The sequence below is a fragment of the Kogia breviceps genome, chromosome 5 (genome assembly GCF_026419965.1).
Source record: "Kogia breviceps isolate mKogBre1 chromosome 5, mKogBre1 haplotype 1, whole genome shotgun sequence".
NCBI lineage: Eukaryota > Metazoa > Chordata > Mammalia > Artiodactyla > Physeteridae > Kogia > Kogia breviceps.
Window position 1 is genome coordinate 37644951 of NC_081314.1, and position 71723 is coordinate 37716673.

Genomic DNA, 71723 nt, shown 5'->3' on the forward strand with positions numbered 1-71723 from the left:
TAAAGTATACATACGGGAGGATGTCCATAGGTTATATGTAAATACTACACCGTTTTATATGAGGGGCTTGAGCATCTGTGGATTTTGGTATCCACAGTTGTCCTGGAACCAACGCCCCGAGGACACTGAGGGAACCATACGGCATGGCCTTTCAGAATGGTGTTCTTTATGACTTCTGCTTTCTACACTGTTCACATTTGCCTCATTTTACCCGTGCAGAAGCAGATGGTGGTTGGCACATAAAATAAAAAAGCAAGCTACGAAGTGTGGCCTGGGGAAGCCTTGCTCCAGCATCCCAGAGGGTGATAAAGCCCTGAGGTAGGGAAGGCAGGAGGATCACATTGTGCAAAGAGCTGTGTAGACAGTGCCGGAGGGCCTGGAGAGAAGCAGGGCCCAGAGTTTGTGCAGCCCTTTGCAGGGCAGCTTAAGGCACTGGCTTTTTCAAAAAAAAAAGCAATAGGAAGCTATTGGAGGGTTTTGAGCATCGGAATTAGACCTCATTTACATGTAAAACACAACATTCTAACTGAGGAGAAGTGCCTGTAGGTGGATCCAGGAGTAATTCCGTTAGGGAGCTATTACAGTAGCCCAGACAAGAGATGAGGATGGTTTGATCCAGAGTAATAGCAGTGCTGATGGTGAGAAGTACAAAGGCTGAAGGGAGAATAGCTCAGATCTGTTCATGGATTGAATGGGGGTATAAAAGGCAGAGAGAGAGACAGACAGACGGAGGGGGAGAGACAGGAGAGCAGAGAAACCTGACTTGTTGGCTTCAGGAACTGGCAGATTTACCAAAAAGTAAAGAGTGAATTGGGGCAGTGTGTGTACGTGTGCGATGGGGGGAGGGGTGGCGAGGGGAGAAGAGATGGTGCACACGTAAGAGTCTCACACATTACATGTCCCTCAACGTTTTATACCGCGAATTTTCAAAAAGCAACTGGGAAAGACTTTTGCAGTGAATACCCACAGACAACATCTTAACATCCATCATCCTTCAGCCCTTCTTACTTTTGTAATGCATTTGAACTGCAGACGTCAACGCACTTCCCTCTTCATACCTCAGCACACATGTCATTTGTCTCCAGCTTTTTCCTTTTGATGTAAAATTTGCATACAAGGCAAAATGCGCAAATCTTCAGCGTGCATTCGCCGAGTTCTGACACATGCATACGCCTGTCTGCACCTTAAATTTGAGTTGCCTAAAGGACATCAAGGTGGCATAATCAAACGGGCTGCTGGATGTCGGAGCGTGGAGCTCATTCAGCACACAGGTCTGTTTGAGCTCTTGGACTGGATGAAGTCACCGAGGAGGTGTAGAAGGAGGAGATGTGGACAGTGTCCGCAAAGAGCCCGGCGTTCTGAGGTCTGTCGAGGGGAGAGCGGACCTGCGGGGCGGTCTGCGGATGGCCCTGCCCGGGGCATGAAAAGCGGGTCTGTTCGGCGCCACCCAACGGTCCTAGGTAACCATCGGAGGGGCCTCGAGGTGTCACTAGCTGGGGGGTGGGTGCAGGGTTGGGGAAGGGAGCGTGGTAGGGGACTCCCAGCCCGAGGCGGGAAATCGGGAGGAGGAGGGGAACAGGGGTGAGCGCGAGCGGGCGGCGGCGGGAAGGAGGGGGAAGAGGGGGAGGGGCGCCGGCGCGGGAGGGGCGGAGTCGCCGCAGCGGCCGGCCGCGGGGCGGGCGGAGGGAGGGGGTGTGTGCGCGGGTCACATGGTCGCGGCTGCCCTCCCCGTCAGCCGCCCTCGCCTCCGCGGTGCGCTGGCTGCAGGAAGCCGCCGCGCCGCCGCTTTGTTGTCAGGGGCCCCGCGAGGAGCGCCGTTCGCCGCCGCCGCCCTCTCTCCCCGCAGCCCGCTCTCCGGCCGCGGGGTCCGGGCCCCGGCGCACCGCCCGTCCTGCCCATGAGGGGGCCCCGCGACCACCGCTGCCTCCGGCCCGGGGCGGCGCGGCGCTGAGGCGGCGGCGGCGCTGCCTGCTCTGCGGGATCGGGTGCCCTCCCGGCGGCGCTGCCCGCTCTGCGGGATCGGGTGCCCTCCGCGAGGGCACCATGGAGGTGAATGCGGGTAAGAGCCGACTGCGGCGGGTGGGGCGCGGCCGAGGGGCGCTCGGAGCCCGGCGGGCACTGCGAGGGCGGCGGCGGGGGCCCGGGGCCGGCAGGAGGGCCGCCGCGCGCCGCGGACCCGCGTCGAGCTCGGCGCTCGTCGCCCGCCGGCCTGGCCCGCGACCGCCCTGGTGGCCGACCGCAACGCCGCAACCCGGCCTGACGGCGCCGGCCCGGCCCCCCCTCACATGGCCGAGCCGCGCGAGCCACGTGCGCGCTGTGTTTACGTTCGGCGGCGCGCGGGCGCCGGTTGGCTGGGCGGGCGCGTGACGCGGCATTACATAATGGGCGCTGGGGCGGCGGCGGCGGGCGGGGACACGTGAGGCCGCGCGGCTCGGTGACCCACATTCCCGGGGCCGCAGGGACACGTGGGGGCGGGGGCGCGCGCAGGCTGTGAGCGCCGCAGCCCGTGGAGGCCCCGCCCCCGGAGCCCTCCGGGTTGTGACGTGGCCGCGATCCCCCTCCTCCCCCGCGGGGTTGCTTGCCGCGGAGGGGGCCGCGCGTGCGCGCCCCGGGAACCCGCGTCCCGGCGGCCCCGAGCGGGCGCGGAGGCCGCAGTGTCATCCGCCGGCGTGCGGAGCCGGGGTCTGGCTGGCGGGCGGGAGAAGCGCGGGGCGTGGGCGCGCTCGGGCAGTAGGAGGGCCCGCGGTGCCGGTGTGGGGCTTCCCCGACACGAGACCCTCCGGGGTGCCTGGCGGACTGGTGGAGGAAGGCCCCGGTGTGGCGCTGCCTCGTGTTTACCAAAAAAAAAAAAAAAGGAAAATCAGTTTTAACGATCTGCTCAGGGGCGCGACCGACCTTGCACACCTTCCGTGAGGAATACGCCCGAGGCGCCAGTCGGGAACGTGAGGGATTCCACCCTTAGCGAAGCCCTCGGCTCAGGTGGGCGGTAACCCCGGGTGACTCCTAGGCCTCCTGTACAGCTGGTCCTTGTCAATTCGCTTAATTGCTTTAAACCCATGGGTCACTGGTCTTTCCTGAATCTGGTAACAGATTTTTTTTTTTAATTGTGCTGTGTGGCATGTGGGATCTTAGTTCCGGGACCAGGGATTGAACTGGGGCCCCTAGCAGTGGAAGCCCCAGTCCTAACCACTGGACCGCCAGGGAAGTCTCAGGATAACAGAATTTGACTCTGTCAATCCGTTTCTTGCTACAGTTCCTGTTGCAACGCCACAGAGCAGTACCAGGCTCCCTTCTGTCCTTTTAGCTGCCCCCCCCTTCCCCCAACGAAGGATGGCCCTTTACCTAAAGCCAGTGAGGTTGCAGAAACAGCCAGTGATTATTTTTTAAGTTATTATATGTCCTAAAACCATGCCTTGATAACAAATTGCTGTGAACGTTCCACGAACATTAAAAAAACGCCATTTTCCTGTGTTTTAATTATCTGTGGGCCAACTTAAGCTTTGAGGATAGTTTAAAATTTTAAGTAACTCTATTATGGAATTAAACTTTTACTTAGTAAGGATTTAGAGTTTATAAACTTCTACCTCGTCTAACCCAGCGTGAATGAATTCTTCCAGCTTCGTGGTTGGATAAGGTGGGCCGGCTCAAGTGATTAGAAAGTTTTTGTCTGATTTGAGCCTTCCTGGAACATTATCTGTGAACTTAATTTTGATTTTAAAGTGTGGCTACAAATTATAAAATTTCCTTGGGATGATTGCTGACCTGCCCCCCCCCCACGCCCCCCCATCGCCAGTTCACATCCCTTGGTCAGTGTTGTTTTTTTTCTGATCATCATCCTTGTTGCCTTTTGGGATGTGGCATCCAGAAGTGGAAGTTGTTGGTCAGTTGCCAAGTTCCAAGCTGGGGATGCTGCTTGTAAATGAGTTCTCTGGCAGGCTTGGCTTTTGTAGCATATTGCTTTGCTGACTCACAGTAGCCTTGCAGTCAGCTAGATCCTTTTCATGTGAACTGATCTGAATCTAGGTTTCATCCATTGTGCAGATAATTGTTTGAGCTGAACTGTAGGGGCTTGCCATTAACGTTCTTAAATTTTCTCTTTTTCCATTTGGCTCCAAGTTTGCAAGCTGTTATCCAGTATACTGTTTCTGCCATCCCTCTGTCTGAAGGAGCGTTGATAAGCATTCCCTTGAACTTCCTTCACGTTGTTGTAAATGTTGGCTGGGGTGGGGCCAAATTCAGTGCTGTGTGGCAGCCTCTGACCCCTCCCTTTGGGTCGATAACATTTTATTAGTCAATACCTATTCACCCAGTGACCATTTCATGTAACTGTCCTGTAAATCATGACTCACTGTGTCTCTGCCCTCTCCATGACTAATACAGAGGGGAAACAGTGAAGCTGTAGAAATTGACTCTATCCATTTTTGTCACAGATTTTGAGTATACCAAGTTCTTTAAAGTAAATAACATATTGTACACACTTCATAACTGTGGCTGTGATGCACATTTTAAAAATTAGGAAAACATTCCCACATAGGCCATCGTTATCTTTACAAACCTGTAGTCTACTCTATTTGTCACTCGGAGAGAGAAACAGTAAGATAATAGGAAGAATCAGAAGTGAAGAAGGAAGTTGCCTGACTAGTCATTGGAGTTGAGGGAGTCAGAAGGTGGCCTGGAAATAAGAAACTGCAGAGAAACCGCTGGGTCCACGCAACATGTTCAGAATTGAAGGAAAGAAGCGTGGATAGAGAGGGTTAGTTTTGTTTGAACTATCCTGATCCAACTCTTCTAGTATAATGATGGTAAAATAATAATCACAGTCTCTGTTGAGCATTTATGTGCCAGGCCCTTTACATGTGTTGCTACTTTGGTGCCTCACATTAACTCTATGAAGGAAGGTGCTGTTGTCACCATTTGAAGATGAGGGTCAAAGTAAACTGAAGTGAGTAACTTACCCAGGCAAGTGGGAATCCACTTGGGGAGCACAAGCTGTGCTAGGTTGAAGCCCACATAACGTTTGAAGGCATATGCTAAGCTTGGTGGTCCTGTCTCCTTGGGGGTCCATGTGGTTTGCTGTGGTACAGGGTCATAGCTGGTGGAAAAGGCAGGGGTCAGTAGAGCTTCCCCATTTCATCATTCCTCTTTTTTAATCTTGTTGCTAGTCAGTAGGTTTTTCTTCCCCCCAGACACTAGATTACACTTGCCCCCCTACCCCTTCTCAGCAATTTACATGGAGACAAGAACACTGTTTTACAAAATAAGACCTATTTGTTTTTTGTCACCACGGCTTTTGTTTTCTTAAATAATCTCTTCTGTAGTACATCATTTAATAACTTAGTATTCTTTAAGACCCCACTTATTGTCACCTTGGCTCATGATCTCTGCCCTCTATAGTGCTCTTGTGCTGCCAGCAGTTCACAGTAGTTTGTATGAAACGTTGCTCACGTTGCATTGGAATGACTGGTTAACAAGGCTGCCTCCCCAGCTGGCCTTTAAAGCCTTTTAGGGAAGGGACCATCTTGTTCTCTGGAGCCCTGACACTGGGACACAATTGGAAGTTTAGTGCTTCATTAGGTCCACTGTATCATCTTGTGAGTAGAAATTATTAAAAACCTACTTTTATAAATTTATTTATTTATTTTTGGCTGTGTTGGGTCTTTGTTTCTGTGTGAGAGCTTTCTCCAGTTGCGCTGAGCGGGGGCCACTCTTCATCGCGGTGCGCGGATCTCTCACTGTCACGGCCTTGCGAAGCACAGGCTCCAGACGCGCAGGCTCAGTAGTTGTGGCTCACGGGCTTAGTTGCCCCGTGGCATGTGGGATCCTCCCAGACCAGCGCTCGAACCTGTGTCCCCTGCATTGGCAGGCGGGTTCTTAACCACTGCACCACCAGGGAAGTCCTAAAAACCAATATTTAAACTGAGACAACTAAAACTTCTTAAAGGTAAAAATGTTTGGTTCTAAGTCACTAGGCAGAAAAGTACACTCATGAGTTGAACTCAAGCATATTTTCCAGGATGATGGGCAGTGGGGTGGGTGATGATGGGCAAGCCTAGGATTAGGGTAAGAAAACCCCCGTATATGCCAGGACAGTAAGTGCTTCCCAGAAGTACAATGTTTGATACCGTCTGACATTGTGCTGGGCAAGTCCTAGCCTGGGAACCTGGCCCAGCTCTAGGGTCCTTTTCAGCTAAAAATAGAGAAGACTGTGCCTCAGCTAATTTTAGCTTGAGGCATCTAAGAAGTACATTCTGCCTGTTTCTGGAGCTGTTGGGACTTGCTGGTTCAGGGATTTTACCTTTCTTGTGTTACCATTAAAAACTCTCTGTAAAAATCACTTATTTTAATAATCCCCTTTTATGAACACCATTTCATTTCAATCTTATCATAACTCTGGCAGATATTGCCATTTTATAGAAGATGACTCAGGTTTAGAGAGATTGAAAGTGACCTGCTTGCCCAGGTCTTCTCAGTAAGAAATAATACTCTGTACTCTGGAATTAGACAGCCTAGACTTTCAACCCTGGCCCTGCCACTTAGAAGCTGTATTAACCTCTCTGAGTTCCTCTTCTGTAGAATGGGAAACTGGAAGTTAATTTTATAGGGTTCTTGTGAGGATGAAATGTGGTGTGATATTCTGTCATTTTATTCTCGGCATTCTTGGTGTCTTATATTTTTCACTTCCTCTTCTTCATTGGGTTGAGGAACTGCTAGATGTACTCCTTACCTTTTAGGAAATTAAATTTTAATGTTTTTGGGCTGCTAACAGGTGAGTAGATTGGTGTCTGGTAGATGCTAACACAACTAAATCAGTGTTGAAGGTCTTGCTAAGAGAATGTAGCTGCTGCTTTTTTTTTTTTTTTTTTTTTTTGTGGTATGCGGGCCTCTCACTGTTGTGGCCTCTCCCGTTGCGGAGCGCAGGCTCTGGTCACGCAGGCTCAGCGGCCACGGCTCACGGGCCCAGCCGCTCTGCGGCATGTGGGATCTTCCCGGACTGGGGCACGAACCCGTGTGCCCTGCATCGGCAGGCGGACTCTCAACCACTGCGCCACTAGGGAAGCCCCTGTAGCTGCTTCTTGATGGGTCATCTTTGGTTCCATGGTTCTTGGCACAAATGCTTCCTGTAAATGGCTGTTGATTCCCTAAAGACAGGAGTTGTATCTTAACTGGATTGATAATAGCCCAGTAATTTTTCTTCGACTTGATTTTGGAGCTTTTGCAAAGGAAGGTGTGTTCTGGGTAATTAATACCTTCTATTGCCCAGTCAGTGCTTTAGCCCAGTTCTAAGCCATCAGGATAGCTCTGATCTCTAGAAGTTTATTTCTAAGCTGAGGTAGTTAGAAGACCTCGTGGGTGTAAATGGCTGACTCAAATGCTGGCCCTGGGAAGGTCTAACTTCCTCACCTTTTATCCTCTTGAGATGTTAGTGAATTTACTATCTAAAGTGTCCTTTAGAAAAGATAAATAGCTGTGAGACCTTCCTTTGGGAATTTATTGAGGGCTAAGAATAATATTTTTCTTTGTATCCTGTTTCCAGTGGAGGTAAGTGAGAAAAAAGTAGCAGTTTGCTACTACCTGGAATTTCTAATATGACCTTTAGATCTGTGAAGTTTTATGAAAACAGAGGGCACAGTGGTTTTACCCAGTAAAACGACATTTGATAGACTTCCAGGTTAAAATAGTTTTTCTCTGGATTCACAGTGTATTAGAGATATTCAGGCAGTTAAGTCGGTGAAAAAATCAACCTTGAAAACTGTGGGCCAATTTGTGCTTGAGTTCACTAGTTATAGCCATTCTTAAACTTCAATATGCAAAGAATCGCATGGAGAACTTGTTCAAAATGCTCATTCCTGAGGGTGCCTTCTCTAGTCTGGGCTTAGCGATAATGGTGTCTGCAAGTTCAACAGCAGAAGTAGGTGGAGAAGGCAGTGTGTGGAACTGGGGTTTAGTGGATAGTCATAGAGTCTTTGGGGAACATCGCGACAGAAAGATTCTGGGGGCAACAGCTATGAAAGGTTTTCCATTTCCAGGTAAACTACTTTATCCAGAGTTCCAAGTGACGTCTGTTCCTGATTGACCTGTGTTTTAGCCAAGTGCTGGGGGAGCTAAATGATGAACCCATTGTTCTGGGATTGTTCCATGTAAAGGTATAATGAAGGACACGCAGACAGCACCAGAACCAGATTTCTTCACGGCCAAAACAACTTGATTACTCTAAACTATGCTGTCGCTCAGGAAGGCTTTTCATTCCTTTTAGTAATAGGTTGGAAAATGAAAAACTTTAGGTTTGGATCTTCATGTGCTCAGAATGACAAAGCCAGTGAGAACCTGCTCACTTTTTAAATCAGTGGGAATTGTTTGGCTTTGAACTTTGTGGCAGCAAGAAGAATAGTAGGAAATAAGGAAGAAAATAAGTTACTTTTTCCTTGTGCAGTAATTTAAACTATTAATCTGTTTCTAAAGACAGTGACTACTGTTCAGATTTGCAAAAATAGAAAATATGTATTATCATGTATCTAATTATCTGATTTCCCCCATTTTTTCTAGGAGGTGTGATTGCCTATATCAGTTCTTCCAGCTCAGCCTCTAGCCCTGCCTCTTGTCACAGTGAGGGCTCTGAGAACAGTTTCCAGTCCTCCTCCTCCTCTGTCCCATCTTCTCCAACTAGCACTAATTCTGATAACAACGGGAATCCCAAAAATGGCGATCTCTCCAATATTGAAGGCATCTTGAAGAATGATCGGATAGATTGTTCTATGAAAACAAGCAAATCGAGTGCACCTGGGATGACAAAGAGTCACAGTGCAGTGACAAGTGAGTTATTTAGTTTTCTAAAGGTTGGTGCCGCCAGTTGCAGGTGGGGCTTGTTCTATCAGCTGTTCATTTGGGGGACCATTTTATTTTGGGGTATAATTTTCACTCCCTTCTGGGTAATCATAGTTCAGTAGTTAGGTAAGAAATCAGTGATGATCTGAAAAGTTGCAGCCTAGGGGCTGTCATAATTGGTTCTTGCTGCAGAGCAAGATCTGTGGTTATGTACGCTGTCTGATCATGTTTCCTTCGAGGGTAGCCTCTTACCCCATTTCACAGTTATCTCTCTTCTGCACTCCTAGTGCTGAATATGGTTTCTAGAATGGAGTACTTACTCGTGGAAAGGGGTTTGCTTTCATGAAGTTGGAACTAGGAACATTTAGAGGATTGGGATATACAAATGAGTCGAAATTTGGATCCCTGAGTGAGTGTGGAGGTGATGGGCTGGTATAGGGTGGGATCAGGAAGAGATGGGACCTGACTGGTACCTGCAGGTGAGTTGAATTGAGTATTTGTACAGCAGCCTGTGGAGACACCCCTTTGCACCTTTTGTTGATTGACACCTCTGGCTAACTTCTTAATTCTTATCCAGCAGGATTGTTTTCTTAGCTCTGGTTGCATGTCTGATGTAAAGTAACTCTAGATTTATAAAATTTCAGTGTATGTTTAAAATCATCGGGAAAGGAAAAACTAGCTCTCTGAGATATTTTTGGCAGTGCCATAAACTGTCATGATTTCTTTTGATTTGTCAATTTGGTGTAAAGATTTTTCTTTTATGTTATAAAAGTAGATTTGTATATTTTTAAAGTACTTACAGGTTGAACAAAATAAAATATTCAGTTGGAAAGAAAACAATTTTAGTTTTTCTTCCAGCATTTCACTTTTGTGTCTGTTTGTGCCTTAGAATTTAGTGGCATGGTTCTACTGTGTAAAGTCTGTGGGGATGTGGCGTCAGGATTCCACTATGGAGTTCATGCTTGTGAAGGCTGTAAGGTAAAGCATGCTTTTGTTTCTTTAAGCTACCGATTCTGGGATTAAAGAAATTGCAGTTAGGATTGCCAATTTACACAATTGATAATCTGGGAGGAGGAGAGAAGTCAGCTGTTCCTCTTAAAGTTTTAAGCATTTTATGTAATGTATAAACATAACTTGTTTTGAAAAATATATTTTAAATTCAGTGAAAGTATTTCTTTTTTCTTTAAATTTTTGATCAAAATAAATTTGCTGTCTCACTCAAACTTAAGTATGGTATGAAGTGTTTATTCATTAATGTGTCAGGCACTGTTCTAGGTGGTGGTGGACAGCAGAGAGCAGAGCAGACGAGGCACTACTGCCTTTCTGGGACTTAGTTTAAACCAGACTTCGAGTAGGTCTCATCAGATACTTTGACGTTCTGACAATGTCGGGTGCTAGGAGTTGGTAATAATTCCTAGATGTTTGTAAAAATGTGCTGTCTTCAGAAGTGATGCCAAGTAAGTAAACGAATCTTGAGTATAAATTGAGCCCTTGGGAAAGCTCATTTATAAGTTTAGTTGAATATTCCTGAGTCAGATAATTCCAAGTGAGAAGTCTATACCTCCTACTTATATCTAGGGAATCTCTCTTTTCTAATCTGGCACAATCCTTTCTCCTGAGTATCTAAAATTAACATGGCCAAGACACGTGCTCTTGCTGTTCTCTGACTGAAGCAGGAATCCAGTTTGGCAGGATGTGGTGGGTGAGCAAAACAGTGAATGTACATGATGAAAGAGAAAATATTTTCTAGGGTGGCTCTGAATGAATTGTGAATTTTGTAGCGCTTAATGGCTCGATCACTTCACAAGGCTACTCAGTATTTTGTACAGATGTAGCATTTTCCCACTGTTTTGAAATTCTATAAATAGGTTTTTTTTTTACAAAAATATGAAATAACGTGGGACAGGCATTAGTCTCACTTTATAGCTAGAGAAACAAAAGCACAAGCACCTGAGCCTAGTTGTGTATTCCTGATAAATACCACACATAATTGCTCTTAAAGATGTGTCTAGCTCAGATATTGTAGTGTCCAAGTATAGTATTGCAGTAACAAAGTATAACAATATTGTATCCCATAATTACTAATAATAGATTCATAAAATATGTGGTTATGATAGTTAAGGGAAGTGCAGTTTAAAATAATTTTGTTAATTTTGATTTTGCTGAAAAAGTCAAGGGAACCATTAAGCTGGAGATCTTTGAAGACCACTTACAGAGCATGAACTTAAATCGTGTAGTGAAGGCAGTTCTGTGTAGCCATCTAGCTGGGAACTGTCTTTCCTGGATCCTTAGTTGGTCTGTGGCATGTGGTGTGACACTTACCTGTTGCGGACAAGTAGCCAGGAACATCTGGCACATATAAGTGGGCCTTGCTGGTGTCAGCAGGTAATAATCCAGGAAAGACTGAGTTCTACCAACGTAATGCTTAGTTCTAGTGGGGAAGTTATGGTATGGAACACATTTCTCTGTCAACTTGTTGAAAATGTCATTCATGTTTCAAGCGTTTTGGAATTTGTATGTGATTAAAGCGTGAGCTGGAGGGCGTGCCGGCAGGCAGGGCTGGTAACAGGGTAAAGTGTAGGACGGGGGTTGGGTGGGCAGGGGTCTTTGGCGGTACTGAGAATCTTCAGCGGGAAGCATGGAAGAAGGGCTTTGCTTGGCTAGTAGGCACAGGTACTTGCTGATGTCGGTAAGAACCCAGTTAAACTGTGTGTGTCAGTATTCTGCTTCCCTCAGCTCTAAGCCAGAGTTTCTTCCTGGTGGCTAGCAGTGTCCTGGCTGGTTAGGTGTGGGAGGATGCTTACAAGGAGTTCATCTGGATGTTTTTAAATGGATGGCTACGTCTTCCTTTGTTCTTAGGGTTTTTTCCGGAGAAGCATTCAGCAAAACATTCAGTACAAGAAGTGCCTGAAGAATGAAAACTGCTCTATAATGAGAATGAATAGGAACAGATGTCAGCAGTGTCGTTTCAAAAAGTGTCTGTCTGTTGGAATGTCAAGAGATGGTACGTCCCCAGTTTAAAGAGTGCTCTCCTTAAAGTGCGTGGAACTTGGCCCTTATTTCTCAGCATAAACCAGAGCTATAAGCCGATTACCAATGGCCCCCTTGTGCTCAGGGTGAAACAGATTTTAGAAAACACATTTTGATGCCTTGTAGAATGCCAAATTCATTCAAGTCAAAATTTTAGCATCATCACCCCAGAAACAGCTTTTGGCTGTTTTCTTTTCTTGTTGCTTGCCTGTGAAAAGACCCATTTTTCCCCTATGCAAGTTAAATACTTTTTCTTTTTCCTTAAAAGAAAAAAAGATTTACTTTTTCCTGATATAGGAGTCCTTGGCTTTTTTCCCTGATCTCTTAGCAGTCCTGAGGAACCCATTCCTCCCTACGTGAATCAGCTCTATCACTTCTCAGTCCTGATATGACACAGTGCTTTTAGGGCACTGATTCTGAATACTTTGAAAGGAGATGCAAAATTGAAAGAGACGTCAGGGTCTGGAGTGGAGGTGGTTGCTCATTTCTGTCATGATCCACTCCCGTGGAAAATAAAGGTTGTGGTGATTTGCAGGACCTTTAGTATTATTTATGGATGACGTCCCTGGAAGATGTGACTCTTCCGTCCGTTGTTCTTGGGAAATCATTTTTGGATAGTCTCATTGTGTTCTAAGTAACATAATAGAGGAGTAGAGGTTTTCAGAGGGATTGACTTCATAGAGTTAATTAAGAATTGCTAAGAATGAACCTTGTATTTATCTAGGGAAGGGTCATTTGTGCAGTCCTTTAGATTACTCTAGTATCTTACTGATGCAGAAATATAGTGTTGTAATAAGGAGGTTCTTGAATGACAGGTTTCAGCAATTGATGTTTTGTATTTTCAGTTGCCTGAAAATTTTTTTTATAGCACTATAAATACTAATCCAAAGTTGATAGATATTTTGATTTCCCCAAAAAGAGTAAAAATGGCCATCAGTTGTTCAGGAGGGAGCAGAGGTAGAGTGTGCACCATGATAAAATTGTTTGTCTGTGGTCATGACAATGTCAGAGGCTGCAGTTAGATTAGTGAGGCTTTCTTGCTGGGTAGATATTGAATTTTTATTATCTCTGTATAAATGTTAGGTGGAAAGAAGCTTTTTCCTCTCAGGGATATGAATGTTGGAAACAGGACTCATTCTAAGACTAGTCTCTAAGGTAGTGCAGGATGAATGATTTTATTTTTGTTTCATTGATTTTAATTAAAATCCAGCAAGTTTATTTTCCAATAACTACATTTCTATTGACTGTGATTTTTCTTTTCTTTTTTTTTTTTTTTTTTTTAAGATTTTTCTCTTTTAAGAAGTTGGAAAAGGAGATCCCTTCATAGTTGACTCTTGAGAATAAGGTTACAAAAATGAATGGACAGAGGTCATTCAGGGAGTGATTGTACCTCTGTGTTCCATTAGCATTGGTGGATGTGGGTAGCTGGATCACACGTGCCTTCTTGAGAACAGAGCCTTCAGCTTTCTTAGTAAGGTGCTGTATAGTAATGCTGGTCTGCTGCAAACTGATTTTCATTAGTTAACTTCAAATTTCTTTCTTAGGCTTTGTTTATAAAATACCCTAGAGATTGTCTTAGCTTTATTTTGAGAGAAAAGCGAAAAATTCTCTTCGTGCTCCCACTTCCTGGGGTACCAGAAAAACATAACCAGCAAGTTTAGGATAATTTGGGCCAGACACAAATGGATGTTCTTTGTTTTTTTTTGTTTTTTATTGTTTTTTTTTTCCGGTACGCGGGCCTCTCACTGTTGTGGCCTCTCCCGTTGCGGAGCACAGGCTCCGGATGCGCAGGCTCAGCAGCCATGGCTCACGGGCCCAGCTGCTCCGCGGCATGTGGGATCTTCCCTGACCGGGGCACGAACCCGTGTGCCCTGCATCGGCAGGCGGACTCTCAACCACTGCGCCACCAGGGAAGCCCCAAATGGATGTTCTTTACTCACATGACTGGAAGCCATAGCTGTCAGAACCAGTTTTGTGTTATTTTGTATAAAGGGGTCTTATTTAGAATGTAGATGTTAAATGTCTTTTTCTTCAATAGCTGTTCGGTTTGGTCGTATTCCTAAGCGTGAAAAACAGAGGATGCTAATTGAGATGCAGAGTGCGATGAAGACCATGATGAACAGCCAGTTCAGTGGTCATCTACAGAATGACCAATTAGTAGAGCATCATGAACAGACAGCTTTACCAGCCCAGGAACAGCTGCGACCCAAGCCCCAGCTGGAGCAAGAAAACATCAAAAGCTCTTCTCCCTCTTCGGATTTTGCAAAGGAAGAAGTGATTGGCATGGTAACCAGAGCGCACAAGGATACCTTTATGTATAATCAGGAGCAACGAGAAAACTCGGCAGAGACCATGCAGCCACAGAGAGAACGGATTCCTAAGAACATGGAGCAATATAATTTGAATCATGACCATTGTGGCAGTGGGCTTAGCAGCCACTTTCCTTGTAGTGACAGCCAGCAGCACCTCGGTGGACAGTACAAAGGGAGGAACGTAATGCATTACGCCAATGGGCGTGCCATTTGTATTACAAATGGACATTGTGTGAACTTCTCCAATGCTTATACTCAGAGAGTATGTGATAGAGTTTCCATAGACGGATGTTCTCAGAATGAGAACAAGAATAGTTACCTGTGCAACGCTGGAGGGAGAATGCATCTGGTATAGTGAAATCACTTTTTTTGCTCACTTTGTATCAAGGAAAGCTTTGAAGGCTTTCTTTTATTCAGAGGACAGGGGCGGGGGTGTCAGAAAACCTAAGAGATTTATAGAATCAATTTTGCGCAGTACTTTAGGTCAGGTATTTTTAATAAACATCATTTGTTGAATGAGCTGATTTCATACAGAGCTAGGTACAGGCATGTTATTTGATTGGTACTATGATTGGGATTAGGATTTTATGTAAAATATGGATCATGAAGAATTGGTCCTTTAATTCTTAGAAATCCTTTTCAAACTTGAAGTGTTCAGGTTAATCATTGCCTTACTAGCTTTGGGATTTTCTCAGAGGGCTGATCTTTTAGTTTGCCGTGGTCAGTAATTCCTTGATTTAGAAGGAAAGTGGTTTTTTTAACCATTATAATGCAAAAAGGTCTTTGGTTATAGAACACGGATGTTTTGTTGTTTGAAAATTTAGGCATAATTCGCTGGTTTCTAAGGATTTTCTCAGACTTCATCCTATGGAATGAGTTAATGTTACTCATATCATTTAAGTGTTTTCATCAAATACAATAGTCTACATGAAAGTACATTGTTTATATTCAGCCCAAATTTCATCCAAAACAGCAGTACCACGGCACTTCCAGTTTACACAATGAGATCCTTTGATAGTGCTTGGTATTTTCTACAGCCAGGTAATTAAAATCTTTTTTCATTTTCAAGATCAGTTGACTCTACCCCAGTCCTAATGTTACATTTTTTGGGGTCACTTACAAGTATTTGATTCCATGGATCTGGAAGGTAGCCTCATATTTTTTTAGGCTTAGTGGCTCTGTTAAGGAGGGAAAAAACGTGTAAGCATTTAGGTTCTGATCTGTGATATTTTCCATGGTTATAGAATCATCCCATTCCTCCATCTCCTATGGATTTAATGAAAATTTAAAGGCTGATTTTACTAATAGAGTATACAGCGTATGTTTCATAATCTTTGTAGTGTCCTAATACCTTCTTTGGCTTCCTATTTTTTTCCTCCCCAACCCTCATTTAGAAGGTCCATCTTTTATGTCCAGTCATTGTGTCCTAATTGAACAAGTGGAGGCCAATGGTCACACCATTGTATATGAAATAAGTGGTCAGTGACCTTTTTTTAAAAAGTGAGGCATCTCACTGTCTTTTCCTGTTTGAAATTACAACAGTGTAATTGTGCCTATTTAGAAAAAAGTGAGTTTTGAAATACTAAGTGTGGGGTTGGACTCTAGGCCTGTGACTTCTAGCTGTATTTGGATAAATCACTAAACCTCTTAAAGTCCCATTTCCTTATCTAAGAAATGGTAATTATAATGTCTGCCATGACTAAGTAGTAGGGTTGAGAATCAAGTGAATGAATATGTATGAATTTGTTTGAAAACCATAAAACCCAGTGCAAGATGGCAGCAATATTACAAAATAAACTCTCAACTTTGAACTAGCTTGTGATAGATGTACTTTTTGCTTAGGCTACCTCTTTTATGGTAAGTTAACTGCTGTTTAAGTTAGGTTGCTCTGAGGCTCTCTGTCACAAGGCAAGTAGCAAATGGAGAAAGTGCTAATATTAGTAGATTTTACTGGTGTTAGAGGGTATATTCATGGGGTTTCCATTGATTGATATGCTACCTTTGAAATTTCTTTACCACCTCTCACAATTCAGTAGTTCTTCTGTTTTGTGCATATTAGGTTTGTCCAATGAATAAGTCTCCGTATGTGGATCCTCATAAATCGGGACATGAAATCTGGGAAGAATTTTCGATGAGCTTCACCCCGGCAGTGAAGGAAGTGGTGGAGTTTGCAAAGCGTATTCCCGGGTTCAGAGATCTCTCTCAACATGACCAGGTCAACCTTTTAAAGGCTGGGACTTTCGAGGTAGGTTTTATTTATCCTGAATATTGATACAGGGCAAGGTAGTATTTTATTTTATTTTATTTTTATTATTTTTTAATACATTTATTTATTTATTTTGGCTGTGTTGGGTCTTCGTTGCTGCACGCGGGCTTTCTCTAGTTGCGGCACCAGGCTTCTCATTGCGGTGGCTTCTCTTGTGGAGCATAGGCTCTAGGTGCGCGGGCGTCAGTAGTGTGGCACATGGGCTCAGTAGTTGTGGCTTGCGGGCTCTAGAGCGCAGGCTCAGTAGTTGTGGCGCACGGGCTTAGATGCCCCGCGGCATGCGGGGTCTTCCCGGACCAGGGCTTGAACCCTTGTCCCCGGCATTGGCAGGCAGGTTCCTAACCGCTGCGCCACCAGGGAAGTCGAAGGTAGTATTTTACTTTGATTCTTTTCTCAGCAACTGTTTATAGTCCAGAGGCTGAAAATATCAACAAAAGAATGACCATCTCAGGATCTTGGGAAAAGACAAAGTAAACGCCGAGTTACTTAGGACTTTAAATACAAACGGACTGTATTTGCAGCACATGAACTCCCAAGTTCTAGAATCACTTTCAGGTGTGGACTTGGTGGGTTCCCTGAGTTAGACACCTCCTGAAAGCCTAACCCAGCGTTTACTATGTTCAGTACTGGATGTGAAGGGTAAATAGATTGTGGTTTTTTGTCTCCTAGGAGATGGTAGGATATTTGGGAGTTGTTTCAGACATCTCTTATGTACCACTGTGGGTCTTCATGGCCTCGCCTCACTCCAGGATCCTTGGTCCCTTTTGCTACTCCACGTTCTCTTGCTGTGGTGCCTTCTGCCTGGGCCTGGGGCAGCCCCTGTTGCCAATTTGAGTAGGATGCAGACAGAGCCTCTCGCTGCGCTTGCTTAGGGACCTCTCACCTGTCTGCCCAGGGGCTTCCCTGCTGCTACTGAGGTGGGAGAAGTCTCAGCACTTGCTCAGCACTCATGTAGGCATTATCCTGAAATGGAGGGGGTGGGTGGGACGTTGATGCCGGGTGGGCCCAGTCTTTGATCAGCAGGGGAAGGGAGCTGCGGGAAGATCTTCACTTCCCCGGATGGTCCCACAGGATCCAGCTCTCAGTTCTTGATGTCATATGGTGTCCAGCTTAGCAGTATGTCCTCTGATACTGACTCTCTTTCCTTTCCGTCTCATTTCCTTTTTCTTAACTCCTGTTGTTTTCACATGTGCCAGTGCACATCCCACATAAACCCTTGCCTTCGGTTCTATTCTCTGGGACACCTGAGCTAGAACAGAGAAGATGTTTGTGTAAATAAAATAGCTGTGATAGAATTCCAAAGAAACACCTATAGGTTAGGGTTTTCAGTTCAAAGGAAAACATTAGATTTAAGGTTTAAAGTCAGAAGGGATGTCAGAGATCAAGTTCAATTCACCCAGTTTTCAGGTTAGATAACTACAGCCCAGAGAGGTGAATAGACTTTTCTTTCCTGGGTTACCAGTAGATTCATAACACAGTCAGGACTAGAACACAAATCTCATGCTCCAGGACTTGTGTTCTTTTCACCTTGTGATTTGTCTGAGGATTGCTGTGTTGCAGAGCTAGCACCATCTTCTTAGAAGGCTCACTGTCTTTTGGATTGTCTTGGGTAAAACAAGTCTTTGCTTAGGAGCATTGCAAAGGGCAGGTGTTTGTTCAGTGTTCCTCTGGTTATGAGAGAAATACGTGACCTAGATGTTACCGTTTACTATAGTGGAGTGAGTGCTGCAGGTTAGCAGTTGTTGACTGGTTTGGTCTGAATTTCCATTATAACTTGATGTCTGGAGCACCTACGATCATAGTTTTCTTTGTGTATTGTCTCTTTGGGTTATGCTTTCTTAAAATAGACTAATTAGAGTTCGTCTGCTGCATTTGCCTTGGTTGCATTTGGTGTTTGGGTGTCTCCAAGTGTTGTTGCATTGAAATACTGCTCTTTTTACTTAGGGCTTAGAGACCATATGATACACTTGGTAGCTTAAAGAGTTTGCTAAATGCCTTTGGCCAAGGCCCAGTTTCAAATTTCTTGGCATTATTGCCTGCTTTAATTTCGGTTTTTACTTTTTTTTGCCTGCTTTAATTTTGAATTTTCATTTCAGAATCTTTATTAATAGTTTCAGAGCATCACAGGGCTTGAGTATTTTGCCACCTGCAGCTGGAATTTTTCTGATGCTCTTCCTAGAGTGTTTATCGCTTTGGTGGAGATTTTGTCTTAAGCAAATGGTTCTGGGTAAAAATAAACTCAGTTTTTCTTCTACAACTCTTCCTTTATGTGTAGGATGACTCTTAACTGACTTGAATACTGAGTTATTTTTTAGTATTACTATTGAACTCCTCCAGATACATTTAAGTCTTTTTCTTTTTCCAGGTTTTAATGGTACGGTTTGCATCATTATTTGACGCAAAGGAACGTACTGTCACCTTTTTAAGTGGAAAGAAGTATAGTGTGGATGATTTACACTCAATGGGAGCAGGGGATCTGCTAAACTCTATGTTTGAATTTAGTGAGAAGCTAAATGCCCTCCAACTTAGTGATGAAGAGATGAGTCTGTTTACAGCAGTTGTCCTGGTTTCTGCAGGTAAGGAAGCTGGTTGACAATTGTGTGACACCTGGAATACAGTGACCAAGTGGGGAGAAGGTGGCAGTTGGCTAGGTTCTGGCAAGCTGTGTAGAGGGGAGAAGGCCTTAGGAAAGATGCTAAACCATGAATCTGTTATTTTTGCATAATTAATTTTTTTTTTTTTTTATCATGGCAGTAAAAGTCAAAAGTGCTGTATAGGGATAAAAGGATGTTTAGATCTGGGCCTCATATATACCTCTCTTAGTCTTTAGCTTTTGTTCATAATTTTTTACGAGTCTAAAGTGTTATCTCATGGATTTATTTTTTGGAACATTATGTATTTCTAGGTAGGTGGTTATAATATGAATCTAAGTTTTAGTTAAAATATTATGTGGGTTACTTGAAAATGTTACAAGTATCAAGATGTATTACTGTGTTTTGTTACAAAAATCAGAGAATTATGAGTTGTGGGCTTTCACCCAGCTTTGCTACTGAATTTTCTGTGTGACTTGGTAAGTAATTTTCTCTCTTTGGGTCTCGGTTTCCTTATCCTGTGGGGATTGTACCATGGGAGCCTCCAAGATTGTTGAGTCCTATCATTTATTGTTTATTTATATGAGTCATTGATGGTGTTTCCCAATTTCCCTGCCACCTTGCATTATATTGCAGTTATTTCTGACCAAAGTATTTCAACTCAGACAGTAGTTAGTAAGGCAGAGATTATTCCCGATAGCAAATTGGAAATTGAGACAGTGACTTTCTTGGGGACATGTAAGAAAGTGCCAGCCATTTTTAGGTATCGTTAACTTTATTTTAAACCATTTGTTGAGAATTAGACAGTATTTTGATATGACTTACTTTAAGTTTCCCATTTGCTTCCTACTGCGTAAAAGACCTTTGTGCTGAGCACTGTGAGGGTTGTAAAGTATAAGTTGTGGCCCCTGGTTATGTGGCTGGACTGTAAGTCAGTAACTCTTACATCAGCGATCCTTAAGGAGAGGAAGCTCTTTGTATATCTTAAAGGGCCTGTTGCACGTCAGTGGTATAAAAAACTTATGCCATTTGCAAGCATTATTTGGCTACCTTTTCTGATCAGCTCTACCTGGGTAGCTAAAAGTGCACTTATGGGAATAGTTTGGACGGACTGTGTCAGTGAGGGATGCCTGTTTTCTTAGTAACCTTGTAATGCTTCTTGCACTTACCTACCATTTTGCAGTCTCTTCATGAGTAATTAGTAATGGTTTGAGTTGTCATCAGATTACTAAATCTTTAATTATGAAATAAAGGTAATCCATACTTGGTAACTTCTTTATCTGATGAATATGCCTTAAGTGCTAGGTGCTCGGGGGAGACAGAACAAGCATTAAGGCACAAACTTTGTGTTCCATTTGAAGAGACAGAACCAACACAGAAAGCTTTGTGTTACTAAACTGCTTGGTTCTGACTGAGGTAGGTAGGAGTTTAGGAAGGAAGATGAAGTCATCTGAGAAGGCTTTGTGGGGAGGATGGGGTATTAGGTTTTCCCAGCCAGGTGAGGGATGGCACGGGGCGGGGCCAAAGCCTGGGGTGCACGTCAAGGAGGAGGGGCAGAAGGCTAGGGGTGAGGGAGCACCGGATTACAGAGTGGCGGCTGTGCGAGCCAAACAGAAGAGCTTTAACCGAATTATGGGGCAGTGGAAAGTCAGTGAAACTTCCTAAGTAGGGGAGTGATCTGGCATGAACAAAGCGATGCTTTAACCTTAGTTCTGCATTTTTGTCCTGGGTGGATTAGACAGGTGAGTCATCAGAGCTGGAGAGTCAAGTCGAGAGGCTGTTGAAATAACTCCAGGTATGAGGCAGTGGAGTGAACTCTCCTGAAATAGGTTGTGGCAGAGGAGGGGGGAAGGAGGGACTATGTCCCCGAGGTAGTTCAGGGGAAGAAAAGAAGGCCCCGGGGTGAAGGGGAGCTCTCTGCCGGAACCGTGCTACTTCAGTTGTATTTTCCACCAGGAACGTGATTTTTATGTTTCAAATTTTAATTTTGAAAAAGCCTTCTTTTGTTATCTGATCATAAGAATAATATGGGTTCTTTGAGAAATTAGAAAACATTAAGATGAAAATAAAGATGATAATATCACTACCCAGAAAGACCACTGTTAGCATTAGGGGTCTGCCTCTCTCCATTCACCCATCCATCCATTTGTCCATTTGCCTGCTTATTGATAGATGGTACCAAAGGAGAGAGACTGACTGTAAAAGATGGTAAGGCATTGTTGTTTGTGTTGTGTTTATATATGAAGATACACAGGCAACACAGCATGAATGCATTTTAAAATATGTTGTTTCACTTAAATATATGATAGTGTTCATGTTGAATTTAAAGCTTTGTCACTTAAAAAGAACTATTGTTGTTTTTAAAGCAGGAAAATAAAATTCCGTAACTATAGAAGAGTATAAAATGGAAAGCCTTCCTTCTTCTATTCCTAGCCTGTTCTTCAGAGAAGTAGATTTCTAACCATCTTTCTTTTTAATTGTTCTGATGGTTGCTCACCCAACTCTAAATACTATGCTTGTACCTCTTTTTATTTAGTAGATGTAACTGATAAATCAAAGTTCCCTCTTGGGGCTTTCCCTGGTGGTGCAGTGGTTAAGAATCCGCCTGCCAATGCAGGGGACACGGGTTTGAGCCCTGGGCCAGGAAGATCCTACATGCCGCGGAGCAGCTAAGCCCGTGTGCCACGACTACTGAGCCTGTGCTCTAGAGCCCGCGAGCCACAAGTACTGAGCCCACATGCCACAGCTACTGAGCCTGCGCTCTAGAGCCCCTGTGCCGCAACTATTGAAGCCTGTGGGCCTAGAGCCCATGCTCGACAACAAGAGAAGCTACCGCAATGGGAAGCCCATGCACCACAACGCAGAGTAGCCCCCGCTTGCCGCAACTAGAGAAAGCCGGCGCGCAGCAACAGACCCAATGCAGCCAAAAATAAATTAAAAAAACAAAAAGTTCCCTCTCACTTTTCCCTCTCAATTTTTATGTTTTATTTTTTCTGCTACTTTATTGGTTTTACTTATAAATTTAACATGCTTGCAGTCTTTGCTCACTCTTTCATAACCTCTCAGATAGTTTAGATAGAATATTCTCACTATCCAGGGACACAGGGCCCTCCTTTCTCCACATCCTGGCTTCTTCTGTGCTAACATTTCTTCTACGTTGTCAAGAATGAAAATATTTACGTTCTGTAAATGTGACTATATTCCATGCTTTATTAGTTGATTCTAAAAATTGAACAGTAAAACATCAGCATTTGTATTAGTATGATCACATGAATAGTCCCATAGTGTTCACACGGTGGGACTGAAAGGGTAACAAGGCAGCATAGACTCTCCCCTAAACCTGCCCTTCCTGAAGGGCGTGTTCCAGGGTCAGATAACAAATGGGTTATTTACTTATATTCTCTGTTAACTGTTTAGAATTAAGCAACATTATAGTTTGCTTTATATTCAAAATAGTTTTTGTTTTTCTTGGAATCTACACTTGACTTCTGGTTCTTGTTCTGTTCTGGTGGTTGTCGGAAGAAATGCTAGTTAATGATCTCATTATATAATTTTGTCTTCACAACAGACCTTGGATGTGAGCTAGGACATGTTATCCTCAGTTATGACAGGCAAGGAATTTGAGGAACAGGGGGCCTGAATAATTTGCCCAAGGTGACGTTTTTCGTAATGGGCTGATCAGGCGTTTGAACTCCTGTTAGTCTAGCTTCAGAAGCCTTCCTGCCCTACCGCTTGTTAACAGAATAGCCGTAGCTGCTGAGGGAGAGAGCAGTCTCAAACATGGTATTTATTTGCCTGTGAGATTGGAAGACTCTTGATACCATGGAGAGAAGAGGAATTACACCTGGAAGGTAAATTCTTTTTCAGGTTGTGTGTAATGGCCGCAGTCACTTCCAGTTGAAGATTAGAGACTGGCCTGTGGGTGTGAGACCAGGGCTCACCTGGATGTGGGTTTCAGTTGTCCTCGTAGAGGCTTCGTTGAAGGAATTTAACTTCCATCGTGTAGGAAGTGAATATGCATCAGGAGCACAGTTGGTGAGGAGGACAAGCTTGGGAGATAATTAAAGAAGTAGAAAGCCGTATCATGAATTAAATTATGCAGGTAGTAGTATAGCACTCAGGGCATCCTTTGGAAGGTGAATTTCCATTTCAGTCCGTGCGTTTTAGTGTTGCAGTTTCTAGAGGATCGTTGTTTTATGATCCAGCTAGATTTGTAGTTAGGTCCTCTGGTCTTCAAATCATGAAAACATGGTTTTAGAAAAATTTAATATGATTAACATTTTTAGGTACAGTATAGGCATCTGTTTCCCCGAAGGGGTTGACTACATAAGCATAGGTCACGGAAACACAAGATATTCACTGGAGGACCAACCATGTATAATACTAACTCAAATGTCCTTTCCCACTTCCTGTCTGTTTCTTTCTTTGCCATCTAGATTATTTTGTTTGTGGGGATCACCATCATTCTTTCCCAGTTGTTTTTGTAAATTACTGATGATACAATGTAAACCTATTACTTTCTTCTGTCCAAATATGAGCTCTCTAAAGGAAGGAATTTTGGTTTGTTTGTTAAGTTCACTGCTAATTCCCTAGCACCCATCACAGAATAAGTGTTTGGTGAATGAATTACTAAATTGCAAGGCTGTTAAAGAAAACAATTACTTGAACATTAAAGGCAAGGAGAGTCTTGGAAGCATGATTGAAAGCTTTAAGTAGTTTTGCAGAGATGACCCTTGTGATTGCCTGGCCAGAGTCAAGTGTCAAAAGAGATCTTTTGTCCATCTCACAACTTTGTGTGATAAATCATGACTCCCTCTGCTCCCCAGCCAGTAGTCAACATTCAATTTGTTTCTTTTCCTGTTAGAATTAGCACACAGTTGTAGTCATAATCCAAATTTCATTAAATGTAATATAAAACTATTTTCATCATTTTTTCCTGCATTTAAGTTAGACATTTCTCCCCCCTTTACTATTAAATTTTAGTCCTTGTTCTGAGTGTTTTCATTGCAAGTAATGTTTTTCAGCTATCAGTTATAATGTAAGACCTCCTTGATTTCCTTGTAAAAAAAAAAATGGTGTAAATGGCCAGAGAATATTGCTTCCTTGGAGAAGTCCTTTTCTTGTTGATTACAACCCCCATACTTGGAGCCATTGAATATTTCTTGTGTACTACGGTCTCCTATTGTAAAGGGAAGAAATGGCCCATGCTGATGAAAAAAGTCCATGGCAAACAACATAAGTTCAGCTCATTTAAGGATACTTTCCTTTATTGCTGGTTTATGCTAAATCACTAATTTATTAACATTTTGTATGATGAGTTTAATAAACACAGTATGCTAAGTGACAGTGAATGCAAGTTAATATAACTAGGTTATAAAGTTGCATACTATGTTAGTTATCTACTACTGCATAACAAATTACCTGAAAACTCAGTGGCTTAAAAATGCATACATTTATTATCTCTGAGGGTTAAGATATGGGTGCCTCTGGCTCAGGGTTTCTTAGGAGGTTGCAGTCGAGCTGTGGGCAGGCTTTGGTCTCACATGAAGGCTCCACTAGGGCAGGATCTGCTTCCAGGCTTATTCACGTGGTGGTTGGCAGGAGTCATTCCTTGCAGTCGTTAGACTGAGCACCTCAGTTCCTGGCTGGCTGGCGGCTGGGGACCACCCTCAATTCCCTCGCACTCAGGCCACTTCATAGGGCATCTCACATGGCATCCGGCTTTCCTCAGGGCAAGCGAGTGAGCGGTTGCCTAAGGTGGAAGCCACTGCTTTTTCTACAATGTTTTTATTCATTAGTAGTGAGTGAGTCTGGCCCACCCAAGGGGAGAGGGATCCACTTGTGGGTCCCAGGTGCCTGCCACCTATGGTGACGTGCCGCTGTGGTATGTTCCACATGAGATGAAAATACGACTCATTTCGTTTTGCCAATCAGAAGCAGCTGAAATTAGATAGCATCTAATTTAAAAAATCGGAACCTCTAGATTTTTGTGAGCAGATACCTAATCACTATAAAGAATTTTGATTTATTGAATGAACTATGTGATATCTATTTTTATAATAAATAGCTACAAAAATTTGCCATTGGGATTTAAAAAGTTCTGTCAGTTATCTTTTGCCTCTGTTGCAATGTGTAAAACCTTGTTTTGAATTCATTAATGAGACCAATGAGCACGGATTGTATTTGTATTTAATGTTAATAATGTGTCCTCTCCTCCATCTTGCTCTCTTCCTCACTCTCCCTCAGATCGATCCGGGATAGAAAACGTCAACTCTGTGGAGGCTTTGCAGGAAACGCTCATCCGCGCCCTAAGGACCTTAATAATGAAAAACCATCCAAATGAGGCCTCTATTTTTACAAAACTTCTTCTAAAGTTGCCAGATCTTCGATCTTTAAACAACATGCACTCCGAGGAGCTCTTGGCCTTTAAAGTTCACCCCTAAGGCCTTTGTTTATTTAAACATGAACTGATTCATGCTGACTGTATATTTTGTGCTGAAATGCTTATTTACGTGTGTACCATACGTGGAGGTAGGAGAGACCTCTAAGACAACGTGAGACTGCAGGCTGCCTCTGTGACCAGGCAGCAGCTGTTTGTTTGAGATTTCTTCAGCCATGCTTAGACATTGACCGCAATTCCCCGGTAGAGCAGTCAGCGGTGTTGCACTTAAACTGGAGAAGTTACACTGAATTATAGTCACACTGAATGTTAGACTTTTTCACCTGCCAAAACCAAAAACCATTTTGATCTCCCTGTGGTACAAATATAATGCACAATCACAAGTATATGAGGACTTAAAAATTAATCCTTTGTGGTGGAAGTTCTCTTGTAAGATGGAAACTTGATTTCACCCCAAGACTGTTTGGTCTGGTGTTTGGAGACTTTGCAAGTTAGAAAACCTTCTTGTCTGTGCTCCACTCTGCCACCGTGAAAGTGTGTGGTCCTGGACAGGCTCGCTGGTTGTGGAAAATGAGACTTGATCGTGTTCCCAATGCCCCACCTCACAGAGATGCTGACGAATGTCTAGAAAGCATATTTACCTCCTGGGAGATAGGCACTATGTAAATACGGTAAAAGTTTTGTTATTATAATTATTCATAATAATACTCTTTTATTTCTATGCATTTCTGAGAAATCATTTCACAGTCCACACCAATCTATTATTCAGGGTTCCTGCATATGTGTGGGTTATCCTTCTGGCACACACATATTCAAAGTTTATGGGTACATTAAATACATAGTATGTGTACATAATATCTATGTGAGCATAGTTATATATAAATATATTTCTTCACAATATTTTAAACTGTGAAGAACTTTATCATACAATAAACTTAAAACAAGAGGTGTCAAAAGACCCAAATTAGGTGCATTTTACCTGTTGATGACATAACCATTGCTTTAAATCTTTAGATAGTAGAGTAATGAATTTATGCTCTATTTTTGTTTATCTAAGCAACACTTAATGTACAAGTGCAACAGGCAGTTGAGTCCAGATTTCAAAAAACATGTATTTCAGAGTTCATCTTTGGCAAAATCTTTGGTTCAGGTACTAGTTGTTTAAAAGTTCATTCAGATTCTTACTTTGTGCTAAGAAAGTTGCATTGCTGCCCCTTACACACATGCTGTAGCTTGATGATAAATATTTGGAGTCTTTCTGGAGAACCAACCAATGTTTAAGAAAACTGTTCAATATGTTGATGTGTGCCTGTGTGTGTGGGTGTGGGTGTGCAAGTGTGTTCTGAATCCACTTGTTTTTTTCCCCCTAAATAACACTACAGGGATTTTGTCAAATTAGATTTAGTCTATAATTTGAAAAATCATTTAGTGTGTGACCTACAGGCTTAGAAATGGCATAGTCAGAGACATTTCATCCATATTTCTGATACTGGGCTTTTATTAAATAGACAAGATCAACGTCTTTATGGTAGTTGGAGAAAATTGCCAAAAAGTTGAGGATTTTATGTATGTTTTTCTGTTGCCCTGGAAGATAGCAGTTAATTGGATTTTTGGGTAAAATTGCCTTCTATATAATTTTTGGATTGTATAAAATTACAGAAACGAAAAGATCCCATTTTACTATACTCAGCCTGTTACTTTAACGACATGTGAGCAGAATGCCTTATTTTGTAATAACCTTGTTTAACTTGTTGCTACTGGGACTTGAATTTCTGTGGCACTGGTTAAGTTAAAACAGAGTTAAACCCTCTCATTATTAAAGAGGAAAGGTGATGGTGATGTCTGTAATACAATATAAACCATAATCGTGATTTACCTTAAATAGGTATGACTTTTATGGGATATACAGTATAGTTTTTGTGAACTCTTTACATGATAGCATTATCTTTTTATAATTTTTTTTTCTAAGATAAATGCACAGTTTTCTTATATGGGGAATAGAAACAGCTTTTTTGAAGTAATACTGAAAACCTCAAAGATCATGTTGTTTCTTAATTTTTGCCTTTTGCATAAGCCTCTTTATAACATATATCTTTAAAACAGTTACTAAGTCTTTAGGAATGTGTAACCAGAACTATGTTAGTATTGCTTATAAAACTTTAGTTAGGTTCAATATATACATGTATACATCTATATATAGGTATAGAGATTTGCATTTTGCCTTGTAAAATTTTATTTGAACAAATTCTTCCTGTAGGTAATGGGAAACAAAATTAATAGTTCATATGCCACTTGTAGCATTTCTGTATTTGAAAATAGCCCAAGATTGAAACTTCTAATTCTAGAATTAAACCAGCAGCCTATTACAAGCACATTCTTTGATTGAGTCATTCATTGGTTATAAACCTACTAAATGCAGAGAAGACAACCAGTTTAGGGAACTTCTGAGTTGGTGGGACACTGTTGATTAATGAACAATGTACTGTATGAATTAAGTGATGCTTTAACTCTGATTTTACATTTTAAAGTTAAAATATGGGCATTATGTCAGCAAACTTAAGGGCATTATGTCAGCGAGCTAAAACATTTTTTTCCTGTGCTTTTAATGTATCTCTTTACATGATCTGAGAGACGGTTCAAGCCTTTAGAGAGAAATAGCTGAGGAAAAGGGGGAACATCTTCTTGGGATGAAGCTTTTCCTTATGGCGATGGTTTAATTACAGATTCAGAAATTAGAAGGAAATTTCAGTAGATTAAGTGTATAGCTTTCGTAACTACATTTCAAGAAATTACCATTGTAACTTGATAAGATATGATTTATTTTATGCAAACATCATTGCAAAGCAAGGTGTAGAAGCTCAGCTAGATTTATTACTGTGCACGAGAGTAAGTACCTATCTCAGTTATTCTTTTCCAATATAAAGTTTGCTGAATGTACAAGAAGAGTTTATCACTTAGGATATAGAATTTTTTAGGGGCTGGGGGGAGGGGCTCTGTCAGGAAATTACCTAGAAACAAAGATTGTCTTGATTTGATCTGAAACGTAAAACTTGAAGCTATTCTTGAATTAACATGGAAAAATAAAATGGCTATTGTTTTTAAAAAAATGATAGAACTATATTGTTGACAAGATAGGAATTATGTTTATTTTCTACAAACTGTTATTGATGAAGACATGGATAATACCTTCCTGTTTCTGAAAAGTAATCTGTACATGGGGGGGAGGGAATAATAAATATTATTTCTAACCAGCTGTGGTTTTTGGTATCTTTCTATCCTGACTTTTTGGTAAGACCATGTATAATTTAACTTACTACTTTCCCTGGAGCAGAGCAGGGTCTCCTATGCATTGAACAGATCTCTGATTCAGTGGGGGGAGGGGGCATGTCTGTATGCAGGGCTGTTTTAAAAAGAAGCCTTTTGTAGAGTTTGTTTAGAGATTCCAGCAAGGATCGTTACTGTTTCCTGTAATGCCAGCTGAATAATGGTTTGCCGTGTTTGATAAGGTGGTCTTTCTGGGAAGGAGACGGTGAGAGAGGAAGGGGTAGGGTCCTGATGTAGCTGAGACTCAGCCTTGGCCATGAATGGGATAAGGAGCCTCAGCAGGACCACGACCTCCTTTTCCCTTTCCCAGTGGTTGCAGCCACGTGGGCAAAGTTAAGGTAGTTACTTAAATCAGCATTCCCTGCAGTTGTCTCCAAGACCAGTGATATCCACTACTTTTCTGTGAATATTAACCGATGTTAGGTGGGAGAAATGGGCTTCTTGATTAAACAAATGTGGCAATACTGGGTTAACCAAGGTTACTGAGATGTCTTTGTGGCATTCCTGTTCTCTAATGAGCAAATGTGCATCGTGGATCCTAAGGAAGGATTTAGTGGGATGTAGTTTTTCCCCAAACTTTCTCCACCAAATAACCCCCCCCCCTTTTTTTTCTGTGCTGAACTCTTCTGAGGGCTCCTTGGAAAGTGTGCTTTCTGGAGAAAAAAAATCCCAGTTAACCCACTTTGGGTTTTCATCAGGATGTTGATCATATTCTGTCGATTATTGTACAAATTTGCATTGTATTTTGCCCCTTTTATGCACAGTGTAAGAAACATTGAGCTCTAAATAAATGTGTGGTTGATGGAAAACAAAAGAGATTAAAGTCCTTCCAAATTTTGGGAATGCTACAGCTGAGTAAATGAGTAAAGACAGCCAGTTCATGGATCTGGTTTTAGTTTTTACACACATTTCAGCCTGTTAAAATTTGTTACATTTGCTTTTCTTATCTCTTACTCTGTCTAAAAGTTGTAGGAACAACAATGGCCTGGGTTCTAGGAAACTTGTCAGAGTTGCTCTTCACAGTGTGAAAGTTGGTGGCTTTGGGGTGATTTTCAGACACCAGAGTAGTAGATCCACTTAGAGCAACAGTGCATTGAACGGGTGTAGGATCCATAAGGGCAGTCTTGGAGGAAGCTCAGAACCTCTACAGAACGCTTTATATGGGGCACATTCCCTAGAAGGTAATCATGCTCTCAAAATCAGCATTTCCCCTACATTTTAACATAAATTACTAAAGAGGGTGAGATCAGTGTTTTTAAAAAAACTCAGTACAAAACACCTGGGGTGAATATGGTGTTCCTAAACTTTTTTTCTCCCATTTTCCTAGTGGTGTACATAGAATTGAGTATGATCTTCTGAGGTCTCTAAGGTAAGTGGTTTTCTCTTCTGTCGTTTCATTTTTCTCTGAACCCTCCTTATCCTTAACCTCAGCAGTCCCCCCCCCCATTACTTTGTTGCTTTACTTGTAAATTTTCATCTATAATTTTCCCTCCTACAAGAGGCATTTCATTTCCTGAGAGATTCTGCAGTTAAACACAAGTAGGGTAGTTTCCAAAAGTGGAAAGCACCTAACACTTCCATTCTCTCGATATCTTTTTGCCCCTCCCCTGCCCCTGCAATTGCTGTTCTTTTTCTAAACTGTTTTATCTGACAGGATTTTTGAGGAATAGACTGATGTCTGAATACTTCATGATGGTGTGTCCCTGCACATCTCTTCCCAACTCCCTGCCAAGGGATTATTGATACCGTGAAAAGCTGCACATGTTCTGAATCAGGGCTTAATTTATTGTTTTGTTGATTTTCTAGACTTCAGAAAGTGATGGAGAAAATGTTAATAATACAGGTTAAAAGTCTATTGCCATGAACCATTGCAAATGGCACAGAGAAGTGAAGAAATTGTCCAGTAGTTGAAAACTATTACTTGATTCAGCAGTTTCTCATATCACTGATAAACAAGTCAAGTTCTAACATAGTTCTTATTGTTTGTTTTGTTGTATTAATATACTTAAAATATCAATTAACATTCATGCCAGAACTATACTTGTTTGTCAGTTGCAACTCTGGCAAAAATAAAGGAATGCATTCTATGAGAATTGTTTACATGGAATTTACAGTAAAGCGTATTATATGGTTTATATATTGTGTGCTGCATAGCCTTTCAGTAAGAATAATACATACATACACACTCATACATATGTTTTTCCTTCCCAGGGAGCTGGTTGTTAAACATTAGCAGCCACACCAGTATTGCTTAACCCCAAGAGGTGATTCTGAAACCAGCATTCAGAGTTTCAGTAACTTATTGAAGGTCACACAGCTACTGAGTAGAGAGTCGGATTGCAAAACCCAGATATTTGGGCCTTAGACTCTGTTCTCAGCTGTTATGTGTAACAGAGAGGCACTGGGCTTGGGGTCTCCTTGGCAGAGTGGTTTTTAGTAGGTCTGCTTTGATCTCTGCAGATGTGGGTTGTTTGGGAAGGGCTAAAGAGGAAGCTCTTAGGCAAGGATTCAATACATAATAGTCTAATGTTATCCCCCCATCCCCTAAGTAAAATTTTCTCTCATCTGTAAAAAGGATAAACTCAAGTGGCTGCAAGACTAAATGAGGTGTATTAAAAACTTTGCAGACAGTGAGGCCTATACAGACCCTAGGTCCCAGCCATTAAGTAGAAAGAGGGGAAAGCAGGAGTCATCCCTGGGGCAGTGAGGTGCCCTGAGGGTCCTCTCCCCGCTCAGCCTGGGTGGTAGGTCTCTCACAAGCCCTCTGGGCTGAAGTCACTAAGGGGTGGCTCTTGATTTAGGCCTTCTCAGCCAGAAACTGCCCTGTCAGTAAAGACTGACTCAGTGATGACCTCAGCCTTCAAACACTGCTTCCTCAGGAGGATCTAAAACAAGGGACAGAAGATGACCGAGTCCCTATCTCATCACCAGTCCCCCAGACGAGAACATACAGGGAGGATCCTTAGTGTTCTAGTTGGTGCTGGCATCGTCCAAGGTGAACTTCTACCTCAGAGGGCAGGAATCATTGGCTTAATGCTGGACAGTAAAAATAACTTCCATATCCTCAGTGGTCTCTAGAGGTTCCCTTTCCCATCCTGGGTTCAGCGCTCCTCTGTGAAGTGAGGGGATTGAACTACACCCTCCAGCATCCCTTCCAGGGCCGACCTCTGTGATGTGATGGTATGCCAACAACACAGTTAAAAGAGAAAGAAGGGCCAGAGTGGAGAATGTGTTGGGGATTGGGGTGGGCAGAGACCCTGCAGCCAAAGGGTGACACCTCACCTGCCTTAACCCGGGGTGAACTTGCGCCCTGCCGTCTGTCCATGGTCCTCCCTCGCCCGCCATTAGCTCCGAGTCACCTCTCAAGGCTCAGGGGCAGAAGTGTGCCGGGGAGGGGGTTGTGTCGAGGAGTTTCCCTTCCCCCAAGGTTCCTGCGAAGCTAGAGGGGGACCCAGAGCAGGAGCGCCCAGCAGGGGGTGCCGGGCTGACCTGTCTGCTCCAGGGGGTCCTCAAGTGCTAGGGGAACACGGGATGCTCAAGACCAGACCTTTCCTGCACAGCAGTGCTTTCCAGTTTTTGATCCTAACAGAAAATGTAGGTTTTTGTAGTAAAAGTGTAAAAGAGTGAAGTTTTTTATAGTTGATTCTCTTACCTCTTCCCCTAAATCCTTTTTCTTTTTTCAAAGCAAAACCAGACCAAGATGTATTTCCTTATTTTGGAATACGATTCATAATGGCAAGGACATCTGTGGTTTTTGAATTACAATACAAAACACCTGTGTCAGTTCAATGATGTAACTGCTAGGAGTCTATATATGGGTTCAGGCAAATAAGCATTTCATTGTGTCATCTAGTATAGTCAATAACAGATTAAAATTTACACTATATCATAATTTATATTATTTGTGGCAATCATAACTGTTGTTAAGATTATTAGAAACTACTTTTTTAATGTGGCATTTTACTTTATTTACTTATTTTTAATTTAATTTTATTTTTTAACATCTTCATTGGAGTATAATTGCTTTTCAATGGTGTGTTAGTTTGTGCTTTATAACAAAGTGAATCAGTTATACATATACATATATCCCCATATCTCTTCCCTCTCACATCTCCCTCCCTCCCACCCTCCCTATCCCACCCCTCTAGGTGGTTACAAAGCACCGAGCTGATCTCCCTGTGCTATGCGGCTGCTTCCCACTAGCTATTGGTTTTACATGTGGTAGTGTATATATGTCCATGCCACTCTCTCACTTTGTCCCAGCTTACCCTTCCCCCTCCGCATGTCCTCAAGTCCATTCTCTAGTAGGTCTGTGCCTTTATTCCTGTCTTGCCCCTAGGTTCTTCATGACCATTGTTTTTTAGATGCCATATATATGTGTTAGCATATGGTATTTGTTTTTCTCTTTCTGACTTACTTCACTCTGTATGACAAACTCTAGGTCCATCCACCTCACTACAAATAACTCAATTTCGTTTCTTTTTAATGGCTGAGTAATATTCCATTGTATATATGTGCCACATCTTCTTTATCCATTCATCTGTCGATGGACACTTAGGTTGCTTCCATGTTCTGGCTATTAGAGCTGCAATAAACATTGTGGTACATGACTCTTTTTTTTTTTTTTTTTTTTTTGCGGTACGCGGGCCTCTCACCGTTGTGGTCTCTCCCGTTGTGGAGCACAGGCTCTGGACGCGCAGGCCCGGGGTCATGGCTCACGGGCCCAGCCTCTCTGCGGCATGTGGGATCCTCCCAGACCGGGGCACGAACCCGTGTCCCCTGCATCGGCAGGCGGACTCTCAACCACTGCACCACCAGGGAAGCCCAATTCTTTTTGAATTATGGTTTTCTCAGGGTATATGCCCAGTAGTGGGATTGCTGGGTCGTATGGTAGTTCTATTTTTAGTTTTTTAAGGAACATCCATAGTGTTCTCCATAGTGGCTGTATCAATTTACATTCCCACCAACAGTGTATGGTGCAGTTGCTGTGGAAACAGTATGGCAGTCCTAAAAATAGAATTGCCATATGATCCAACAATGCCACTTCTGGGATTATACCCCAAAGAATTGAAAGCAGCATCTTGAAAAGGTATTTGTACATCCACATTATAGCAACATTATTCATGGTAGCCAAATATGGTGGAAGCAACCCAAGTGTTCACTGACGTCTGAATGTATAAACAACATGTGGCACATGTACATGCAATGGGAATATTATTCAGTCTTAGAAAAATTCTGACACATGCCACAACTAGGATGAACCTTACACTGAGTGTAAGCCCGTCACAAAACGATACTGTATAATTCCACTTATATGAAGTACTTTAGAGTGGCCACATTCATAGTGATAGAAAGTAGAATGGTGGTTGCCTGGAGATGAAGGAGGGGCAGGATGGAGAGGCATTTCAGAGTTTCAGTTTTGCAAGATGAAAAGAGTTCTGGAGACAAAACTATAATTCAAAAAGATACATGTAGGGCTTCCCTGGTGGCGCAGTGGTTGGGAATCTGCCTGCCAATGCAGGGGACACGGGTTCGAGCTCTGGTCTGGGACGATCCCACATGCTGTGGAGCAACTGGGCCCGTGAGGCACAACTACTGAGCCTGCGCATCTGGAGCCTGTGCTCCGCAACAGGAGAGGCCGCGACAGTGAGAGGCCTGCGCACCATGATGAAGAGTGGCCCCCGTTCGACGCAGCTGGAGAAGGCCCTTGCGTGGAAACGGAGACCCAACACAGCCAAAATTTAAAAAAATTTAAAAAAAAAGATACATGTACTCCTATGTTCATAGCGGCACTATTCACAATAGGCAAGACATGGAAGCAACCTAAATGTCCATTGACGGATGGATAAAGAAAGATTTGGCACATATATACAATGGAATATTAGCCATAAAAAAGAATGAATGCCATTTGCAGCAACATGGATGCACCTAGAGATTATCATGATAAGTGAAGTAAGTCAGAAAGACAAATATCATATGATATCACTTATATGTGGTGTCTAAAATATGACACAAATGAACCTGTCTATGAAAAAGAAACAGAATCAAGGACATAGAGAACAGACTAGTGGTTGCCAAGGGGTGGGGGGTAGGAGAGGGATGTAGTGGGAGTTTGGGATTAGCAGATGCAAACTAGTATATATAGATTGGATACACAACAAGGCGATACTCTATAGCACAGGGAACTATATTCAATATCCTGTAATAAACCATAATGGAAAGGAATATTATAATGTAGGGCTTCCCTGGTGGCACAGTGGTTAAGGGTCCGCCTGCCGATGCAGGGGACACGGGTTCATGCCCTGGTCTGGGAAGATCCCACGTGCCGCAGAGCGGCTGGGCCCGTGAGCCATGGCCGCTGAGCCTGTGTGTCCGGAGCCTGTGCTCGGCAACGGGAGAGGCCACAACAGTGAGAGGCCCATGTACCGCAAAAAAATAAATGAAATAAATAAATATATATATATAAATAATGTATATATATATGTATAACTGAATTACTTTGCTGTACAGCAGTAATTAACACAACATTGTAAATCAACTATACTTCAAAAAATATTGATAAGAAAAAAGTTCTGGAGATTGGTTGCACAACAATGTGATTGTACTTAACACTACTGAACTATGCACTTAAAAATGGTTAATTTTATGATATGTGTATTTTATCACAATTAATAAAAACAAAACCCAGGAACTTCTGATCCTTCTTTGTGATCTTGTGCATGTTTGTAACATTGCAAGAGGGCACCACCATGAGGCATCACAACAGAGACACTGTGTCCAGAGAAGAAGAGACCTTCCTCTTGATTATTAGGGGGGGACCTTTCTCAGGAGGCCCCAGCAGACTTCACGTCTCAGCTGCCACTGGCCAGTTGGGTCTCATGTGGCAAAGGAGCTTCAAAAGCTGGTATGTAGTGTCTTTCACCCTCTGTAGAGAGCAGCAGTCTCTCCCAGAAAGAACAAGGGGTTGGAGAATGGCTGTCGGGTAGGCAACCAACAATATTGTCTTCTGCATGGAACCCAGTTAGGGAGGAAGGGTCCTCCTTTGTGAGCTTATCTCTGTTAGCTACAATCAGTCATGCCCAGAGCAACATCCTTGTTGATGCAGAAATGATGCTCTTGGCTTACCTCTAATATATGCAGGGCTGGGGCAAAAATACAAATGAAGGCCACTAGCCTGTCCCTGTGCTTTTCCCACTCCTGCCTTTGTGCCATAGCAAGAGGAGCTATTTTTTCAGGAATTTTGTGAGCCTGTTGACTTCACATTGGTATCTTGAAATTGTCCCCAGTGGGAGTGTTGATAACTGTGGAAATCAGTAAATGCTACAGTTTAGGGCTTCTTCCACCCCAGGTACCAATGCACTGCTCAGCCTCTCACACACCCTGGCTCCTAGGTCCAAGCTCTGCTCATTCCCCTTCACCATCCCTGGGGCCCAGAGCTTTGTATACTGGCAGTGTAGTTCGGCTGTGACATCCAAGGAGGGAGGCTTGTGCACGCCTGGGAAGCAGCCCAGAGCCATTCGGGCAGGGGGTTCAGATCTGGAGCTGATCTAGAAGCTAGGATGGGTTCTGAGCATACTTGGCCAAGGAGAGGGGCACAGCCAGAGGAGGGACAGGCTTGAGACTTTCAAGTGTGACTCGGGGGCAGGGGCCCAGTAAGTAGCTTGGGTTGTAGGGAGGGCAAGAGAGGAGTTCTTTTGTCCCCTCCCTCCAGTTGTCAGCCTCTGGCTGGACAGGAGAGAACACCTCTGTCCCACATCTACTATCCTGACGACCTTCTCAAGGCAGGTGTAATAGCAAAGAAGAAATCTGACTCCATATTAGATGTGTTTAACTTTTTTTTTTTTTTTTTTTGGCGGTACGCGGGGCTGTCACTGTTGTGGCCTGTCCTGTTGTGGAGCACAGGCTCCGGATGCACAGGCTCAGTGGCCATGGCTCATGGGCCCAGCCGCTCCGTGGCATGTGGGATTTTCCCGGACTGGGGCACGAACCCGTGTCCCCTGTATCGGCAGGCGGACTCTCAACCACTGCGCCACCAGGGAAGCCCTAACTTTTGTATTCTATTGCTTCTGCTTTGAGTTAAGAATGTTGCCTAGGGACTTACCTGGCTGTCCAGTGGTTAGGGCTCCATGCTTCCACTGCAGGGGGCACGGGTTCGATCCCTGGTCGGGGAACTAAAATCCCGCAAGCCGTGCATCGCAGCCAAAAAAAAAGAAAGAATGAAAGAATGTTGCCTGGAGCCTGAAATATAGAGCCCATTTTCAAAGCTCTGACCTTTAAGGGTATACTGCTTTTCCATTCATACAGGGATAAAAAGCAGAATAGAGAATAACATTTGTCTTGGAGGTTTACAGGAACATTGTGACCTGACCTACATGGACAGCTGCAAGAACAAAGGATTCTGACACCAAGAAGTCTGCAACAACCACCCACGCCCCTTCTCACCTGGCCTTTAAAAATGCTTTGCTGAAACCCTTCGGGGAATTCGGGGGTTTTGGGGCACAAGGCACCCATTCTCCTTGCTTGGCCCTACGATAAACCTTTTTTTTTTTTTTTTTTGTGGTATGCAGGCCTCTCACCGCTGTGGCCTCTCCCCCCGCGGAGCACAGGCTCCGGACGCGCAGGCGCAGCGGCCATGGTTCACGGGCCCAGCCGCTCCGCGACACGCGGGATCCTCCCGCACCGGGGCATGAACCCGCGCCCCCCGCATCGGCAGGCGGACTCCCAACCACTGTGCCACCAGGGAAGCCCCGATAAACCTTTTTCTGCTCCAGACTCCGACGTTTCAGTTTGTTTAGCTTCCCTGTGTGTTGGGCACACGAACTTGGGTTTGGTAACACAGGGAGGATTGAACTGCATCCCCCATCTACCCTCCTGATGACCTTCTCAATACAGGGAGGATTGCCGGTCTTAATGATCAGAACCCAGGACTCATCCATGGCCGTGTTTTAGTGGTGGACAGGGTTACTGTGTCCCAAGGTTTGGGATTGCTACAAGGTGCAGCTTTTTGACTGTGTCTTCCAGTGGGGTGAGCATACCTGGGCAGCTGACCTCCTGTTACTGCACCTTGGTGTGAAGCTCAGGTTTGAAAACTTCCCGTTTTAGTCTCGGGGCGGGGAGGGAGCAAGAAGTCTCCTGTCTTGATTCTGCCAGATTAGATCTAGCCTTTATCTTGAATTTGTACCCCTAAAACAGTGGTTCTTAGGGAGTAGTGCTCAAACCGGCAGCACCAGCATCACCTGAGAACATGTTAGAAATGCAGGTTCTAGGGAATTCCAGTGGTTAGGACTTCTCGCTCTCACTGCTGAAAGCCTGGGTTCGATCCCTGGTTGGGGAACTAAAAATCCCACAAGCTGTGTGGTGTGGCAAAAAAAAAAAAAAAAAATTGCAGGTTCTAGAGTCCCCCACCCAGAACTCCTGGATCAGAAACTCTGTAGCTGGAGCCTAACAGTCTGTTTTAATATATCCTCCAGGCAACTCTGATTCAGCAAAACAATTGTGCACCACTACTCTAGAATAGGGGTCCCTAACCCCCAGGCCGTGGACCATTAGCGGTCCACAGCCTGTTAGGCACCGAGCCGCACAGCAGGAGGTGAGTGGCGGGTGAGCGAGCGAAGCTTCACCTGCCGCTGCCCCATCGCTCCCCATCGCTCGCATTACCGCCTGGACCATTCCCCCTCCCTGTCCCAGCTGTGGAAAAATTGTCTTCCACGAAACCGGTCCCTGTTGTCAAAACGGTTGCGGACCACTAGTCTAGAATATAGCTTGGAGTATTAGTTTGCTAGGGCTGCTGTAACAAAGTACCACAGACTGGGTGGTGACAACAGAAATTTATTTCTCACAGTTCTGGAAGCTGCAAGTCCAAGATCAAAGTGTCAGCAGGGTTGGTTCCTTCTGAGGACCGTGAGGGAAGGATCTGTCCAGGCCTTGCCCCTGGGCTTCTAGATGGCCGTCTTCTCCCTGTGTCTTCACAACATCTTCCTCCCGTACTTGCCTGTGTCCAAAATTTCTTCTTCATATAAACATGCCAGTCAGATTGGGTTAGGGTCTACCCTAATTACCTTGTTTTAATATGATTACTCCTTTAAGGACCATATCTTCAAATATGGTTACATTCTGAGGTACTGTGGCTTAGGACTTAACATATAGAGTTTTGGGGGGACATGATTCAGCCTGGAACACTTGGGAAACCTGGTCATATAATTTATGTATCTGTTTCCCCCACACCCCCATTCCCCAATCGTGAGCTTATAGAGGTCAGGGATTGGGTCTTCCCTGGTTTTTATTTTTTGGCTGCACCATGCGGCACGTGGGATCTTAGTTCCCTGATTGGGGATTGAACCCGTGTCCCCTGCAGTGGAAGCATGGAGTCTTAACCACTGGACCGCCAGGGAAGTCCTTCCCTGTTCCTGTATCTCGAGTATCTTACAAAATGCCCCAGTAGGCTTTCAATAAAGGTTGTTTAAATTGATTGACTATTGGTGGAGGAGCTTTTTGATGTTTTATTGGGGTTATAATCTTTTTTTTTAAATAAATAAATTTATTTATTTTTGGCTGCATTGGGTCTTCATTGCTGTGTGCGGGCTTTCTCTAGTTGTGGCGAGTGGGGGCTACTCTTTGTTGCAGTGCATGGGCTTCTCATTGCAGTGGTTTCTCTTGTAGCGGAGCACAGGCTCTAGGCATGCAGGCTTCAGTAGCTGTGGCATGCGGGCTCAGTAGTTGTGGCTTGTGGGTTCTAGAGCACAGTCTCAGTAGTTGTGGTGCATGGGCTTCAGTAGTTGTGGCACGTGGGCTCAGTAGCTGTGGTTCGCAGGCTCTAGAGCACAGGCTCATTAGCTGTGGCACATGGACTTAGTTGCTCCACGGCATGTGGGATCTTCCGGGACCTGGGCTGGAACCCGTGTCCCCTGCATTGGCAGGTGGATTCTTAACCACTGCACCACCAGGGAAGTCCCCTGGGGTTATAATCTTAAAATATCTTTTTGGTGTGCAAAGCACACATGTCGAAGCTTAGTAGGGTCTTAGGCCTTTTTCAAGCAAGTCTGATGTAGCACACTTACTGGCTGAGGTCTTACCCCTTCCTGTTGACATAGATTTCTGAATTGCCTAATCTGGCTTGCTTATTTTGTGCAGTGTGTGTGTACTGGGAACATTCTTCTGGGGCCACAGCAGAGGCTTGACATCTAAACTCTCTCAGAAACTTGTTTGTTTGTTTTCTTCTTTTCTGTCTGAGAGCTTTTGAAAGAAAAAAAAAAATAGCCTGCTTCATTCACACATGGCAAAGGATTCTAGGTGTTTGTATTTTTCAGCACTCAAAGCCAGACTGTAATAAACAGATAATTGTCATTGAGAGGTAGCACACTTTGTTTGCTAGGGATTTTCTATTGTTGCTTTTCAATTTAGTTGACAGTAGAATTACAGGTTGCCATGGCAACCTATCTATTGCCCAAAGTGCCTGGGCTTTAAAGACACAGACACCACATTTGGTTTTATTCCATAGAGCTGACATTGTTATAAAACAGAGCAGGGCAAAGCAAATGCGGAATTAGGGCAGACATCCTGCTCCGGTCTCTCTTTCCTTCCCTTCCCTCTTGTGGTTTCTGTGTTTACCAGGCCCCTGAATAGCCCAGTGTTAGAAATTGTATAATTTGGTCTCTGGAGTTCTTTCAAGAAAACAACCAGGTTGCTGTCTCCCAGGCAGTTTTGTTACTTCTGTTGCTAACAGTCTGTGGGAGTTTAGAAGTTTTGGGGTTGGCTGGCATGGATGTATTAAACTCCCGCTCCAATCCAAGGCTGGACACATGAGAAACTTCTGTCACTTCTGTGACCACACTTCTTTCATTCAGGTAGGACATAAGAGAAGGCTCCAGAGAAACGGAAGATTCTCGAGACATTTCCAACCTAAGGGGAGCCAGAAAGGCCTGGCGGATCTGGGGACCCATTCTTGATTATGCCAAGAAATTGAATTAGCCAACTAAGCTTGAGAAAACGCTGGAACTTCTGGCAACTGCTCTAGATGGATTTCCTCACTCTTCTGAGCTTTGCGCACAGCCACTTCTGCATTATGTTACAAAGCTAGTTATAAGAGATCCTGAGAGACCAGGGAAGGCTGATTCATCTGATAAGCTAATTCTAGAGCATAGCTTTCCAGGAGGCAAGGATGAGAAGCGAAAGAATAAAATAAAATCCATCCGTAAAACCTACCCTTCACGGCAGTTTGCTGGCTATGAAAGTTTAGATTTTATTGGGATCTATTTATTTTCAATCTTGCTTAATTTCTTTTCAGGCTTTAGACCATTGTTCAGTGCTGACTTTTATGGCTGCTTTCAGGGAGGACCGGCTTTTTGGTGCAACAAGTGCTTTCTTTCATTGGGAAAGTGGGATCCACTAAGGGAAACTTGGTTGTCCCCGCTGGCATGGGGGTGATTTTGGCTTTACCCTGTGACTTCTTTGAGAATGCAGGACAGTCTCAGACCTTCTCAGTTGACCCAGTTCATGGAATGGATGATGACAATAGCAGGAATTTGGGCTGGGGAAGGACTTTCAGACCATCTGTTGCAAGGATGCTCAGGAGTTTCTCTCTCCAGGACACATATAATGAGTGTTTAGTTTGCATCCTCCTAAAAGCCGAGGACAGGAAGTTGGGTACTGGGAAGGGATGCGAGGAAGCAGAAGTGACCAGGAAGAGCGGGAGAGGGACAGGAGGGAAGCCTGTACAGGGTGTGCTCATGAGCTGGCCGCCACACCGTTGTGTTGGGGACCACCTGAAAGTGCCTCGGAACTGTCTCCCCAGAAGGACAGGAAGTTGGGTATTTACCCGCTGACTCTGTCTCTTCTTGGTTGGGGGTTACCTTAGGGCTGAGCTCCTTCCCACACCCCAGAGAAAGCCCTCAGGCTGTGAGACAGAGCGGCCTGAGCCCCTGCAGTGGGTCACAGTCAGCAACCCCGGAACTGCCCTCTGCACTTGGAGGTGGACCCAGACGTGGACCAGGGCAGCAGCAGTGTTGGCCTCAGGGGTAACTTTTGGTTACATAACAGATTTCCGTGGGAGTATCCGTAGTTATTGGGGTGGTTTTAAAGTCTCATTTGCAAATTTTTGACACACCTCCCATTGAGACGTGGGGATCTATGGATTCTTTCCCTAGAATCTAGGCAGGCTTGTGACTGCTTTCACCAATAGAATGGGAGAAAAGTGATCCTGTTGCCGGAACTTGGCCTCTGTTCACTGGTGCCGAATAGAAACACGGAGACAAAGTTTTGGGTGAAGTAGAAACAGCTTGATTGCTTTGCCAGGCAAAGGAGAACACAGTGGGCTCGTGCCCTCAAGACTGTGTGCCCCGCCCTGGAGGGGGTCGTGAGGAGTCTTATGTGTTCAAGGAGCAGGGCGTGGTCAGCCAGAGGACATTCTCCTGATTGGTTGGTGGTGAGGTAATGGGGAGTCGGTATCGTCAACCTTATGGTTCCAACTGGTCTGGGGTCTACATGCTTGTGGGCAGCAGACAGTTAACTTCCTCCACCTGGTGGAGTTTTCAGTATCTGCAAAACAGCTCAAAGGACACGGCTCAGAATAGTCTCTATAGTCCTGGAGGAAGAACTGGAGGTCCTTGACTTTGTTTAATGGCTAAACTATTATTATTTTGTCTTGCTTGACTGTTTTTCCTTTCTGTCTGCATTTGCTCTCTTCTCGGATTAAATTTATTCTTTGACTAAAGTTTTTCTACAGACAAAAGGCAGGCGGAGGACATGGGTGGGGAGGGTCTATTCTGAGAAGGTCCTGTAGGGTGCTACTCGGTTATAATCTCTGTCCAAGGTTAGGTCATCAAGAGCCATGCAACTTCCACCTTGGCTGCTGGGATGCTTGCATTTGGAGCTTTGATCTGTATAAGGAGTCCAGCTACCATGGGACTGCCACAGTGGAGAGGCCATGGGGAAGCTCTTTGGTCAATAGCCCCCGCTGAGCTCCCCTCCGATGGCTAGCGTCCGGGGCGGGCTGTGTGAGTGAACCATCTCGGACGTGTAGTCCAGTTGAACCTGCAGATACCTGCGGTTTCAGCCAGTATCTGACTGCAGCCTCTTGCATGACCCCCAGTGGCACCGTCTGTCCCAGTCAAGCTCTGCCTGAATTCCTGACCCACAGAATCTGGGAGCAAAATAAAATGACAGTTGTTTTACATGCTGACATTTGAAGTACATTGTTATGCAATAATAGTAACTGGAGTAATGAGCACATAGCACCTTTGGGGGCAAGGGCAGCCGTCATTTCTCAGAGAGGCCGTGGAAGCCAAGGGCGGTGGAGACACTCCCCTGAGTGCACACTGGCAAGTGTTTCCAGCTGTACCATTAGCAGTTCCTCATCTGCCTTCCGGGGAGATAATAGTTTGAAATGGGCTTTGTGAAGACTCTGGTAGCACCTTGCACTCATATGGTGCCTTTCCTTTCCTTACTATGGAATTCCCCAATGGCATCCTGTTTCATTCAGTTGCTGAGAGGGTTGCAAGATTGTACCAACCGCTGCTTCATAGAGAAACAATTTCATTCGCTTTGTCCAAAGCAGCTAGAATCAAGGACAAAAGAGAGAGGGGGAAGGATTGGTTTCCCTAATCTGGAGATCTTCCCTCAGATGAATATTAAACTTGGACAAACCTTTTTTTTTTTTTTTTTTGCTCTACGCGGGCCTCTGTTGTGGCCTCTCCCGTTGCGGAGCACAGGCTCCACACGCGCAGGCTCAGCGGCCATGGCTCACGGGCCCAGGCGCTCCGCCCAGCCGCTCCGCCCATGGCTCACGGGCCCGGGCGCTCCGCCCAGCCGCTCCGCCCAGCCGCTCCGCCCATGGCTCACGGGCCCAGGCGCTCCGCGGCATGGGGGATCTTCCCGAACCGGGACACAAACCCGTGTCCCCTGCATCAGCAGGCGGATTCTCAAACACTGCGCCATCAGGGAAGCCCTGGACAAAACTTCTTAAGAATCGGATGTTCCTTGTGGTTGCCAGGAGGGGGGATGGGGGAGTGATGGCCTGGGAGTTTGGATGCCAACTATATATAAATAACAAGGACCTACTGTATAGCACGGGGAACTATATTCAATATCCTGTGATAAACCATAATGGGAAAGAATATTTAAAAAAGAATGTATATATATATATGTGTAATGGAATCACTTTGCTGTGCAGCAGTAATTACCATAACACTGTAAATCAACTATACTTCAATTAAAAAAAAAAAAGAATCTGATGTTCCAGTGAGGAGTCAAGAGTATGGTTAACAAATTCTGGGACTCTTTGAGGGGCTGGGAGAAGAGAAGTCTCTAAAATTTTAGCCTCAGAATCATTTGAGCCCTGAAATAACTCCTACAGAAGAGAATGTCAGTGTCGTATAATATAACACCTATAATGAACGGGGTGTAAATACATTCAACAGTACATGGGTTCCATTTTCCTTGATAAGACATGTGGGCTTATCACATGATAAGTCAAAGCTCCAAATGAAGGAGAAAATCCTTAAGAAAATATGTTATGGGTTTAAAAAAATGTATAATATTAGTTAAAAAAAATTTCAGAACTCCCAACCACTCCTGATACCAGATGGATCCATTCTGGTCATACTTACCCATTTCTAGTTCAAACTCCTACGGCTGATTTATTACCTGCATCTTGCAGAAGCTGATAATAAATCCTTCCTTGTGTCAATGAGAATAAAAATTTTGAGATGAAAAATGGCCAGTCTGATGGTTTTCCTTCATTCTATGAGTCACAGACACTGTACAGCTGGGCTTCAGAAGCTGGGTGTTAAAATGGTCCAAAAAAAAATTTAACTGAGAAGTGGTCAATTCAGAGACTGTATATAGATGAACTTTTGTCACAGCTTCTAAAGTAGCTAGACTTCAACTTTCTTCAGGGTCCCTGAAATGCAACTGCATGTCTTTGGTCTACAGAACCCTGTAAACAGTGCTGCTGGGACACTGGTATGATTTTTTTTTTAAGACTAATTTAGGTTTTAGACACAAGAAAGTGCTGGGAAAATGTCCCCCCCCAAAGTTCTCAGGGAGTTCTCTAATGTAAAACACTACAGCAAGAGTGTAAAATGATATGTATAGAGTATGCATATGTGTGTGTTTATTTATGTATACCTGCCTCATCCCCAAACAGAAGTTAGCTTGTTCCTTTATCCTGTATATTTCCTGTAAATTGGAAATTAGATCTCAAGACTTGATTAGATGTAAGTTATTTATTTATGTCTACAATACACTGTAGGTGACATTGCAGCTTCACATAGTATCGTAGCTAGTTATTTAGCCCATGATTCTGAATCAGTCTTCAGTTTGGGCTGAGCTCCGCTGGGAAGATCTGGTCTTGGCTGGGCTTGGTTAATCTTGGCTGGGTTCACTCTTGCATCTCTGGTCAGCTGGTGGTTCGGATGGGTTACCTGGCTTATTGGTGGGCTTAGCTTGGCGGCTCGGGTAATTGTGATCCATGTGATGCTAGTTTGGGCTCACTCACCTGGCAGCCAAGGTTCCAAGAGTGAGAGTGAAAGCACACGAGGCCTCAGGTTCTGAGCTAGTACAATATCACTCTGTTAAAGAAAGTCTCAAGACCAGTCCAGTGTGGAGAAAAAGAATCTACTTCCTGATTTAAGGAGCTACCGTGTCACCTTGCTAGGGTGTAGGTATAAGGAAGGAAAGAATGTGCAGCCACTTTTTCAGTCTGCCACACTGGGTTTGTAATTTTGGTCAATGCATGTTTTTCCCAACTTGCATATGGGCACCAGCAGGAAACCGTCCAAGGCTACTATTGAAAATGTAAGTTCCTGAGAAAGCAGGTGTATCAATGTGTCAGAGTAACAGAGAAGCCCTGAAAATGAGGATTTTGAGTTCAGTTGAGATGGCAAGTCAGCAGTTGGTGAAGAGCTTTTTCAAAAACCATTATGGCAAAAACTTGCTGTGGCATGTGCCTTGGTGAGATTATAAATAAATAGAGCATTTGCCTTGAAGATACCATCTTCAGTATCTCAGCTATAGAACAGGGACATCTAGTTAGCTCACTTGAAAAGTAACTACCTTGATAAGTTCCATGTCTCCATTTGTCATCTGTTAAATAAGAGGATTAAATGAGATGAGCTTTAGTATTTACTCTTTATGATCTAAAACAGATTCTTAACCTGAGATCTACCAAATTTAGATGATCCATAAATGAGCTCCAGGAAATGCATGAAACATCGTATCCCACATTGCATGAATTAACTTATGTGCCTTTTTTTCCTTGGGAGACGATCCATAGATTGTATCTAGTACTTGAACTCTGGTTCTCCAATAAATTTAAGAGCATCTAATAATAATAAAAAAATGTAACTACCAGGAAATAAAACCTGTAGAGTACAGAATATGCTATGGATGATTACAAGACATAATAGTGCTATGCAGAGTAGGATCACTGTATAACAAAATACCACAGACTGGCTTAAACAACAGAAATTTATTTCTCACACTCCGGAGGCTGGGAGGTCTGCGATCAGTGTGCCTGTGTGGCTGGGTTCTGGTGAGGGCTCTCTTCCTGGCTTGCAGACACAGGTTTATATTTACTGGGGAGTGAGTAGTATTTTGTATGTCTAGGGGGATATGGTAGCACATTTCAAATATTTAAAGGGCTCACCTGTGGAAAAGTAAGTAAACCTTGTAGTATCTCAGAAGAGGAATGGGAAATTACAGATAAAAGCTATGGAAACTATATTAAGCTGAGTTCAATTTATTATAAGAACGAAATTCGGAATCATCTGGGCTCCCTGTTATACGAGGTCACACGTTCCATATCATTAGCTGGTTCAGAGAAGGGCCTCACCCCCCTTGTTGGCCATTCTATTCTATGGGGGGCATTTTGCTGAGTATCTAGTAGACGGTGGTAAAAAATATATAGTTTTATCATACAGTAGTGTGATTTTACTGGAGAGCATGTGACTTCTGCAGGACAGTTAGAGGAGGGACCATATCAAGAATAGTACCCCGGTCATTTCTGAAGAATTTGTACCCAGGATGAGGACATGGCCACTCAAATTCAAGTATTTCATCCTCCGCTGAACCAGAGGCGGAAGACCTGCTAATTCTCATTTACCCAGCAGGGGGCGCACTAGCACCAGGGATGGCATAGAAAGTACCACCAGCAAAACAAGGACTTCTTGGTTAATGTTTGTTTTTCAGACAAAAAAGAAAAGCTGTTAGGAAAAATAAACAGTTTATCAGTCATTGCGACAAAGACACTTGAGGAGAAAGACAAGCTGTCACTTCATAGGAAGAAAACATAGGAAGAAAAATCCCCTCATTTATAGAGGCATCAGATGCTGTGTGAGTGCCTTGTAAGGAAAAAAAAAATCATGAAATGAGGAAGGAAGGAAAAACAGCAGAGATTAAAGAGAAGAATAAGAAGATAGAAAACAACTGAAATCATCTGCAAGCAAGGATGTATGAGTACAGCCTTGGGAGGGGGGTGTGGAGGAAGATTCTACAATTGAAAAAATGAAAACTACTAAAATATAACTGAGAATCATTCTAAGTATTCAGACGTACCATTTACTTCAGATGCCAAATTTCCTGCGTAATTGGTTTCAGCTGCCCAGCCCACACCCAGGTTTTGTTTTGCAGCTTTCAATATTTTGAGGTCTTCAGCACATAAACTTTTGCACCTAATGACAAGTGCCTGATTTCTGGATCAAAACTGCTTCACTGGTTTCCAAATTTTCAAGTTAGGAAAACAAAACAGCTGAATTAGGACCTAAGTTTTAATTAAAAGGACTGGGGCAGGAATAGCTAAATTAAAGGAAAAGCATATTCACTGTGAAAATGGCTGGGGTTTTGAAGTGTCACGTGTGCTAACCTCTTATGGGAGTTAGGGAAGATGCTCCTAATTTAGTCATTGCCTCCCCTGGGCCATTAAAATGACTTTTCTCAAGAAGAACTTCTCTACGTTTTTGTATCAAATCAATAGTTTTGCGAGGGGCTTCCCTGGTGGCGCAGTGGTTGAGAGTCCGCCTGCCGATGCAGGGATCACATGTTCATGCCCTGGTCCGGGAAGATCCCACATGCCGCGGAGCGGCTGGGCACGTGAACCATGACCGCTGAGCCTGGGCGTCCGGAGCCTGTGCTCCACAGCGAGAGAGGCCACGGCAGTGAGAGGCCCGCATACCACAAAAAAAAAGTTTTGCGAATCTCTTTTTATAAGGTTTTTCATGTAACATCATTTCACTCGGTTTACTCTTTCCTATAGAGAGGTTCAATCAGCAGCATACATTAAAGTAAACTGAAAACAATCCATAAAAGACAAAAGGATTTTGTTAGATTGGTTATTAGGATCTAAACAGTCTATGCAGTATTTTAATTAAACTAATGCAAAGGTAAAACTATTGTACACGTGGTTCTGAAAATGTAGCGGGCATCAAACTCACCCGAGGGCTCCTGAAAATAGATTGCTTGGCTCATTCCCAGAGTTTCTGATTCAGGAGCTGTGGGGTGGGGTCAGAAAATGTGCATTTCTAACAAATTCCAGGTGATGCTGATATTCCTGGTCCAGGGACCTCCCTCTGAGAACCACTGACATATACGTTTGCTGAAAAACCTTCTCTATGATTTAGCTGTGGCTTTGCTATTCACCCTCCTATCAATGATATAAGATCTACCAGAGGCAGAGGATATTTATTGAACACCTACTGTGTGCCTGGCTCTATTCTGGGCTCTCTACATTCTTCATCTTCTCACTTAATCTTCCCTATGATCTACTGTTCCCACTGAACATGTGTAGAACCTGAGTTTTCAAGAGCTGGGGAACATTCCATAGGCAAGGCTGGCAAGTGACTGAACAGGATTTGGGCCCAGGTGTGCCTGACTGCAAAGGCTACCCACCACAAGAGGACTTCAAAACACTTGACACAGTTTATCGAATTTTCGCAGATTTCAGTTCAAACTGACCTTACATGTATGACCACAAGCAAACTCCCTAATTTCTGGATGTAAGTGTTTCCATTTCTAAGGAGATAAGTAGCTAGCTGTCTCTCAGGCTAGTAGAAGAATTAAGTGAAACAATGTATGTCAGAGTGCCTGTATAGTGCCTGGCACATAGTAGGTGCTCCTTAAAGCTTAACTCCCTTTTCTTTCCTTAGAAATGCAAGTATTTAATCCAAGTTCATCTTAGACATAAGTGAGAAGCTGTAACAAGAAGAGAGACACCCAGATTCTGGCTGAGTCCCAGGGAACTTGGTACCTTAGCGGGAAGGAAGGCAGCGATTTTGTCAGTTGACAAGATCTACATGAGCCTTCGACATTTTTTTAATGGAGTTGCCCACTAGATGTGCCTCATGTCACCCAGCCCCTCTGATGATAGTGGGTGTCTGTCCCAAACAGTTCTCACCAGAGCAGCCAAAAGAAACTGGACACTCTCCAGGCGAGCTGTCCAGAAGCCCTGTATATTCCAGCTACTCTCTTGGCTTGGTATTCCACCTCCTTCCTACACACCTTCACTTGGTAATTCCATTATCTCTGTTATTTCTGAGTCAGTTTTTTTGGTTTTTTTTGGACTGATCTTTCTCCTAGATGTGCGTCACATCTTCCTGCTTCTTTGCATGTCTAGTGATTTTTTTAGATGTTGACCTTATATATGGTATTTTGTTGTGTGCTTGGATTTTGCTGTCTAAGCAGAATGTTGACATTTGTTTTGGTAGGCAGTAAACTTACTCTGCAGATCACCTCGATCCTTTCTAGTCTTGTTTTTAAGCTTTGTTAGGTCTGGTCTACTCTCCTACAAATGCACGACAATTTCAGGGTCGCACTGAATGCCCTTGTATTCAATGAGTCCTCTCAACTCCGGCTGGGGGAACCCAAAATATCTCCCAGCCCTAAACTGGCTCTGGGAATTGTTCAACTTTTAGCTATCTGGCAGTTATCCTGTCTCTGGCTTTGTGGAGCTTTACCTAAGTGTTTACAGATAAATATTCAGTCAAAGACTTGAGAAGACTCCTATGCAGATTTCTGGAAAACTTTCTCTGCATAGCTCCCTCCCATCTGATGCCAGCTCTGCCCCATAAATTCCAGCTGCCTCAGCCTCCCCAAGTGCATCTTTGTCTCCTCCAGGTTCTGTCTGGGCTCATTTCCCTGCTCCAAAGTCCAGAAATTGCCTCCAGGCAGAAAACCAGGGCAATTGTAGGGAGGCCTCACCTTGTTTATTTACTTTCTTTCAGAGATTACAGACCTGACCTGCCAGCTGTCAACGGCTTCATATATTTTGTCCAGTGTTCTCGTTGCTTTCAGTGGGAAGGTACGTCGCGGACCACTTACTACTTACTTACACCCATGGGTGGATGTAACAGTCTTCACTTGGTGAAGATGTAACATCTTCACTTTGTGGATGCCTACTTGCCCCACTTCGAAGGCTCAGCCTCAGCCAGCAATCCCCTGGGAAATCTTTCGTGGGTTCCACCAGTTTGAGTTCTGGGCTACACTGTCATTTGCTCATTTACGCCCATTTATGCTCCTTTTACCCTACCCGCATCCCTACACTGGACAGCTTAGGGCGAGGACTGCAATACCCCAGGGTCTTCCGCGTCTGGCACGGCACTGAGGGCACAGCAGGTGCTCAATAAATACTGACGAAATGGGTAAATTGCACAGAATTGTGTTTTCTGACTTTAAGGTTTGCCAACAGTGCTCCGCGCTCATCCTCTATTTCTTTTTTTTTTGCGATACTTGGGCCTCTCACTGTTGCGGCCTCTCCCGCTGCAGAGCACAGGCTCCGAACGCGCAGGCCCGGTGGCCATGGCTCACGGGCCCAGCCGCTCCGCGGCATGTGGGATCCTCCTGGACCGGGACACAAACCCACGTCCTCTGCATCGGCAGGCGGACTCCCAACCACTGCGCCACCAGGGAAGCCCTCTTCCTCTATTTCTAAGTCTCCTGATCCCTAATCTCTCAAACTCAGGAACAACTTACTGCAAACTTCCCCTAGCCCCCTGGGCTTTATCCGCCGCAACGCTAGGTGGAGGCGGTTGCGCAGCCGCAGTCCCGGGCTCTCCTCCCCTGTGGAATGTGGTGACCTGCAGAGCGTGATGCGTCACTTCCGACGACGGCGTCCGGGGGTGTGTTCCGCACCCTCTCCTGCTTCTGCCTGGACTGGAGGGCCCCGGATGCTCGTGGCCCCGAGTTCCTCGCGGCCGCCGCCTTCCAGGCTCCACGAGGACCAAACCCACTTCGGGGGTGTAAGTCAGCCCAGCCGGGGGGCGCGCTTGTGCGAGCAGCTAATATTTCTTCATCTCATGTCTGTTGGAGAAAGTGAAGTGTGAGTATTTCCCCTCAGCTTCCGTACTGCCCACTTTATACCAACAGTGGGCATCTCGGGATGCTCCAGACCCTACCTGTCCTAGCATGAACTCGTGGTTTTCCCAGCGCAAACCTGGGCCTGGGCTCCTCATCTCTGCAACGGGGAGAACCATCCATCCATCAATTCTTTTTTTTTTCTTCAATTTTTATTTTGTATTGAACCATAGTTGATTTACATCCATCCATTCTTGACACCTTCCTTTCTGTCGCCCTTAGCATCCAGTCCACTATCAACTCATGTCCATCTTACCTTCCAAATACACCTTTTATAAGCCCCCTCTTTATTTTCATTGCGACTACTCTAGACCAAGCTATTCACAGCTTTTGTGAGGACTACACTGCCACTGCCCACATTCTGTTTATCCCCTGACCCAAGACTGCTTTTTAAAAAAAATTTTATTTATTTATTTATGTATGGCTGCATTGGGTCTCTGTTGCTGTGTGCGGGCTTTCTCTAGTTGTGGTGAGCATGGGCTACTCTTCATTTTGGTGTGCGGGCTTCTCATCGCGGTGGCTTCTCTTGTTGCAGAGCACGGGCTCTAGGCATGTGGGCTTCAGTAGTTGTGGCTCGCGGGCTTTAGAGCGCAGGCTCTGTAGTTGTGGCGCACGGGCTTAGCTGTGCCGCGGCATGTGGGATCTTCCCGGACCAGGGCTCGAACCGTTGTCCCCTGCATTGGCAGGCGGATTCTTAACCACTGCGCCACCAGGGAAGTCCAGAAGACTGCTTTTTAACCAATGCATTCTTCTGCCTTGCAGGGCAAGGCACTTGATCTATCCAAAGCCAACATCTACTCCTAAACCAATGCCCACTCTTTGAGTTCTCATAACAGAGAGTAGCACTCTTAGTAGTTTTTGCCATAGTAGTAATTTTTATTTATCTGTGTGATTCTTTTTCAAAAAAATTTTTATTGGAGTATAGTTGATTTACAGTGTTGTTAGTTTCAGGTGTACAGCAAAGTGAATTCAGTTATACGTATACATCTATCCACTCTTTTTTAGATTCTTTTCCCATATAGGTCATTACAGAGTATTGAGTTCCCTGTGTTATACAGTAGGTCCTTATAAGTTATCTGTTTTATATATAGTAATGTGTATGTGTCAATCCCAATCTCCCAATTTATCCCTCCCCCCCCCGGTAACCATAAGTTTGTTTTCTACATCTGTGACTCTATTTCTGTTTTGTAAATAAGTTCATTCTTACCATTTTTTAATAGTCCACGTATAAGTGATATCATATGATTTTTGTCTTTCTGTCTGACTTCTATCTGTGTGATTCTTTGATTTAATTTCTGTTTTCTCACCTATTAGCTCTATGAGAACAGGAAATGTCTTTTTTTAATGCTTATCACTAGATCTTCAATAAGTATTTGTGTCCAACTTAAATGTTTCATGAATGAGTACCCAGTTGTCCCTGAAATAGTTCTTGAATAATCCTTTTCTCTATTGACTTTAAATACTTTTTTCCCTCATCCAGAGGATATTTATTATCAGTTTGTCAAATTTCATTAAAAAATCATATTGGGACTTAGGGTGAATTTTGCACTGAGAATTTTTGGATGAATTTGGAAAGGAAATGACATCTTTACAAGAATGAGCATTCACATCCAGGGACATGGAATGTATTTCTCTTTATTCAGGCTACTTTTAAAATTCTGGACTACATTTGTATAGTTTTATTCATATAAGTCCTGTATATTTATTTTCTAGTAAACTCTTAGACATTTAGTAATTTCCGTAGCTACAGTGAATGGAATTTTTAAGAATTAACAGTTTCTAATTGCTTTTCGCTGGTATAAAAGAACATGTTATTTTTTATTTTTATTTATTTATTTATTTTTTTGAACATGTTATTTTTTAAATTTATTTTTTATTGAAGTATAATTGATTTACAATTTGTGTTAGTTTCTGGTGTACAGCAAAATGATTCAGTTATGCATATATATATTCTTTTTCATATTCTTTTCCATTATGGCTTATAACAGGATATTGAACATAGTTCCCTGTGCTATAGAGTTGGACCTTGTTGTTTATCCATTCTATATGTAATAGTTTGCATCTGCTAATACTGAACTCCCAATCCATCCCTCCCCCACCCAGCCCTCCCCTGTGGCAACCACAAGTCTGTTCTCTATGTCTGTGAGTCTGTTTCTGTTTCGTAGATAAGTTCATTTGTGTCATATTTTAGATTCCACGTGTAAGTGCCATCATATGGTATTTGTTTTTCTCCTTCTGACTTACTTCACTTAGTCTGATAATCTCCAAGTCCAACCATGTTGCTGCAAATGGCATTATTTCATTATTTTTTATGGCTGAGTAGTATTTCATTGTATATATGTACCACATCTTCTTTATCCATTCGTCTGTCATTGGACATTAGGTTGTTTCCATGTCTTGGCTATTGTAAATAGTGCTGCTATGAACACGGGGGTGCGTGTATCTTTTAGAATTAAGTTTTGTCCAGATATATGCCCAGGAGTGGGATTGCTGGATCATATGGCAATTCTATTTTTAGTTTTTTGAAGAACCTTCTTACTGTTTTCCATAGTGGCTGCACCAATTTACATTCCCACCAACAGTGTAGGAGGGTTCCCTTTTCTCCAAGAACATGTTTGGTTTTCTTTATATGTTTTTTATTTAACTGGCTAAATTACTGAATTCTTTTTTCATAGTTTTTTAGTTGCTGTGTTTAGGTTTTCTAGGTTGCTTTCTGGAGTATTTTCTTCTAGATTTTCTATCATTGCCTCTTTATTGCCATCGTTTGTACATTTTGTGTTATTTCTTGTCTTGTTAAATTGGCTACCACCTCCATCCACAGAATGTTTAAAAATAGTGGGGGTAAGGGAAGCCAACTACAGCATGGCAGATATTTCTTGATGTGGTGAAGCTTATCGTGTAGACGATGGAGAGATACTGTCCCCTTTTCACCTCTTTTTTTCAACTTCTTCTCTGATATCTCTTCCTTTTTGTTGTCTTACTAGTGTGAATTTTTCCTGGTTTGCCAGGGATTTCCCCAGTTTTAGTACTAAAAGTTCCATGATCTGGGAAATCCCTCAGTCCCAGGCAAACGTTTGATCTTCCTAGCTCTTAGCTAGTGTCATTTCTAAACCTTAGCCTGAGACAAAGACTTGATGCAGGTAGTCTGTCTGGGAGATTCTGCCAAGAGGCAGAGGTGAGGGGCTGGGGTGAGCAAGGGAGGAAGGGAAAAGGTGCATTAATGAGGTCAGTGGTGGGAGCAGCTGGGACGTGGTCCTACCTGGAGCATTCTGATTAGCGTTTCAAATGCCTCTCCGAAGGGTCTGCCTGAGGCATGGCTGGAAGACTGCTTCTCCGTCAGCTCCTGTCCCCTTTAGTTGAGGCTTGCCTGGGGATTGGTAACGGCCCCATGGGAGTGCTTGATGAAGCCTCTGGGGTTTGGAATGTTGGAGCTTGCTTGAGGCCAGACACTCTCTGTGTGAGGTGGGGAGAAGCGCACAAAGGTCTGAAATGAAAGGGAGGCCCAGCAGCATGAGCTGGGGTGCTGGAGATGCCTGTATGTGCACCAACCTTGGGGTGTGTCGTGAGTGTGAGACATGGGCCCCAAGATGTCCTCTGAAAGTGGAGCACAGAAAAATAGTCGTCTGACTTGCCCACTCCAGCCTGTCGGCTTTCTGTTAATCAAAGTGTGATTTAGATGGACGAGGTCCTCACCTTGAGGCTTCTCGTAGGCTGATGCATTGCTTCCTTTCCTCTTCTTTGCGGGATGCAAGTAAATGTGTACAAGTATATTGAGAGGCAAAGAGTAAATTTTTGTCCAGAGAGGGCAAACTAAATAATTGTGAAAGATGAGACGTGTGAAATTCAAGTGCAATAGACAGTGTCATTAATTAACTTGAGATTGAACCTGAAGGAATGACGTGAATGCAGGTGTGTGCCATAGTAGTCATTGATCGGAGCCTGGGCTTGTTTTAAAGGGAAGGTGTTGATGTTCCAGCTGGCCCAGAAGAAGAGCAGTTCATAATTGGTTTGCCTTGATGCTACCCTCCAGGCTCTGTTGCATTGAAAAAAGGCAGTGGTACCTTTTTTTTTTTTTTAAATAAAGAACTCTCTTTATTCCATTCATTATTAAAAATTAAATTTATTTCATTACCAAAGTTAAGCAAGTCAAATAGGACACAAAGTCTTAAATAACGATTCCCTGTCTTATCCAACCCCCTGCTCCTGTTTCTGGGAGGGAGCCGCCTTCTGTGGTTGCTTCTGGGATTCCTAGATATTCATGTTACTAAGTACTCTCTTGATTCATTTGTCTCTTGATTAGTCAGTTGTGGTCATTCACTTATTGATTTACTGATTCCCTCTTAGGGTAGATGAGCATTTAGCTTGGAGAGCTAATTACTCCCATCCCATCCTGTCGTCCAGCTACTCTGCTTTTCTGTTCTCCAGACACAGTCTAGGCAGCATTTCTGGTTGTAGTAATATCAGTGTTTACATGCCTATGCAAGTACTGTTTACATGTACATATTGTTTACCTATACACCAAGTACTGCCCTAAGATTACACTTCCTTTCGTTTTACTTTTTCCAGAGTTGTAAATTGCATCAGTTTATTTTGCTCAGTTTTCTCCGTACCTGTTGCTAATCTGTCCCACACCCTGCAGCAGATAACCCACTAATCCCAGCCCTCCCTCCTGGAGCCCTCCCACCTTTCTGCTCGAGCCTGGACTCTGTCCTCCTGGGACTTTTTTTTGTTCTGGAAGTTTCCCTCTTCTCTTCTCTCTTGGGTCCTCTGTTTCCCAGATTCTGTGCCTTCCTCTGCCTTGACTGTTTTCTTCCATTTCTCTCTAGAGGCTTTTATAATCTCTTCATTATTCCTGGTGTTCTGAAATTCCACAGTGATGTATTGTGGAGTGTATCTTTTTTCATTTATTGGGTTGGGTTATAAATAGCAGTTTTCTATCAAAAGATTCACATGTTCCAGTTCTGGAAGTTTTCTTTTTCTTCTTTTTAAATTTCTTTCTCCCATTTTTTCCCTTGTCTTCATCTCTGGAACTCCGTATATTTGGGTGGTGAGCCTCACAGATTAAGCCTGTAATTCTTTTACTCCTTTCTTTCCTTTTTGCTCATTTTATTTCCTTTCCTTTTATTTATCATCTAGGCAATCTCCCCGGTGGACTTTTCTAACCTTCCTATCAAATTTTCAATTTTGACTATTGTAGTTTCAGTTTCCAAGGGCCCTTTCTCTTTCTTGTTCTTTGTTGCTCTTTAAAAATCGCAGCCTTCCTTTGGTTTATGGACATGACAGTGTCTCTTCTGACTCTGTGTGTATCATTTTACATTTTTTTACAAGTTGCTTTTCTAATGTCCTGCGTAGCTCAGTTTCTTTTTCTATATCTTTGCTTTGTTCTCTGCATTGTATGTTCGGGGCTTCCTTTAAATGTTAGGTACTGTGGAGCCAGGGATCTGTTAGAAAGAAGAGAAAGGCACTGAAAACTGGTAGGGAGACCTGTGTGCTGGGGGAAGCATGTTCCTTGGTGGCCTCCTTTGTAGGATGTTGGGGGCGAGCTAGCTTTCCCACTAGGAGACGCTGAGATTGTCCTATGTGTATGGCTTTTCTCTGGAGGTGTTCAGTTTCTCCTGAGAAGGCTCTCTCTACCCTGGCTTTGGATGCTCTCCTCCTTGGCTGTGAGAGTTCTGGGTGCTGGTCTGGGACGGGGAGCTGGGGAGGAGCTCTCATCATTCAGGATACAGAATTTCACTGCATCCTCCACTGCAAACCCAGCACGTCACCCAGCTCACCCACTGTTTCTGGTCTTCCTGAGTCTGAGCTTCCCTGAGGCATTTCTCTAGAGGGTAGAACATTCTCCCCGCCCAGGTCATGGAAGGGTAGGACCCTGAGATCTTAGTGTCACCTGTGTAGCCTTTCAGTCAAAACCTTTCTTTCAGTCTGTATGGACCTGGTGATGTACCACCCAGATCCCCTTCAGGGAGGACTTGTTGCCCCAGCTGCTGTCAGCAGGCAGCCTTCAGCCTCCATCCCCTTTATGGCTTGCCTCAGCTCAAGGTCATGCCCTTCCCTGGTGGCCCACATCCAGTGATGGATGGAGGATGGAGGTGAGACATGAAGCTGGGTCCCCCTGGGGCGGCTCTGGTGGGCCATCCAGCTCCAGAGCTCTCTGGACTTGGTGGGCCCGCATATTGGACTTGACATCCCCCTCTCCCCACCCCTTCCACTGCTGTCGATCCCATAGGTGCTCCTAGTATACATCCTGCCCTCTAACTCCACCTAGGACCCTGCTTCCTGTGGACGCAAACCAGGCTCCTCCGTATGCTGCTCGGTGACCCTCTGCTGCAGCTCTGGCTGTCCCTCAAGGGCTGCAGCTCGAGGCGCCCCTGGCGGCCAGGCAGCAAGTCCTTCCTTGAGAGGCATCTGGAGGCACGTCCTCGCGTCCATGCAGCTGCATTCGGTTCTTCCTACCCAGATTACATCAGTCGGCCAGGGGAGCAATTTAACCAGGATCTTTGTTCTCAGTGGTAGAGCAGGAAGTAGCCTATTACAGGAGGAGTGGAACAGGCTTTGGAAATCAAAGAGCCAAATTTGAATAATGCTGATGGGCCACTTAAAAACTGTGATTTTAACCAAGTTACTTCACCTTTCTGGGTTTCATCTTTCTCACGTGTGAAATGTAATAAATAATGCCCATCTCTCAGTCCTGTTGTGCCCTTAGCGTCAATAACTTATGAAAAGTTCCTAGAACGGTGCCTGGCACATAATAAAAGGCTCTCTTTCCTTCTGGAGGGGCTTCTACCAGTCAGTGATTCTAGAATCTTCCTGAGAAAGTATGAGGACTAGAAGCATGGTGACATATCAGGCTCAAAGCAGGTCTCATCATATGAAAAATGTTTATGGACCAATTTATAGGAAGGTTTCTGACCGTGTGTCATAGAGTCTATCCTTGTCCTTAGGACATTTTTTATTTGTTAGTTTTTCTTTTAAAAAGTTTTTTTTTCTTAATTACACAAGCTATAGAAGAATTATATTCTCAATATAATGTATTCCATCAGATAAAGCTACAATTACTCTTGACAATCTCCTTGGAGGTGATGACTGTTACTGGTTTCGTGTCTCATTTATCTATTTATCTATTATCTATCTAGCTAGCTACCTATCTATCTACTGTCTATTATCTATCTATGTATCTGTTATCTATCTATGTATCTATCATCATCTATTTTACCTAAAATTTCTTTAGTTAAGGACATGTTCCACTGGTGGTGTGGGACATAATTTTAGGTGGTACATCAACCCAACATGAAATAACTTTGAATCAGGGTGAGATAGTTATTCTCTTTTTAAAAAATCTTTTTTTTTTTTTTTTTTTTGGTGAGAACATTTTAATTCTTAGTAAACTTCAGTTATTCAATACAGTTAACAATTATAGCCACCGTTTTTCACATTAGATTCTCAGCCCTTATTCATCTTATAGCTGAAAGTTTGTACCCTTTTACTAATCTCTCCCTATTTACTCCATCCTCCAGCCCCTGGCAACCTTTTTTTAGATTCCACATACTGGTGATACCCTGCAGTATTTGTTTATCTCTGTCTGGCTTAATGCCCTCAAGGTCCATCCATGTTGTCAAAAATGGCAGTATTTCTTTCTTTCTCATGGCTGAATAATATTCCATTATATATGGTGTGTTTTTTTTTTTTTTTTCTTCTTTTTTTTTTTTTTTTTTTTTTTTTTTTTGCAGTACGCGGACCTCTCACTGCTGTGACCTCTCCCGTTGCGGGGCACAGGCTCCGGACGCGCAGGCTCAGCGGCCATGGCTCACGGGCCCAGCCGCTCCGCGGCATGTGGGATCTTCCCGGACCGGGGCACGAACCCGTGTCCCCTGCATCGGCAGGCGGACTCTCAACCACTGCGCCACCAGGGAAGCCCTATGGTGTGTTTTTTAATAGCTCTTTTAAAGATGCTTTTACATAATAGATGGACATATAGAAATGTATAGTTTTTGCTTTTACAAACATGGTATCACACTTTATATGTTCTGAAAATTATTTTTTGCTCTTAACTCAGCCTCATATTAAAAAAAACCCTCCTCCCTCCCTCCTTCCCTCCCTTCCTTCCTTCCTTCTTTCACTACTGAACTATTTCCCCAGCAGGGGAGGCAATGGAGTGGGTAATGCCCAGTGTTTCCTGCATCACAAACAGTGCTCTGAGAATTCTCCTCATTCCTGTCGTCTTGTGGACACAGGCCAGTGCTCCTCTGGTGTAGATACTGAGTAATGGAATTGCTGGACCAAAAGATAAGCACATCTTAATGTGAACACATTTTGCAAAGTGATCTCACCAAAACTCCATAATTTCATGAGAGTGGTGAGTTTTGCCCCATCTTCTCTGACATTTGATGTTATAAAACTTCAAATTTCACTAATCAAATGGGCCTCAAATGGTTTTCCATTGTTATTTAATTTGCATTTTACTGATTACTAGTGAAATTCAGTGCCTTTTCATGTGTTTATTGCTCATTTGTTTTTCTGCTTCTATGAATCATTGATGCATTTTCATTTTCCATTTAGGTTGTTTGTGTTATTTATCTATAGAAGTCCTTGGTATATTCTGGATATTGCTCTTTTGTTATAAACATTATAGTTTCTGTAGTCTGTCTCCTTTTAAACTCAATTATGGGGCTTCCCTGGTGGCGCAGTAGTTGAGAGTCCGCCTGCTGATGCAGGGGACATGAGTTCATGCTCCGGTCTGGGAAGATCGCACATGCCGCGGAGTGGCTGGGCCTGTGGGCCATGGCCGCTGAGCCTGCGTGTCCGGAGCCTGTGCCCCACAGCGGAAGAGGCCACAGCAGTCAGAGGCCTGCGTACCGCAAAAAAAAAAAAGTTAAACTCAATTATTGTGCCTTTGTGGTATAGAAATTAAAAATTTTTTTGGTCAGATTTATTAATATTTTACTTACCAGATTACTATTATTATTGAGGTATAATTGACACATACCATTATAATATCAATAGTTTTATGTGTACAACATAATGAATTGATATTTGTATATATTGTGAAATGAGTTAACATCTGGCACCATACATAATTTCAAAATTTTTTTTCTCGTGATAAGGACTTTTAAGATCTACTCTTTTAGCAACATTCAGATACACAGTACGGTATTATTGACTGTACATTACATCCCTATGACTTCTTATTTTATAACTGGAAGTTTGTATCTTTTCACCCCCTTCACCCATTTCACCCACCCCCTCTGCTCTGGAAACCACCAGTCTGTTCTATCTGTGAGCCTGTTTTTTTTGTTTTTTGTTTTCCTCTTGTTTTGTTTTTAAAATACCACATGTAAGTGAGCTCGTATGGTATTTGACTTTCTCTGTCTGACTTATTTTACTTAGCGTTCCGATTTAGTATTTATCTAAAAATCTTGTTCAAAAGAATCTTTTTGAACTCAGGGTTATAAACACATTCTAGATTTTTTCTTTTTCATTTTTTTAAACTTTAAAACTTCAGTTCACATGGAATTTATTTTTGTGGGTGGCAGGAAACCTAATTATTTTTTTCCAAATTGATAGTTGTTCTCAGAATTATTTATTGCATAGTTCATCTTTTTGCAAATGATTTTATGTACAACATTTAAAAAAATCATATACTGAAGTCCTGTCACACATGTAGGTATGTTTAGGGTTTTTCTTTTTTTCTATTTCTGCTCCAATGCCCCATTTAAAAAATTTTACTAAAATCTTTAAAGTATGTATTTGACAATTAGTATGGCAAATCCCCTTCCAATGCTGTTTTTCAAAATTATCTATTCTTGGACATTTTCTTATAAATTTTAAAATCAGCATGGCCTTCTCTGTGAAAATCTTTTGGGGATTTTAATTGAGATTTCTTTGCATTTGTAAATTATTTTGAGGAGATATACTGATGACTGCTTTTATACAATAAATTCAGTAAATTTTTTAGATTTCTTTATGTAGGTATTATATATTTCTTGTTTATTTATAGTGGTAATAGTTTTTTTATTTTGGCTTGTTGGGTCTTTGTTGCTGCGTGCGGGCTTTGTCTAGTTGTGGCGAGTGGGTGCTACTCTTCATTGTGGTGCATGGGCTTCTCATTGCAATGGCTTCTCTTGTTGCAGAGCACAGGCTCTAGGTGCATGGGCTTCAGTAGTTGTGGCATGCGGGTTCAGTACTTGTGGCTCACAGGCTGTAGAGCGCAGGCTCATTAGTTGTGGCGCACAGGCTTAGCTGCTCCATGGCATGTGGGATCTTCCCTGACCAGGGCTCAAACCGTGTCCCCTGCATTGGCAGGTGGATTCTTAACCACTGTGCCACCAGGGAAGGCCAATAGTGGTAATAGTTTTAATTGCTAGTGTAAATGGGATATTTCTTTTTTCCCCCACAATTGGTAATTATTAGTTTATAGTAGAGCTACGGATTTTTGTATTTTGTAACTAGCTACCATGTTGTGACTTTCTGTCAGTTAGTTCTCATGGTTTCTTCATGCTACACAATTATATTACCTACAGAGCTTTTTCCTTTTACTTTACTTATTGAATTGGCTAGGTCTTCCAGTATGATTTTTTTTTTTTTTAATTTATTTATTTATTTTTTAACATCTTTATTGGAGTATAATTGTTTTACAATAGTGTATTAGTTTTTCCTTTACAACAAAGTGAATCAGTTATACATATACATATGTTCCCATATCTCTTCCCTCTTGCATCACCCTCTCTCCCACCCTCCCTATCCCACCCCTCTAGGTGGTCACAAAGTACAGAGGTGATCTCCCTGTGCTATGCAGCAGCTTCCCACTAGCTATCTAATTTACATTTGATAGTGTGTATATGTCCCTGCCACTCTCTCACTTCGTCTCAGCCCACCCTTCCCCCTCCCCATATCCTCAAGTCCATGCTCGAGTAAGTCTGTGTTTTATTCCTGTCCTACCACTAATCTCTTCATGACATTTTTTCCCCTTAGAGTCCATATATATGTGTTAGCATACGGTATTTGTTTTTCTCCTTCTGACTTACTTCACTCTGTATGACAGACTCCAGGTCCATCCACCTCATTATAAATAACTCAGTTTCATTTCTTTTTATGGCTGAGTAATATTCCATTGTATATATGTGCCACATCTTCTTTATCCATTCATCTGTTGATGGACACTTAGGTTGCTTCCATGTCCTGGCTATTGTAAATAGAGCTGCAATGAACATTTTGGTACATGAGTCTTTCTGAATTATAGTTTTCTCAGGGTATATGCCCAGTAGTGGGATTGCTGGGTCGTATGGTAGTTCTATTTGTAGTTTTTTAAGGAACCTCCATACTGTTCTCCATAGCGGCTGTATCAATTTAAATTCCCATCAGCAGTGCAAGAGGGTTCCCTTTTCTCCACACCCTCTCCAGCATTTATTGTTTCTAGAGTTTTTGATGATGGCCAATCTGACCGGTGTGAGATGATATCTCATTGTAGTTTTGATTTGCATTTCTCTAATGATTAATGAGGTTGAGCATTCTTTCATGTGTTTGTTAGCAATCTGTATATCTTCTTTGGAGAAATGTCTATTTAGTTCTTCTGCCCATTTTTGGATTGGGTTGTTTGTTTTTTTGTTATTGAGCTGCATGAGTTGCTTATAAATTTTGGAAATTAATCCTTTGTCAGTTGCTTCATTTGCAAATATTTTCTCCCATTCTGAGGGTTGTCTTTTGGTCTTGTTTATGGTATCCTTTGCTGTGCAAAAGCTTTTAAGTTTCATTAGGTCCCATTTGTTTATTTGTGTTTTTATTTCCATTTCTCTAGGAGATGGGTCAAAAAGGATCTTGCTGTGATTTATGTCGTATAGTGTTCTGCCTATGTTTTCCTCTAAGAGTTTGATAGTGTCTGGCCTTACATTTAGGTCTTTAACCCATTTTGAGTTTATTTTTGTGTGTGGTGTTAGGGAGTGTTCTAATTTCATACTTTTACATGTAGCTGTCCAGTTTTCCCAGCACCACTTATTGAAGAGGCTGTCTTTTCTCCACTGTATATCCTTCCCTCCTTTATCAAAGATAAGGTGACCATAAGTGTGTGGGTTTATCTCTGGGCTCTCTATCCTGTTCCATTGATCTATATTTCTGTTTTTGTGCCAGTACCATATTGTCTTGATTACTGTAGCCTTGTAGTAGAGTCTGAAGTCAGGGAGCCTAATTCCTCCAGCTCCATTTCTCGTTCTCAAGATTGCTTTGGCTATTCGGGGTCTTTTGTGTTTCCATACAAATTGTGAAATTTTTTGTTCTAGTTCTGTAAAAAATGCCAGTGGTAATTTGATAGGGATTGCATTGAATTGGTAGATTGCTTTGGGTAGTATAGTCATTTTCACAATGTTGATTCTTCCAATCCAAGAACATGGTATATTTCTCCACCTATTTGTATCATCTTTAATTTCTTTCATCAGTGTCTTATAGTTTTCTGCATACAAGTCTTTTGTCTCCTTAGGTAGGTTTATTCCTAGATATTTTATTCTTTTTGTTGCAATGGTAAATGGGAGTGTTTTCTTAATTTCACTCTCAGATTTTTCATCATTAGTGTATAAGAATGCCAGAGATTTCTGTGCATTAATTTTGTATCCTGCTACTTTACCAAATTCATTGATTAGCTCTAGTAGTTTTCTGGTAGCAACCTTAGGATTCTCTATGTATAGTATCATGTCATCTGCAAACAGTGACAGCTTTACTTCTTCTTTTCCTATTTGGATTCCTTTTATTTCTTTTTCTTCTCTGATTGCTGTGGCTAGAACTTCCAAAACTATGTTGAATAAGAGTGGTGAGAGTGGGCAACCTTGTCTTGTTCCTGATCTTAGTGGAAATGGTTGCAGTTTTTCACCATTGAGAACGATGCTAGCTGTGGGTTTGTCATATATGGCCTTTATTATGTTGAGGAAAGTTCCCTGTATGCCTACTTTCTGCAAGGTTTTTATCATAAATGAGTGTTGAATTTTGTCAAACGCTTTCTCTGCATCTATTGAGATGATCATATGGTTTTTCTCCTTCAGTTTGTTGATATGGTGTATCACGTTGATTGATTTGCGTATATTGAAGAATCCTTGCATTCCTGGGATAAACCCCACTTGATCATGGTGTATGATCCTTTTAATGTGCTGTTGGATTCTGTTTGCTAATATTTTGTTGAGGATTTTTGCATCTATGTTCATCAGTGATATTGGCCTGTAGTTTTCTTTCTTTGTGACGTCTTTGTCTGGTTTTGGTATCAGGGTGATGTTGGCCTCATAGAATGAGTTTGGGAGTGTTCCTCCCTCTGCTATCTGTTGGAAGAGTTTGAGAAGGATAGATGTTAGCTCTTCTCTAAATGTTTGATAGAATTCGCCTGTGAAGCCATCTGGTCCTGGGCTTTTGTTTGCTGGAAGATTTTTAATCACAGTTTCAATTTCAGTGCTTGTGATTGGTCTGTTCAAATTTTCTATTTCTTCCTGGTTCAGTCTCGGCAGCTTGTGCATTTCTAAGAATTTGTCCATTTCTTCCAGGTTGTCCATTTTATTGGCATACAGTTGCTTGTAGTAATCTCTAATAATCTTTTGTATTTCTGCAGTGTCAGTTGTTACATCTCCTTTTTCATTTCTAATTCTATTGATTTGAGTCTTCTCCCTTTTATTCTTGATGAGTCTGGCTAATGGTTTATCAATTTTATTTATCTTCTCAAAGAACCAGCTTTTAGTTTTATTGATCTTTGCTATTGTTTCCTTCACTTCTTTTTCATTTATTTCTGATCTGATCTTTATGATTTCTTTCCTTCTGCTAAATTTGGGGGTTTTTTGTTCTTCTTTCTCTAATTGCTTTAAGTGAAAAGTTAGGTTGTTTATTCGAGATGTTTCCTGTTTCTTAAGGTATGATTGTATTGCTATAAACTTGCCTCTTAGAACTGCTTTTGCTGTATCCCATAGGTTTTGGGTCGTTGTGTCTCCATTGTCATTTGTTTCTAAGTATTTTTTGATTTCCTCTTTGATTTCTTCAGTGATCACTTCGTTATTAAGTAGTGTATTGTTTAGCCTCCATGTGTTTGTATTTTTTACAGATCTTTTCCTATAATTGATATCTAGTCTCATAGCATTGTGGTCGGAAAAGATACTTGATACGATTTCAATTTTCTTAAATTTGCCAAGGCTAGATTTGTGACCCAATATATGGTCAATCCTGGAGAATGTTCCATGAGCACTTGAGAAAAATGTGTATTCTGTTGTTTTTGGATGGAATGTCCTATAAATATCAATTAAGTCCATCTTGTGTAATGTATCATTTAAAGCTTGTGTTTCCTTATTTATTTTCATTTTGGATGATCTGTCCATTGGTGAAAGTGGGGTGTTAAAGTCCCCCATTATAATTGTGTTACTGTTGATTTCCCCTTTTAAGGCTGTTAGTATTTGCCTTATGTATTGAGGTGCTCCTATGTTGGGTGCATAAATATTTACAATTGTTATATCTTCTTCATGGATCGATCCCTTGATCATTATGTAGTGTCCTTCTTTGTCTCTTGTAATAGTCTTTATTTTAAAGTCTATTTTGTCTGATATGAGAATTGCTACTCCAGCTTTCTTCTGATTTCCATTTGCATGGAATATCTTTTTCCATCCCCTTACTTTCAGTCTGTATGTGTCCCTAGGTCTGAAGTGGGTCTCTTGTAGACAGCATATATATGGGTCCTGTTTTTTTATCCATTCAGCCAGTCTGTGTCTTTTGGTGGGAGCATTTAATCCATTTACATTTAAGGTAATTATCGATATGTATGTTCCTATTACCATTTACTTAATTGTTTCGGGTTGTTCTTGTAGGTCTTTTCCTTCTCTTGTGTTTCTTGCCTAGAGAAGTTCCTTTAGGATTTGTTGTAGAGCTGGTTTGGTGGTGCTGAACTCTCTCAGCTTTTGCTTGTCTGTAAAGGTTTTAATTTCTCCATCAGATCTGAATGAGATCCTTGCTGGGTAGAGTAATCTTGGTTGTAGGTTTTTTTCCTTCATCACTTTAAATATGTCCTGCCACTCCCTTCTGGCTTGTAGAGTTTCTGCTGAAAGATCAGATGTTAATCTTATGGGGATTCCCTTGTGTGTTATTTGTTGTTTTTCCCTTGCTGCTTTTAATATGTTTTCTTTGTATTTAATTTTTGACAGTTTGATTATTATGTGTCTTGGCGTGTTTCTCTTTGGGTTTATCCTGTATGGAACTCTCTGTGCTTCCTGGACTTGATTGATTATTTCCTTTCCTATATTAGGGAAGTTTTCAACTATAATCTCTTCAAATATTTTCTCAGTCCCTTTCTTTTTCTCTTCTTCTTCTGGGACCCCTATAATTCGAATGTTGGTGCGTTTAATGTTGTCCCAGAGGTCTCTGAGACTGTCCTCAGTTCTTTTCATTCTTTTTTCTTTCTTCTGCTCTGCATTAGTTATTTCCACTATTTTATCTTCCAGGTCACTTATCCGTCCTTCTGCCTCAGTTATTCTGCTATTGATCCCATCTAGAGTATTTTTAATTTCATTTATTGTGTTGCTCATCGTTTCTTGCTTCCTCTTTATTTCTTCTAGGTCCCTGTTAACTGTTTCTTGCAAATTGTCTATTCTATTTCCAAGATTTTGCATCATCTTCACCATCATTATTCTAAATTCTCTTTCAGGTAGATTGGCTATTACCTCTTCATCTGTTAGGTCTGGTGTGTTTTTATCTTGCTCCTTCATCTGTTGTGTGTTTTTCTGTCTTCTCATTTCGCTTATCTTACTGTGTTTGGGGTCTCCTTTTTGCACGCTGCAGGTTCGTAGTTCCTGTTGTTTTTGGTGGCTGTCCCCAGTGGCTAAGGTTGGTTCAGTGGGTTGAGTAGATTCCCTGGTTGGGGGGACTAGTGCCTCTGTTCTGGTGGATGAGGCTGGATCTTGTCTTTCTGATGGGCAGGTCCTCGTCTGGTGGTGTGTTTGGGGATGTTGGTTACCTTATTATGATTTTAGGCAGCCTCTCTGCTAATGGATGGGGCTGTAGACCTGTCTTGCTCTTTGTTGGGGATAGGGTGTCCAGCACTGTTCTTTGCTGGTCCTTGATTGAAGGTGGGTCTTGGTGTTGAGATGGAGATCTCTGGGAGATTTTCGCCGTCTGATATTACGTGGAGCTGGGAGGTCTCTTGTGGACTAGTGTCTTGAGGTTGGTTCTCTCACCTCAGGTACACCGCCCTGGTGCCTGGCTGGGGCGCCAAGAACCTTTAATCCACACGGCTCAAAATAAAAGGTAGAATAAATAGAAAGGAAAGAAAAGGAAGGAAGGAGGGAGGGAGGGAAGGAAGGAAGAAAGGAAGGAAGAAATGAAGGAAGGAAGCAAGAAAGGAAGGAAGGAAGGTGCAGAGGAAGAAAGGGAGGAAAGAAGAGAGGAAGGGAGGAAAGAAGGGGGGAAGGAAGGGAGAAAGGAGGGAAGGAGGGAAGAAAGGAAGGAAGAAAGGAAGAAAGAAAGGGAGAAGACAGAGTAGTATAAAGTATAGTTATTAAAATAAAAAATAATTATTAAGAAGAAAAATTTCCTTTAAAAAAAAAAAACAAACAGAAAAATGGGTCGGTCTAACCCTAGGACAAATGGTGAAAGCAAAGCTATACAGACAAAATCTCACACAGCAGCACACACATACACACTCACAAAAAGAAAAAAAAAAAGGAAAATAATAGTATATCTTGCTCCCAAAGTCCACCTCCTCAACTTGGGATGATTCGTTGTCTATTCAGGTTTTCAACAGCTGCAGGGCACTTAAAGTTGATTGTGGAGCTTTAGTCCGCCGCTTCTGAGGCTGCTGGGAGAGACCTCCCCCTCTCCTCTCTGTTCGCACAGCTCCTGGGGTTCAGCTTTGGACTTGGTCCCGCCTCTGCGTGTAGGTTGTCCGAGTGCGACTGCCCTTCGCTCAGACAGGACGATGTTAAAGGAGCAGTTGATTCGGGGGCTCCAGCTCACTCAGGCTTGGGGGAGGGAGTGGCACGGGGGCGGGGTGAGTCCGCGGCGGCAGAGGCCGGCGTGACGCTGCACAGGCCCAAGGCGCGCCGTGCGTTCTCCCACGGAAGCTGTCCCTGGATCCCGGGACCCCGGCAGTGGCGGGCCGCACGGGCTCCCGGGAGGGCCGGTGTGGAGAGTGACCTGCGCTCGCACACAGGCCTCTTGGTGGTGGCAGCAGCAACCTTAGCGTCCGACACCCGTCTCTACTGTCCGTGCCGACAGACGCGGCTCGCGCCCGTTTCTGGAGTTCCTCTACACGGTGCTCTTAATCCCCTCACCTCACACCCGAGGAAGCAAAGAGGCAAGAAAAAGTCTCTTGTCTCTTCGGCAGCTCCGCGCCCGCCCCTGGGGCTCCTTCAAGCGGCGCACTTAATCCCCTCTCCTCGAGCCCAGGCAGCAAAGAGGGAGGAAAAGGTCTCTTGCCTCTTCGGCAGCTCCAGACTTCTCCCGAACTCCCTCCCGGCCAGCCGTGGCGCACTAGCCCCCTTCAAGCTGTCTTCACTCTGCCAACTCCAGACCTTTCCCTGGGATCCGACTGAAGCCCGAGCCTCAGCTCCCGGCCCCGCCCGCCCCGGCAGGCGAGCAGACAAGCCTCTCGGGCTGGTGAGTGCCGGTCGGCACCGATCCTCTGCGGGAATCTCCCCGCTTTGCCCTCCGCACCCCTGTGGCTGAGCTGTCCTCCGCGGCTCCGGAGCTTCCCCCTCTGGCGCCCGCAGTCTCCGCCCATGAAGGGGCCTCTAGTGTGTGGGAGTCTTTCCTCCTTCACGGCTCCCTCCCACTGGCGTAGGTCCCGTCCCTATTCTTTTGTCCCTGTTTATTCTTTTTTCTTTTGCCCTACTCAGATATGTGGGGAGTTTCTTGCCTTTTTGGAGGTCTGAGGTCTTCTGCCAGCGTTCGGTGGGTGTTCTATAGGAGAAGTTCCACGTGTAGATGTATTTCTGATGTCTCTGTGAGGAGGAAGGAGATCTCCGCGTCTTACTCTTCCGCCATCTTTAAGCCGTCCCTCCAGTATGATTTTTAATAGTAGCAGTGATAGAAGGCATCCTTGAGTTGGACCTGATCTGAGTGGGAAGGGTTCTAATTTTCACCATTAAGTACAATCTTTGTTTTGGTTTTTGATGTTTTTTTCCACTCTAGATTGTTGAGTTTTTTTTTTTTTTTTTTTTTTTTTTTTTTTTTTTTTTTAAGAAATAGGTATTAACTTTTATCTCATACTTTCCTGTCATCTATTGAAACATTTATACACGTTTTCTTCTCTGATCAATGTATAATAGATTTTTAAAATGTGATCTAACATTGCATTCCTGTAATCAGTCATATTTTTTCATTATTTAAATATTCTAGTATGTATACATTCTGCATGTAGGTTCGTACATGAGATTGGCCTGTGTTTTTTTCCTTGTATATTCTTTTTCTGGTTTTGATGTCACTGTTATGCTAACTTCATAATATCAGTGAAAAATCTTTCACCCTTATCTGTGACTTGGACTTGTTTGTATATCATGGAAATGCTAACCTTCAAGGTTTGACAGAACCCACCTATGTTATGGACCTGAAGCAATTTCAGGGAGGAGACATTTGATTATCTTTTGTGGTTAGTGTTCTATTTAGATTTATAATTTCTATTTTACTTTTTCTTTCACCTAGGCATTTTTTAAGAGTTTGCATTTTTGTGGCTATCCCCATTCTTTGGCTGGAGGAGGAGGGAGGCACTGTCCATTTTTTTGTTTTGTGAATTTTAAATTGTGTTATGATAATGATCTGCATGATTTTTGCCTTTTGGAGTGTTTGAGGTTTTCTTTGTGGCTTGATACATAGTTTTTGTAAATGTGCCATGTGTGTTTGCACACAAATTGTTGGCTGCAAAATTCTTTTTTTTCATCTTTAGTTCAAGTCTGATGGCTATGTGGTTTAAATCTGCCATGTTATTATGTTTTGTTTACTTTATTTGTAGATTTCTCTGTGGAGTGTGTAAAAGTCTTTGGTTGGATTATGTTTTCCTTGTCTCCTTTTCTCCTAACATCTTGGAACTTAAAGGTACTACTTCAGTTCTCCTGGAGGTTATCTTTACATTGAAAACAATTAATTTAATTTTAATTTTCTTTTTAGAGATACAACCCAGATGGTCCAGAACTATCTTTAGAGCCAGGTTCCCTGATTCTGTGTACTCTGGATGATTGCAACAGGAATAATTTAATTCTATAAACATTTAGCAAGCACCTGCTATATGCTGGACCCTGAGCCAACCCTTGTGGATATGCACGATGAGTGGGATAGTTCTTGCCCTCATGAGGTTTAGAGTCTAGGGGGGAGGCTGACACGTAAACAGATGATAACATCACATGGGAAGTGATAATAGAGGTACACACGGAGTAATGGGGGAGTGGGGAAGGGTGGATGTCACAAGGATGCTCCCCATGGGTCATCCCTCCTAGTCTTGTGTGGTACCCTCCCGTTTACTCTGGGCTCAGTAACTAACCTGTGATTCATTTCTTACCAGTAGAATGCAGCATAAATAACACTGTGACTTTCATTTCATATTTTTGATCTCTTTGAAAATTTGGGCTGCATTCTGAATTTCTTGATTTATTAATTGCTCCTCAGCTGTATCCATTGTGCTGTTTATTTTTATGTTTTTCCAAGATCTCTAGTTGGTTCTTTTCCCAGTACTTCTTTCAATGTTTCTGTTTGTTCCATTAACTCTGTTTCCTTAGGTATTACTTCTGTCTGTTGAATTTAATACCTCTTTTTCCTGATGTTCACTTCTTTCAAATATTAGAACATTATTGCTTCTGTACTCATCTGGATATTTGAGATTTCCTGTCTTATGTCATATTGTCTTTAAGGAGAGGTAAGATATGATGCTGGTGGGATGCTGGTACACAGTAATCTGGTGGTGAGAGTTTGTGTTACTTCTGGGTCTCTCCAGCTACCCCAGACACTATGTGGTCTCTTTCATCTGAGTGTCCATCCCTGTTTCACTCTTTTGGCACAGGTAGTGTGTGATGAACCACCTGGCTGCCTTATGTGTTAACCTCACTAGTCATGTGGTCATTTGCCCCCTCCAAATCCTAACTTTGCTCACCTTTTTTTTGGTCACCTTCAAGCTTGGGCCTCTCCTGTGGCAGCTCCCACCTTGACAGAAGTCCTCTCCCATGCATGAATTGTGCTGGGGTTTCCATCGTTGATCTGACTGCATTTGCTTTCTGTCTTTGTTCCTGAGATGTTCATCATTAAGAAAAATGACTTGGGATAAACATATAATGTTGAATCGAGAGCTGTCATGACAGATAGGAAATTTTGATTGTTAATTTCAGCCCAGAATTCAGACCTGTTAAGATTATTTTGAAATTTGAGTGTAATAGAAATAAATGTAGGCCCTGGAATTTAGCTTTTTTTTTCCTATTCACAACCATTTTATTTTATTTATTTATTTTTAAACATCTTTATTGGAGTATAATTGCTTTTCAATGTTGTGTTAGTTTCTGCTTTATAATAAAGTGAATCAGCTATGTGCATACAATATCCCCATATCCCCTCCCTCTTGTGTCTCCCTCCCATCCTCCCTATCCCACTGCTCTAGGTGGTCACAAAGCACCGAGCTGATCTCCCTGTGCTATGCGGCTGCTTCCCACTAGCTATCG

General features: G+C 43.1%; 1 protein-coding gene across 2 annotated transcripts; it reads left to right on the top strand.

Annotated features, from left to right (window-relative positions):
• Positions 1-1913: 1913 nt before the first annotated feature.
• Positions 1914-26147, top strand: NR1D2 (nuclear receptor subfamily 1 group D member 2). 2 transcript variants are annotated; one of them, XM_067033856.1, is made up of 8 exons: positions 1914-2049; positions 8545-8811; positions 9713-9801; positions 11683-11827; positions 13892-14514; positions 16225-16410; positions 18797-19007; positions 25269-26147. In XM_067033856.1, the coding sequence occupies exons 2-8, from the start codon at positions 8754-8756 to the stop codon at positions 25463-25465; spliced, it is 1509 nt and encodes a 502-aa protein (XP_066889957.1). In that variant the 5' UTR covers positions 1914-2049; positions 8545-8753; the 3' UTR covers positions 25466-26147. The 2 variants fall into 2 exon arrangements, with proteins under 2 accessions (XP_066889957.1, XP_058920595.1); XM_059064612.2 differs by having other exon boundaries at positions 1956-2059.
• Positions 26148-71723: the final 45576 nt, after the last annotated feature.

Bases quoted from the DNA above. Each gene is read 5' to 3' on its own strand.
- NR1D2 (XM_059064612.2), top strand. The intron at 16,411-18,796 runs GTAGGTTTTATT...TTCTTTTTCCAG, and splicing joins TAAAGGCTGGGACTTTCGAG to GTTTTAATGGTACGGTTTGC. The intron at 19,008-25,268 runs GTAAGGAAGCTG...ACTCTCCCTCAG, and splicing joins AGTTGTCCTGGTTTCTGCAG to ATCGATCCGGGATAGAAAAC.